Raw genomic sequence first — 72,089 nt, forward strand, 5'->3', positions numbered from 1 at the left:
CGTAGCTTGTCGAGTTCTTAATGTATCTGATATAGACTAGGGCCAGACCCCGGTCTCCAAACCAGCCGAGGAGACCCCCATGACTTTGGTTCAGCCTAAGAGCACACCCGCTTAGGCGGAGCCAATGGTTGAGGAGACTCCCTCGGGCAAGCCGGAGAAAGCTGAAGTGGAAAAGGCCACCACCGCCTCCGCAGGTAAATTCTTGTCATAGGCTTGAGAAGCCATTTTGTCTTTTCGTCATCCTTGATTTTTCTTTGTTATGTAGATTTGCAGTCGACGCATCAGGAAAAGACCACCAAGCGTTGCCTCGGAATCTGAGCAGGTGATTCATGAGAAGCTGCAAGAAGAGCCAAAACTGCCGGCGGAAGGGGCAAAATCATATGAAAAAGAAATTCTCGAATGTCAGAAGTTTTTGTGTGTAAGTATTATGGAATCGAGTACTTATCTCTTCAAATAAGTAGTCGTCCCAATAAGCTCCTTGTTACAGGGACTAGTTGAACAAGCAGCTGCCCAGGCTCAAAGGCTGCAAACAAGCTGGAGAAGGCCTGCGATTATCTGTGGATCAGGAGCGTCAACTCCAAGAAATCGCAGGTCTTCAGGGAGAGCTTGACAAGCTAAGGCAGAGCACAAGAAAGAAGTCGATCTCCTGTAGGATAGAGTGTATAGTCTAGGGAAAGACAAAAGTGCCCTCGAAGAGAGGAGTAAATATCTGCAGGAGAAAAACAAGAAATTAACAAAAGATCACAAAGGTAACTCCCTTGTACTGTCAGTTCCGTAGCCGCAAAGTAGTCGGTTTCTCCCTGGATCCTTTGTGCTAGTACTTACATCGCCTCATATTCACACAGAACTCAAAAAATTGTTAATAATAAAAGAGGAACTGGTGACATATCTGACGAATATTATGTACCGTCACACAGATGCTGTGGAGAAGCTGTCCAAGCTCAAAGCTAATGCTGATAAGCAACTCGTTCAGAGTATGCAACAGATCAAGGACTTGGCAGCTGAGAAGGATGTCCAGGCTAAAGAACTAGCCGATCTCAAGACAGCGGCGCAAGCCGTAGTCGACTTGGTCGATCCGGTCGAAGATGGTGAAGCCGGAGATAGGTCTTTGGTGGAGCGTCTTCGTGAAGCATCCCCTGAAGATTGCTGGCTTCCTGTTCAAGACATCAAAACAATACATGGTGCATGTCTTGGGTTGGTGAAGTCATACTGGCCTGGGGCAAACTTGACTCCGATGGCGATGGGCTAGCTGAAGGGTGCTCAGACGAGAAATTCACTGAGTATGTTGAAGAAGTAAAGCCCGTTGCCAACAAGATTGTTGACATATTAGAGCAGCCCTCAGATGGAGGCATAAACTTGTTTGGTTTGTGTTAAAGCATGCTGTAAGGTGATGGGATGTTACTTGTGAACATGTTTGTTTGTCCGTTCTGTAGATACTTTGTATTGTTTTTAAACAGGTTGTGTTATGTCGTAACTTATATCTGCATGTGGTTTGCGAAGTACTCAACTTATGTTTATGTGACATGCTTCAAAGCTAATCGCAAAAGTATAAGATTGCTAGGTTTTAATGCCCTAAGCCTCGAAAGGTTTAGTGAATACCAGATCCAATCAGAGAAATATGAGACTACTAGGTTTTGATACCCTAAACCCCGAAAGGTTTAGTGAATACCAGATCCAGTTGAAGAAATATAAGACTGCCAGGTTTTGATGCCCTAAACCTCGAAAGGTTTAGCGAATACCGTATCCAGTCGAAAAAATATAAGATTGCTAGGTTTTAATGCCCTAAACTCGAAAGGTTTAGCGAATACCATATCCAGTCGAAAAATATAAGACGCTAGGTTTTGATGCCCTAAACCAAATATAAGACTGCTAGGTTGTGATGCCCTAAACCTTGACAGGTTTAGTGAATACCAGATCCAAGTCGAAGAAATATAAGACTACTATGTTTTCATGCCCTAAACCTCAAAAGGTTTTTAGCGAATACTCAGATCCCAGTCGAAGAAATATAAGACTGCTAGGCTTTGATGCCCTAAACCTTGAAAGGTTTAGCGAATACCAATATCCAGTCGAAAAATATAGGACTGCTAAGTTTTGATGCCCCTAAACCTCGAAAGGTTTAGCGAATACCAGATCCGGTCCATAATTTGGAGCGTATTAGCCCAAAGATTTTTGTAAGAAGAACAATTCCGCTTTTAGTAGAGTGTTAAAAGTACTCAATCAAACTTAGACTTGAATATTTTATTTAATATGCAGTGATACTTGAACTCGATACAGGTATTTCATACCCAACCAAGTATTATGGGGGTTGTAAAACAGCCCTTGTAAACGGTTCAAAATTTGGAGAAGTAACGTAAAACTATTAGTGCTGCGTAGACTATAGTAGCTTTGGTAGGGATTCCATCGTCATTGTCCACTTGTGCCCTCCTTGGCGAGAGGAGGAGGTGCTCCCAGGGCTTTGCACAGAGTGATGCATTGAAAGGTCGAGTGCTTGACTTAGGATGTAGGAGGCACTAAGCATGTAGTTTGTCGTAGAGATGGTCTTGAGCTGATGAGCTTTGCTTTTTCGCTGTTTCTCGGAGATGGCGGTGTAGGGCTGACATCGTGGCGCTTGCACGAATTCCACTCGCGGTCATCGGGTAGTCGATAATTGGAGGTTGGGTTGTACGCTTCGGCTCTTCACGTTCCTTCCTTCTGGAGATGATCACTGTATGGGCGTCTCATCCAATTGTGATGATATTACGGAGATCACTGTTGGAATAGTCGAAGGAGTCACCGACTTGTTGCTGGCGACTTTTCTGCTGCGATGCGGCGCCTTACGTTCCTCTTCTGGTTGCGTATTTTCCTCAATTCACTCTGGTCGTCCTCCCAGTGTAAGGTGACGGTGACGCCTTGGGGAGGTGGATGTATTTCAATGTTGATTGTTTCTGTTGAGGTTGGAGCTGCTTCGGCATCAGAGAGGTATTCATCATAGTCGCTGGAGTTGTAGTCGACGAGATCAACTCTTCCCATTGGGTCATCATCATGTTCTTCGATCTCTGAGATTATCATCATGAAAATTTCGTGGTCAGGATTATGGATCTCCTGGTTGTCTTCTTCTTGTAGCGGAGCACCTTCTTGAAAGGGAAGTTCGTCGTCTTTGAAGCTAAAGCAGTCGGGCCTCTGTTGATATCGTCGTTCATTCTGTTTTTCCAATCTGCCTTGGAGTCTTTTATTTATAGGGCCATGGACAGTAGAGTCCTAATTGGATTCCAGTTTCTGTTCTGTATTGAGTTCTGCCTCATCGGAAGTCCGAACCCATTCAAGAGCTCCCTCCTTCCCAGATAAGGTTTGAACCACCAGATTTTCCTTCGAAATGGAGTAGAAATTGGGGTTTGAACCTGATGAGGTTTGAACCGCTAGATTTTTCTCCGAAACAGAGTAGAAATCGGGGGTTTGAACCTGATAAGGTTTGAACCACCAAATTTTCCTCTGAAATGGAGTAGGGATCGGGGTTTAAACCTTGGTGGGGGGACAATCCGAGAAGTATGGCAGAGAAGATCTTCATCGTATGGTAGAGTATCTGGGGCCAACCATCCTCCTTCCAGTCAGATGGAAAGGTCGTTCATGTAATTGTCATACTTTTCTAGGTTCTCGAGTTCTTCGGGCGAATAAGGAGAATCCAGTTCTTCTGGTGCTGCAGGTTCCTCTGACGCAGGGGTGGGCAAATTTGGAAAGTGAGTATTGGGATCAGGTTGGTGAATGGCATTGCACCACCTAGCCATGTAGTCCTCGATTGGGACAGAGTTGTCCAATCGGCTTGTGCTGGCAAGATGTCTGTCCAATTGACTGGACGTACTTGGGGTGTGATTTGCGATCTTGTCTGGGATTCATCCCATAGCTGCTTGACTTTTGACCGCTCCCACAATTCTTCAATTTTGTCGGGGTTGGATAATCCTTCCAAAAATAGGTCGGTGTCGTCTGACCACTCGACAAGATCGTCATTAGATATTGGTGCGTCAAGCTCGTTCAGGTAGTCGATGAGTGCTTGATCGCGGTCGGGGTCTAAGAATTCCGGGAAGATTTCTTCGAAGGTGTGTTCAGAAAAGTGATCCGCCTCGGACCCGAATGAAGTATGACTCGAACGACCAAGTCGTGGGTTACATTCCTCGGTTTTCCAGTGGTTCTCTAATCTGAACTCTTCCTATTCGTCGAAGCTTTCGGCGTGGAGTGTATCTTCTGCCAACTTGATGCAATAACCAATTTTGTCATCGATGTGGTCGAGTTCTGAGAAGATGTCGCCCGTGCGATCAAGTCGAGGACTAGTTTTCTCAGTTTTTGGTGCGGTGTTTTTTCTTGCGGAGATAGGATTCTGCAAGGTTGATGCAATTTGTGATGTTACATGAGACACCGGTCTATGCCATCGAGTAGATCAGAGTTGCCTACTCGTGAGCGTGGGATTGCTATAGATCTTTTAAGTAGTTTTCGATCGTAATGGGCGGGATCACGTTGCCTGTCGGCTCTGAGTTGTCACGATCAGAGTCCTGATGGATATCTAAGGCGGAAGCCTCTCGATCAACGGTGGCTGCCGGTCTTGTGATTTCTAGAAGATTATCCAAATCTTCTTCCAATTCAGAAGGAGATTTGGATGTGGTTACGTCGAAATCGGGTTGTTCTCGGACTTCTTTGACGTGAACTGGAAGAGGGATTTCGTCGAGATGGTCGACAAAATCATCGACTGCGCAGCGTCGAGCAGCTTCTGATGTCTTTGGTGCGCTGGGGTTGATCAGGTGGTTGTCAAAACTACCTGAGCCATCTGCCACAAAGACCCAAGAGCCGACGAAAAAGGTGGTGCCCTTAGGAGGCACAATGTTGTCGTCGCAAGGTGCCATCAAGTTCTTCCGAGGATCGTTGGCGAAGCCCCCTACCCAGCTGTCGGTGTTTAGCCGCCAAGCTCTCCGAGGTATACCCCGAGGAGATTGGTTGTAGGCAAGGACTCTCCGAGATCAGAATGCGATGGTGCAAGAAACACAGGGATTTAGACAGGTTCGGGCCGCAGAGTGTAATACCCCTACGTCTTGTGTGTTGGTTTGTATTGCCTTAGGTGATTGTATGTTTTGGAGGGGTCCTTGCCCGCCCTTATATAGTCTGGGGGGACAGGGTTACATGAAAAGTCCTAGCAGAGTCCTACTCCGTCATGGTCGGGTAGTTTCTTGTACATCAACTAGTCATACTTTTATATGAGTAGTTACAGTATGGTAAGCTACATCCATGCGTTATCCCTTACTCTAGAATATTCCACGCCTGTGAGCAGTCCCGCTGCCCCGGGTCTGACACACCTAGAGCTATATTACTTTCACAGCAAAAGTAATGATTGAAACATATTTGCATTTAAATGTTAATGTATTAACTTTTACATTACTTTTAGAAAAAGGCATTACTTTCATTTTGATAGAGTTGACAATATCTACTCCATACACGCACAAATGAACAATATTCAACTCAAAAATGACAGAACAAAAGGCATTACAGTTTTATGCATTGACATCTAAGCAACCAAAAGGAAATTAATGTCAATGCATAGTTAACTTTTGAGAATTGCAGGGAATCTAAAAGATTGGCTGCTCAAAAGAAAGATGGTAGTTACAGACATACATGTCTCTTCAAAGTAAATTGAAGACAAACATTTTTATTTGAAGCTTCAAATATCCTAGATAAAATAAGCCTGGTTGATAAGCTTCAAACATTTAATAGATGGAAAGCATCACATAAGTACTCAAACTGATTAATGACTTGACATGTCACAAACAGCAAGTGATCGTAAGAGTATTACTCCCATGATATTGTTGCAGTTTATACTCGTCACTTGATCCTCGACAGTGGAAGCAGACAAGAAAGGTATTTAGATGCATTGGAAACTCGCACAATGAAACATGTATATAATCCAATGACTTAACTACTAATTGCTAGGAACATTTCCAAAGGAGTGAATCAGAGAAAGTGCCTGAATAAATTGGGTTGAAAACACAAAACCAGTGAATAATCAGGGAAAATCCAGCAGCACGCAGAGAGAAATAGTAAACCTAGGTAGATCTAGCTGATGGAGAACGGATGGGAGGGAGGGAGGGAGAGAGAGAGAGAGAGAGACCGGATCTTACACTTGCGGATGTGGGCAGCGGCGTATCACACAAGGAGCAGGTGGTCTTCTGGAGGTAGGGGAAGAAGCCATGGCCGGAGTGGAGGAGATGTGCCGCCGGGGAGGAAGAAACTGCCGCCAAGCCCACGAGAACCACGCCGTCGTCGGTGGGGGAAGCCCGCGCCGCTGGAAGCCGAGCACGAGCTGCCGAGGAAGAACCTCACGGACTCGATCCGCTCCGAGCAGGAGAGGAAGAAGGCAAGAAGCACCGCCTGCTCTTGATCCGTGCATTTCACCTGGGGCCGCGCCTCCACTAGATCCACGTACCACCACCCACGAGAAGGAGTGCCCGAGCTGGGTCCGCGCCGCTTGCCGCCCGTGGAGGTGAGCCTGCATCGGCCGCCTAGAAGATCCGCGTTGCGCTGCTCGGAAACGAGCATGCCACCATGTGTACGCGCGCTGCCTCCGGGGAGGGGAACTGGGAGGCGGAGCAGGGGAGGCGGATCTAGAGGCCGAGGAGGCGGTCGAGCGAGATGTAGGGCCCCTTTGGGAGGAGACAGAGCTGAAACAAGCAGCTTTGCCTGCGGGAGGAGTGAAGCCGCTGAAGCTGCGGGAGGATGGTTTCACCGGCTCCGTGCTACAGTGCTACACTCCAGTAATGTGCGGATCTAAAGGGATAAAGGAGCGCGGAGGTGGAGGCGGATCTGAGGAGGCTGAGGGAGCGACGGGATGGAGGTGTGCTAAGGTTTGTGTACGCTTTTATACCATGGCGCTGCGATTTGAACAACTGAATTGACAATGGACGGTCACCAATAGTTGGGTTAGTTGGGCTATTTTGGCCTTTTTCATTCCTAGTCTGTACTAACGCTATTCTTTTCTTTTTCATTTATTGTACCACTATGAAGTAACACATAAAAATATATTTATGTTATAGGTGTAAATATATTTTTTGCATGTACAAAACAATATGTAAGTTGTTGTGGAGAATTCTCAACTATTTTGGAACACATTTGCTATTTTCTACCACTTAATTTAATTTATGTGTGTTTATAGAAAGAAATTCCAATTTGAACTACATGTGCCACCAGAATGATTCAAAAAAATTTATAAAATTGATATTTAACTGTATTTCATGTATTGTATCCCATTTCCTCTATAGATATAAAAAATTGTAACTTTCTTCTAGAGACAACTCAAACTCATATCCCCAATCTACTATCCAATAATTGTAGTAATATTTAAATTTGCTCAGAAAATTCTAAAATTTGGCATGGAACCATTTTATGGATAGAAGAGCATAACAAAAAAAGTTTCACATGATTTCACAATTTTTTTGAGCACACATTATTCACAAAAAGGACATGTGTTCATATTGTTGCATATACTTCAACTTAAACTTTGAAGTTTGCACATCATAGTTCATTTCTTTCCTCATATACACTTCAATTTTGGATATTGCCTTTCCTTTACCGTACTAATTATATTTGTACATTTAACATTGCCACCTTTTGTGGAATAATCTTTTTTCAATTATTAATAACCATTCCAAAGCATAATGTGGCTTACCCGGACTATGTGGGCTTAAACCCGGAGTCTCCGGGATATAGATCGGATGTCCGAACCACTGTCCGGAGTATCAAGGAATAAATTCGGAGTATCCGGGATTGAGCTCGGATGTCCGAACCCTTGTCCGGACTATTTGGGCTTAGACCCGGTGTATTAGGGATTTAACCTTTTACGAACATGTATAAACTTCAAATTTAGATATAACCTTATGTTTACCATAACATTAGGAAATATGAAGTTACATTTACAAATGTTATGCAAAAATATATTTTCGTGTTCTCTTCTTAGACGGGAGAAATGAAACCATACTAATACGACTCATAAAATAGTGATGAACATACAAACAAATAGTATATTAAATGAAAGTTCGTGTTTTTTTGAAAAATTTAGAAAAAAGAATCAATAAATTTGAAGTTAGTATGACTGAGATATACCATTTTCAAGTTTTTATTACGGATTAAAAAAATAAAATATGATATATCCAGCAGCCTCGGCGCGTCACGTGTTCATCGCACCCCCGAAACTGATCGGTTTCGGTTAGCTGGCGGACCGCCGCTCCCCTTGGCGGACCATCCGCTGTTCAAAATGTTCGGACATCCGAACCATAAGTATGATTTTAGCCATTGGATCGGCGATGGACGCAGAGCGGCCTGCTTGAATGTTAGCTGGCGGACTGTCCCCCTCCCCCCCCACCCCGCGCCCCCGGGCGGACCGTCCACTTGTTCGGACACCCAAAACTAATCGGTTTCAGTTAGATGGCAGACTGTCTGCTCTCCCTTGGCGGACCGTCCGCAGTTCAAAATGTTCCGACATCCGAACCATTAGTATGATTTTAGCCATTGGATGGGCGATGAACAGAGAGCGGCCCGTTTGAATGTTAGCTGGCGGACTGTCCGCCCCCTTGGCGGACTGTCCGCCGTGGTGTTCTATTTTTTGAGAAAAAATTCAGTTGTTCAGCCGATGGTGACATGGCGCTGACATGGCCATGTTATGAAAGGGTATAAAAGCTTTTATTACTCAATATCATCACAAACTAAGGCTTGGCACGGTGGTAGGGAGCGACTGTCTTGTCTCCGTGGCCTAGGTTTGAAGCCCAGTTTTGTCTCTTTTTTAAAAATCCGTGACGAAAATTCATAAATTATCATAGATCCTGTCTGTTTATGATATTTTTCGTAAATATCACTAAAAATTCGTCATAGATTAAAGAATTTCTTGTAGTGGTAGGAATGAGTTATTTTTTGATCCGCCCCTAAAAAAAGACGTTTCTACAAATTATTTTTATAGTAGTGATAGAAAGGTACACTAATAAGTCTTTAGATAGATGAAGTTTGAACAGGGATGAAAAGGCATATACTTGGGGTTCCATAAATTACTACAGAATATCAACAGCGGTATTATGTCAGAAAATGAATAAATTAAAAGAGAAACAGTAAAGATATCTGCAGAAGCAAAATGCTGTGATTTAACGACTAATTAAAGTACTAATTCACCCAGTAACGGAGACTAAAGAAATACAATTATTTTGTTGTAATAGGGTTCTCCAACGGAGAGTTAAAGAAGATGATTCCTTATGTCGATTCATAAAGCAAATAGCCTCTATCGATCTTGAGGGGAATTTCAAAATGGCATCCGTACGAGATCAATACAAACACAAGTACAGCATAAAATTGGCCCAGCCCAGCTGGCACATGCATGACTCTTCAACAAACGCGCACACAGGCAAACAATACTTGATTAGGCCCAGAGATTTGCTACGGCCCAATTATGACAGCAATGGTCAATAATGCCCAAATGTTAGGAGTCACACGTGTGACTAACAGTCAAATCATCACACAAGGCCAAATAACTATTTGTTTGTTCCAGAATAATTTTTTTATTGCTAGAACAATTGTGCAACAAAAAAATTGTTTCGGAACAAAAAAAATATTCCGGAACAATTTTAACTGGATTACATATGTAAGCCTGTTTGTTAGGCTGATTTAGACCCAAAATATAGAATCTGGAGTGGAAAAATATCAGGAGTCATGCGACCCCAATAATGGACGATAGAAAATATCAGGAGTAAGAGTCCTGTCACTTGCTACTAGTTGCAGTTTGCATTCCTGCGCCATGTCCAGATATCATCCAACTGATAGAAAAAAAATGTTAAACCGTAAGAAGTCATGAGCAGGATATGTACGAAGAAGTGTGGCAACATTAATTACAAAGGAAACATTATGGCTTCTGGAGGAATATGCAGAATTGTTGATGTTGTTGACACATTCGGTTGCAGGAGGAACACCATAGGGTAAAATTAATTTCACAGGGCAGAAAATAGAAACCGGGCATCATTCTTGACCTCAACAATACAAACCTGCCCCCCGTGCGCACGGCGGCGCAATTGACATTGTACATCTATGAAAAAAAATCCAGCCATCAATTCCTTCTTGACTGGAATTAGCAGCTCAAAGAAATACAGCCCAGATTAGCATTATATTGGATGCCATCCCCAGTGGAGAAATAATATATGGCTTAAGCGCACGGGCGCTAGCATGAAAACATCAGCAGAAGCTCGATCAAAAAGAAAACTAAGATGCCTGCTAGCTAGTTACAAGTCGTGACCGATGGTGTAAACAAACACTGCTGAATGTTCTTCCCTCAGAGTCAAATTAAAGACAATGTAATCTCCGAAAAATGCACAGAGCGAAGCACAGATGCAGAGCCATAACACTCACAGTAACACAATCTCACTCCAAATAAATGGTACAACAACGTTAATGGAGAGAAATAATAATGGTCCACACGTACAACCCAAATATAGAAAGGCAGATATCACTACCATAGAAAGCCACATTGCACACAATAATAATGGAGAGAAAACAATAATAGTTGTCCACATGTACTGAGATAGTATAAGCAGAGCACTAGAGCCACATGTTGCCACAGAATTCTGATCCTGCTAGTCCTTTCTGGTGTAGAACGGCACGACGGTGTAGATGGTCTGCATGATGGTGGCAATGAGCAGGATGACGGCGGCCACGAGGGAGATGAATACCCAGGGGTTGCTCAGATAGTTGTTCATGAACATGGCGCGCCACTTGTTCCGGCGCTTCTTACAGTGGGCGTTCACCTTCGATAGCACGCGGTATAGCCTGCTGCCTTCGTCTGGCGTCCTTGCTAACTTGGTGAGGGTGTTGAACATCTCCACCACCGCCTTGTCTCTGCCTATCATGTTTACGAAGATCCCTTTGGATCTCAGAAGTGCCACATCTCTTTCTGACTCCGTAATTTTGTCCACGAAGGATATGTAGGACCTCACGTCAGATTTGGGGTCGGGATGTAGCCACTCAAATGCCATCAGGTTGAGGAGCTCCACCTCCGTTTGATCGTGGAACTCGAACACCGGCATGCTGAGCACACCATTATCAAAGTCAACGTCATGGATACTTTCAGTGTTGCTTATTTTGAACTGGATCCCTGCCTCGTTTAGCTCAACAGCACAGGGCGTGCGAGGTTCTGCGGCTGCGGCTGCGGCTGCAGCTCCAGCCGCTCGGCTCCAGCAGCTGCTAGCCCACTGCAGCAGCTGCTGTCTGCAGCTGTTGCCTGTTGGCTCTTCCGGAGTGATGCCGCAATAGCTTTTGTGAAGAATGTGCAGTAAATGAAGGCCAAGGTTGTCCCAGCCTTCCTCAATTCGTGGGGCCCACAGAAGACATCGCGCGGTATTGTTGATCCATCGAGCGCTCTGCTCACAATTAATTAAAATTTCTTATATTTACTGTTTCTCTCATTTTTTCCATATTCTAGAAGAATTCTCGGATAGATACTCTAATGATTCTAAGCTTATTATTATAAAAACTCATAAAGAAGAAAAATAACCTTTGGTCACGGACTACTTAAATGGCGATTAAAAGTTGTATACAATAAAATCACCGACTACTTTAAATGGCAAATTAAAGTTGTATACAATAAAATCAGAAGGTGTGATTGGAAAAAAAGAAATTTAGTTTAGTAAAATTGAAAAATAGAGGAAGCAATTTGGAAAAAGTCTACATAACCCTCCAACTATTCATGGTGGACTAATTTACCCCCAAATTATAAAACCGGATGTTTTCCCCGATGGACTTTTCAAAACCGGTCAAATAACCCCCCAATGTGGTTTTGGACGGTGGTTTTGCTATAGTGGCGTGGTTTTGTCCTTTTCTTTTTTATTTTGTTCTGCTCAATCTTTGAAAAATTATAGTAAATCATAGAAAAATTATAAAATGGGAAATCTAATTTTGTTGGATTTCACGTGAGTAGATCTACACAGTGAAGATATAATATGGTATTCTTTAGTATAAAGTTTTTGCTATAGCTTTAGATCTATACTTTTCTATAATTAATTGAAACAATTCATAGTATTAGATGTATATGCTATATTTGCTTTGTATAAGTCATGTACCTGACTTACTTGTACCTCAAGGCTATACAGCCTATATATATAAAGGTCACCCCCTCCTAGGGTGTATGGTGTTTGCCCAACTCTCTACATGGTATCACGAGACTGGGCCCTATCCTAGCCCTGGCCATGCGCCTCCTCCTCCTCCTTCCGCTGCCCTAGGGCGTGCTGCTCCCTGCCGTGCGCCTAACCTTCCTCCCCCATAGCAGATCCAATCTGCTCCGATGTGCACATCCCTGCACGTCATCCACCACACCACCGGCGCCTCCTCCCTGTAGATCGCACCATCCCATCCCCCTGCTCCTCCTCCGATCGATGTCCTCCTCCATCACCGACAGTGCATCCTCTCCTCGCACCGCCGCCATGGGAGACGCCATCAGCCCCTTCGCCACCATCAACGTCAAGTCCCATGTCCCTGTGATGCTGGAACTTCGCTCAGGGAACTACACCAAGTGGAGCACCTACTTCAAGGCCATGTGCGACAAGTTTGGACTCCTCAAGCACATCAACAGGACAGCAGCTCCTACTACCCCCGATGTCGCCTGGACCCAAACAGACTGCTGCGTCCGTAGCTGGTTGTACGGTTCCGTCTCTGAATCCGTGCTCGACTTCGCCATGGCACCGGATCAGACAGCGCGCCAGCTTTGGGTCGCCATCGAAGCCCACTTCATGGCGAACAGGGCTCCGCGCTCCATCTACCTCAACCATGAATTCCACAACATCAACCAAGGCGACCTCTATGTTGAAGATTACGGCCAGAAGGTCAAGCAGGCTGCTGATCGCCTTTGCGACGTCGGGGAGTAAGTCGCGGAGAGCACCCTCGTCCTCAACCTCCTGCGTGGCGCCAACCCCAAGTTCAGCACCACCTGCGACTTCATCGCTGGCACACCCGGCATGACCTTCGCCACGGCCCTCGACCAGCTCTCCCTGAAGGAACTCTGCCTCACGTACGAGGCCTCCGTCACTGCCAACACTGCCCTCGTCGCATCGCCCTCCTCTACTGGCTGCGGCTTTGCCTGCCACCTCTCCTCGGCGTCCTCCGCCGCGCCACAGCAGCAGCAGCACCGCACCAGGAAGAAGCACAATGGCGGCGGCGGCGGACAGCAAGGCGGCGGCGGCGGACAGTAGCAGGGTGGCCAGCCTGCGACCCCCCTATCCGACTGGCCCGTGGATCTGTTTCAATTCATGGGCCACCCAGGCGGGAGGACAGGCGGGCGGCTGGGACGGCCAGGGAGCTGGCTACCACGGAGGCCCATCCACCACAGGCGGGTGGAGCGAACAGGGTTTGCTGGGCCTTGCGCCACAGCAGGCCCACACCGCCTTTGCCCTGTCCCAGTTCTCCCAGGCCCCCACGCCTTCCTGGGACCTGGCATGCCTCATCACCGCTCTTCAACAGATGTCTGTCCAAGGCTCGTCTCCGTGGGTCATGGACACCGGCGCCACCATCCACATGCACTCCTCTAAAGGTATACTATTCTCATGTACCCCTTCACCGCATTCTTCTATTGTTGTAGGCAATGGCACTAGTATTCCAGTCACGTCTCGTGGTCAGCCCTTCCTTCCTACCATAGCATCTAACTTCGTCTTGAACAACGTCCTTGTCATCCCATCCATAGTTCGCAATCTCCTTTCCATTCGTCAATTCACCCGCAACAATAGTTGTTCCATCAAATTTGATGCCCTTGGTTTTTCTGTGATGGACCTCAGGACGCGGCGCATGATTCTTCGCTGCAATAGTGCTGGCGACTTGTACACCATCACTGCTACAGCACCAGACACTGCCCACGCCCTCCTTGCTGCTTCCACCTCGCTGTGGCATCAACGCCTTGGTCATCCTGCTCCAGCCACCGTATCCTCGCTCCACCAGAATAAACACATCACTTGTATTGAAGCAGATCGCTCCCTATGCCATGCCTGTCAACTAGGCAAACACACGCGCCTTCCCTTTAGTACCTCTACCTCCAGGACCTCTTAGCATCCCGTAGTATTTTATTCCGTCATTCTTGCCCTTATACATCTGCTCAAAATGGCAAAGCTGAGCGTGTTCTTCGAACCCTTAATAATTCTGTGCGCACCATGCTGATGCATGCCTCCATGCCGCCACCATACTGGGACGAGGCTTTATCTGTAGCCACGTATCTCCTGAACAGGCGCCCCTCCACCTCTATCTCTGGTGAGATCCCCTATGTGTGCCGCCACGGCAGCTATCCCACCTATGCTCACTTGCGGGTTTAGGGTGTCTTTGCTACCCCAACCTTCAAGCGACATCACCTCATAAGCTCGCTCCGAGGTCCGCTGCATGTGTTTTTCTAGGTTACCCCTTGGCACATAAAGGCTATCGTTGTCTAGACCTTTCGACTCGTCGCGTCATCATCTCTCGCCATGTTGTTTTTGATGAGCTTAACATTCCCTTCGCCCATGACAACCCCGTCCCATCTTCCTCTTTTGATTTTCTACAAGACGACGATTCGGATATATTTGTGCCTTGCTCTACTAACAATGCAGTGATTTGGGCATCGATCGCTCCATCTTCAGATGTCGAGCAGCCGCCTTCTTCTTCGACTTCTGGCGCCGCTGGTGCCGGTGCTGGTGGGCGCGGTCCTGTACACCCACCAGCCTCCTCCTCGGGTGCCTCCGGCACTGGTTGGAGCGGTTTTGTACCCCCACTAGACCCTTCAACGTTGTAACATCCCGGATTCTTCCGGAATGTTATAAAGTCGAAAAATGTGAATTTCAAAAAAATTTCGTGGCAATGCTGTAATTATCACCCTAAGAAGAATTTCTACCTTCTCAAAAACCCTAGTAATTTAAAACTTTGTTTATATTTAAGGTTATTGTTTGCTAGTGTGAGAATATTTGGAGTTATCGGATTCATTTGGCTCTGCCTTGTTTAATTTGAATTCGATTTGGATTTATTTTATTGTGTGAAATTGTGTGGAAATTAAATTGAGGTGTGCCCCTCAATTTAATTTCAAGAAGCTGACCCTTGTGTGTGCCTTAATTTGAATTGAGTCATTCAAATTAAAGCCAAACCTCTAACAAGTCCTAACCTGTCCTAACCCCTAACTCGATCCAAACCCGTGACCAAACCCGAGCTCTAACCCGAGCCCGTTACCCGGTCCAAACCCTAGTCCAGTCCGGCCAGAACCCAAAACCCACCTGACCTTTTAATGCATGGCAGCCCAAACCAAAAAAACAAACCAAACTGGCCCGAGCACTCATCAAGCCTGGCCTGCTCCACACGCTCAAGCCCAACCCGCCAGCCTGCCAACCCAGCCGGCCCCTTTCCTTTCGGCCTGCTCCGCACCGGCCTGGCCCAGCTCGCCCACGCGGACGCGCGTGCTCGCCAGCCCAGCTCCGCGCCCGCGTCTTTTCCCTTCGCCGCCACTGACAGGTGGTCCCCACCTATCAGGCGCTCTCCTCTGTTCCTCTTCTCCTGCCTCGCCTTTTTCCACCGACGCCTGAACGCCCCCTCTGCGCCGCCGCGTCATCCCGCTCAGCCCCTCCTTTTGACCTTTCGCGCCGCGCTCCCCCGCTCCGCGACAACGCGCGGAGGCCGCCTGCCCGCCGCGCGCGCCCCCTTTTTCCCTTGCGCTTTTGACCGCCCGTCGCACCACCTCGAGCCGAGCCATGCCGTCGGATGCTGCCGCGTGTGCTGGCCCGGACGCCGAGAATCCTCGGCCGTCCGCGAGCCAGGGCCGCTCCGTGCCCTAGCCTGCCGCCTATAAAACCCGCCTCGGCCGCTGCTAGCAACCCTAGCCTTGCTTTTCCCTTGCCGCCGCCAGAAGCAGAGCACGCAGAGAAGGCGAGCCAAGAGAGGAGAAGGGGAGAAGAAGGAGGAGGGGCAGTGGGAGCGCCGCCGGAGGAGTGCCTCCAGCAGCACAGCGCCGCTGCAGCACCGGGGAGAGGAAGCAGCCAAGGACGAGGACGCCGCCGCCTGGGAGCTTCACCACGCCAGCGCCCCGATCGACGACATCGACGTCGCTGCGCTGCCTGCACTGCTCCACCTCTCCACGGCCATGCCTCATCACGGCGCCGCCCTCGTCATCCCCAGCCTGAACCGGTAGGCCGCTGTCCCGTCGCCCTCCACCTTGCCTTGCTGTCCGGCATGAGCGGAACGCCGCCGATGAACCCTCCAGTAGCTGGCCCTAGATTCCCCTATCCCTCGTTCTTGTGCAGGACCCCGACGCACCGCGTTCCGAACCCGCAGCCCGTCGTCGCTTGCCCTGGCGGCGCTGCAGCACCGCCGTGGCCACGCCATGGCCTTGCCACAGCCATGCCCGGCGCGCACGTTCATGAAAACCGCCCAAGGCCGCACTTTCTCTAACACCATGGCACGCACACGCACAGCCGCATCGTCGCAATGCGACGTGGCCAGCCCTTTGGGGCATTTCATCGAACACCTTCCGGGCAGCCACCAGTCCAAGCCCACGCACACCTAGTGCGACGCCTATGGCATGCTTGCTGCACCACCGTCGCGTTCCAACTCGGCCTCGACAACCCAGCCCTGCTCTAGCCCTCACTGTGTCGCGATCGACCGGGAACGCCCGCGTTCCGCTCGCGAACGCGCACAAAGGCCTCACCGAGCACCAAACTCGTTTGTTTTCACTTGGCCCTTGCCTCGCCATGCCACGGTCTCGGCTTCCCGAGCATCCGCACGTGTGCGCACTAGGTACTATCACCAGGTCCAAACCGCCACGCCATGGCCTCGCCATTGCCATGCCCGGCCGTGCCCACCGTGAACGCGCACACCCCATGAGCACGTGCACACGCGCCACAGATACGCCCAAGCCACACCTCCGGCTGCCATCACCGCTCCGTGCCTGGACTCACTGTCGCTTCGCTGTGATCGATCCCAAGCTACCCCATCCTCGCCATGCCCCGCTGTCGTCGCTGTGTCGCGACGTCACGGCACGAAGACCGCACGCGCGCACGCCACAAGCCGCACACACGCGTGTCCCTAGACCCGTTACGCCTCGACCACGCCGCGGGACTGGAAGACCAGAGCCCCCCCCGCGCACACGTACTCGCCTCTCCACCTCGCCGTGACCAAGCTTCGCTCGTAGTCGACGCCGGGAGGTTTCGTCGACATGCCGCCAGGAAGCCGATCGATGCCGTCGTCGCGCCCTCAGCTGGACTGCACCGAGGAACCCTCGCCACGCCGCCAAGAAGCCCGTCGATGCCCTGGGAGGAGGAGCCCCTTCGCGCCGGATCCCATTGGCACACCACCCAAGCTGTGCTCCGCCACCAAGGAAGCTTCACCGTGCCGCCGAGAGGGACCGCAGGACCCGACGTCGCCGCCACCGCAGAAGCCGCCAAGGAAGAGGAGAGGCCAGACCTTGCCCAGGAACCCTAAACGCACCGCTGGGCCGCGCCGCCGCAGCCTCGGTCCGCTCTGCCCTGCTCCGCCGCCGTCAAGCCACATGCGCGTGCACATACGGGGACATCCGCACCGGATCTGGCCGCCACACCAGATCCTCGGGTGAAGGACACTCGGGCCCCGCCTGTCAGACGCAGGGGCGCGCCGACAGCCCGGCCCCACTAACCAGGGAGAGTGAGAGAGAGAGTTGAGATGAGAGGGAGAGCCCAAGAAACGTGCGGGCCTCTTTCGGCCCAACCAGCCAAGCCCAGGCCGGCCCTTTTTCGCCCGAGCCGGCCTTTCCCCCGAGCCGCAGGCCAAGCCGGCCTGCGAGCCGTTGCTTTAGCCGATCCGTTAAGACCGAGCCGAGCCTTGTTGGGCCTTCAGTTCACTTCCGGCCCAATAAACCCCTAACCCTTTTTCTTTTCTTTTTTTCGGGTTAACCCTTACACGCGGGTCCCACCTGTAAGCGTCTGCTGTGAGGCTAACCGATGGGGCCCACTGACTTGCGGACCCCACTGACCCGGTTGACCGATCAATGGTCAACGTTGACTTGGTCAACACTGACGTCAGCAGGGCCCACTACTGACGCCAGCAGTGCTGACCCCCAGGTGATGTTATGATGACATCGTGCTGACGTCATCATGTCACGTGGCACGCTCTAGTGTTGCCACGTGTCACCTCTGTGTTTTTCCTTTTTCGATAATCATTTATTAATTCTAGAAAATGCTTTAACCGTAGAAAATTCACAGTAATTCAACCGGAGCTCCGAAAAATATGAAACCAGTTTCATAATTCTTCTAAAATCATGATCTACATGTTAGAATAGGTTTTGTTGTGAGTTGGATCTCTTTTGAGCCTGTTTTGTGCATTCTTGCACTTTGGCCCCTGTACTTATACGTAATTACGGCTAGGTCCTCACGTGGTGGAGTTGACTGACGTCTCGGACGAGCACAAGATCCAGAAGGACTACCCCGACACCCGGAGGACCCAGAAGGACGTACCGGATGACCAGAAGACGTCAAAGGACCAAGAAAGACCACGAAGACCTATTAGGTTCACGCCCATTCGAGATTGAATACCTATTAGGCATTGCTTGCTAGATACGCTACGCTCCCAAATTGAGTGTGATGAGATGAGCTTGCATGGCCATTTACTTTCCTGTATTCCTTGTTTCCCATACTTAGCTTTGATTGATACATTCTTTTGCTACTATGAGTGAGAATTGGGGTATGGGAATATATGATTTGATAGTCCTTGCTTGCTGGAAGTTGCCTCCACATATATGGGAGTTGGTGATTAGGTTACAGCGGGGGCGAGCGAACCCTTTTCTCTGATCTTCGGATCGAGAGCCGGGGATTGTGTGTTGGGCACGATCCTGTGAGCACCTGTAATGGGTGATGGGCACCTGTGGCGGGTGCTAGACCGTTCCTGTGGGAACATAGTAGAGGTGTAGTTTTGGAGGAGACTTGTAATGGGTATCGATTGCAGACCGTGTTGATGGAATGCCAACTTGGATGAAGACGCTCGTCTCAGCTGGATGAAGGACTTGACTTTGTGGCTCTAGTGACGGAACTATGTCAAACGTGCACACCACTTATCCTTTATGAGGGGGGACCCAGCCCGAGCTAGCTATGCGCGGCACCATTACTGCAGGAGGATAGTGTTTCAGTGTTAGGGGGAGAGGACAGGACCCCATCGTCCCCGATCGCAGGATCCATGAGATTCCATTCTAGATAGCTTCACAGCCCCGGGCGACCTTCTGCGGGAGGACGCGCCCCAGACCGGGAGTAGGATGGTGCCGTAGCCGTTAGTTTCGTTGACTGGTGCCTCGGAGTCAGTCGGTCGACGGGTCGGCTAGTGACGGGGCGAGTGAGTACAGGTGTACAACCCCTGCAGGGTCAAAACTATACGTATAGCCACGTACTCGGTCATGAACAACTCTGGATCTGGCGCCACATTGTAGTTAGATCCACATATACTTTTCTACCTCCCTCTAGTCTACTTTTCCTGCTTGGATAGCAGCTAAGGTGCGGGGAGAGGGAGTTCCCGCACCGAAACAGGGTCGAGACAGTTGTAGTGGAAGATAGGAGACCGGGAGTCCGGGTTGCCGGAGCTGCCCGTGTTGAGAGGTGTTTTGGAATGACTTATACATATACTGCTTGCATAGGAAGACATAGCCTATCCTTGGCATTATCTTTTTACCGTTTGCATCCACAATAAAGCTTGCATACGGATGGTGAAGTGAACCTATCCCATCCTTGGGGATAGCCTGATAGATGCAGGATCCGAGTGAAGGAGTCGACAGGATGACAAAGGAAGATGATGTGAAGGATGGCCCGAGCTACACTCCGAGCTGCCTGTGGAGAGGATTCGTGAAGATGAAGTTTGCCCAGAAGACTAGATATCGTTTCCGCTTTCTGTTTGTTTTCTTTTAGCCAAAGGGGCTTGTACTCTGAGATTCGTATTACAATCCTTTGGATTATGTAATAGATAAACCCATGTGATGTTGTAAACATGAGTTATGTCTGTGATATTCAATTGAAATCAGTTCTGTATGTGATAGCTACTGATCCAGGGACTATCACGACGATACAGAGGGTCGGGTTCACCTTTCGGGAACCCAGTCTGTTTCAAACGTCTTCACGACCGGGCGGGTCGATTGCAGCTCCTCGGCAGGCTGCTGCTCCTGCTGGTCCGCCTGGCCGCTTCGGTCAGGTCTATGTTCGACGACCTCAGCAGCCTGCTGACTCGCTGCAACCTGCTGATCCACCTCGTCACTGTAACACCCTAATTTAAATTTCAGCATTTTATAATAAATTAATATGTTTTCTTTAGTTTCCTAAGATTTTAATTGCTTAGACATGCATATCATGTTTTATTTTCTTTCATAAGTAATTAAAAGTTATCATAGGGTAAAAATGTTTGTGCATTCATGCTGGAGCATCCCTTTTATTTGTTTGAGTGGTTAGGGTTTGAATTCAAATTCATTTAGATTTGGTTTGGTTTAAAAAGAAAAAGGAAAAGAAAATAGGAAACCAGCAGGCCCAGCCTTTTTCCTCGGCCCGCACTCCTCTCCTCTTCCGGCGGCCCACATCCCCGTGCTGGCCCAGCAAACCCAACGCTGAGGCCCAGCTCTCCCACATGCTCCAGCCGCGTCGCGAGCTGCGTCCTTTCTCCGACTGATAGGGCGGGCCCACCTGTCGGCGCCAGTTCACCCCGCAGCCCGTTCGCCTACGCCAGCGTTGCCCACTCGCCAGCGGTCGCTGACAGGGATGGCCCGCATGTCATCTCCTCATTCCTTACCTCCTTCCTCGCCGCACCAGCTCCCTCTGTTCTCTGCCACGCCGGTAACTGACCCGAAACCGCGCCACTCGCACCCCACTACACGCCGGGCACGCACGCCAAGGGTTGCCCTCTCCCTTTAAACTACCCGCGACCCCCTCTGAACCCTCGTTTTCCCCGATCCGAGCCCTGCAGCAGCTCCACGAGCTCCGCGTCACCCTCGCCGCCGGTCAGCGTCATCGTAAACCCACCGCCTCGCTGCCCCCTAGCCCCTGCAAACCACCACAGGAGCTTCGCCTTGATGCCAGGAAGCTCCTCGAGCCGGCCATCCTCGACCCCGACCGGTGCAACGCCGGAATTGCGCTCGGACAACCCGCAGGTGAACTCTGTCCGCCATGGCAATTGCACGCCGCCGGCGTATCTCAGTCCACCCTAACCCCCTGCACACCTTCATTGGACCCGCACGAAGCTTCTCGAGTGATCAGCAGGCCTGGAGGATCCCTGCATCGACTCGTCCACGTGCGCAGCGCCGAGCTCCGCCGCCGGATTCGACATCGACGCCCCTTGCACGGCCTCCCTGCTCGAACCCGAGCCTCGGTAAGCTTTAGCACCTCACGCTGGTCCTTTTGCGCTAGAATTCACAGCCCGTAGGCCACCCCGCGGCAGGAACGCAGTTCGCCGGCGCTCCGCCGCCGCACAGGCGCAGACCCGCCGTGGCGGGCACGGTGCAGCATCTCCTAGCCACGCACGACCCTGGTTTCGGTTTGCTTTAGTTCCGCGCAAGCTCCACGAGCCCTTTGCACCCACAATCCAGCACCAGAATGGCGTGAACGCTGTTGCGCCGGCGAGCACCGCCGTGCAGACCCGCCACCTCCATTGCTAGCGCAACCCAGAGACCCTGCCGAGCCCCGCTAAGGCCCCTGGTGGATTATGCGCGTCGCATAGTCCATCCCAGACCCAAAGCCCTGTCGTTTTGACCCCGGAGCACCGTTTTCGGTGAACTCCGGTGAGTCCCGAGCCGCGCCGCCGCGGGATTTGTCGTCAGCAGTAGAACGCCGCCGCTTCCCGTGCACCTTTTGATCTAGACCACACTATCTGTCCTGGACGCCCAAGATTAGAACGGTGTATCGGTTTGCTCTGGATCGCACAATCATGATCCAACGGATCAGATCTGCGCGTACCCCTTCAGCCTGGTTATTTTGTTAAAGAGCCCCTGGAGTTTTGCAGAATCAACCCGCAGTCCAGCGCAGTTCAAAAGTAATTGCGCATCAGCCCCTGTTTTTACACCGAAGCCCCTGAGCTTTCCAGAAATAGGGTCCGCCGTCCCTAGAGTGCAGTTTTATGCGCTGAGCTCTGAAGCTAAGGTTTAATTACATTTAGGTCCCTAGTTTTTGCCCGAACCCTCCTGGATCTTTCAGTTTTCTCGCAGTTTAGTCCCTAGACCTTGTTTTAGCCCTAGTTTGCACGTTTTAGCTTCGTTTTAAGTGGTTTTTGCGCCCACACGATCGTTGTAACACATAGAATAGTTTTAGTATAGTTTTATGCACTATTTTTATGTAATGATGTACTATTTCTTAGCTTTTGCCTATTGTTTGCATGCATGTGTATATGTTGGACTTTGTTTTGGCGTTGCGATCGTGAGAAGACATTGAGCCATATGAGGAGTACCAGGAGCCACCTTTTGAGCAGTTTGAGCAGCAGGAGAACATTGAGGAAGGCAAGTATAACATAAACATTCCTATCACTTTTAAATACAATTTGATACTGCATTTTAATATTGTATGCCTATAAGGATTTCCTAGCCACCTTTTATTCTTTATATATACCTTGTGTTGCATTTTGGTTAGATTGTGCTAGGTACGACGCTCTCACACACTTGGTCCTTTTTAATTAATTTGACTAATGGTTATATGCAACTTAATTCTAGAGCGTACCCTCTGTACTGAGTGCTTGAGTGGTTTATGTCTCTTTAAAATACGTTTTTGATATAAACATGGTTTAGGGGGCCAGCACCGTGTTTAGTGCTTGGTTGGCCACTCTCCATAAGGACCCGGTTCATAGAGCGACAACCTGGGATAACCGCGCAACCACAAGACTGGAATGGGACGATCTCGACTTACTAATTAGGTCATTTTGGTTGGGGAGTAACTTACCTTCGGGGCAAGAGGGGTGGTAAGATTCAATGGTCCCTGCTCCTCCGGCTTGGTCTGTGCTGTGTGCTTGTACCCCCGTGAGGTGGGCCCCATCGTCGCTGATCCAGAATCCTTAGCGGTTACACCTTACCAACGTGGATCCTTTGTAATGGTCTCGTAGTGCGCTTGCTAGTCATCTCATCAAAGGAATTGGGATGAACAACTAGCGTAGCTCATGACTTGTGGGTAAAAATGTGCAACCTCTCGAGAGTGTAAAACTGGTATACTAGCCGTGATCACGGTCATGAGCAGTACAGATCCTCCTTTTGATTAGTGGGGTTACCTTGGTGGTTTGGCTTGGTTCTAGTTCTATAATTAATCTTGATTAATCTCTTATGTAACTTCTGGGTTATGGTAATTCACTCATCTTTAGTAAATAGCTTTAATAAAATTTGCCAAGATTAAAAGCTAATGCAGTTGAGTCAGCTAACCTTAGAGCCTGATAGTTGTGTTATACTTGTTGAGTACAAGTTGTGTACTCACGCTTGCTTCCTCTACACCTTTTTGTTCTCTCTTGGGTATATCCTACTGTTGCTCAGTTCCTGACGACGTGGAGGACTACATCGGCAACTTCATGAACTTCTAGGCGGTCGTCTCCCAGTCGACGTCCCTGTGGCGCCCTACTTCGGGGAGAGTTCCGTACCTTTGTTTTACGCTTCCGCTGTATGAGACATTTATGTCATATATTAATAATAAACTCGTACTCGTTTATTATCTCTTTTTACGTGACATGTGTTGTGATATCTTGATGATTCTGTTGTATATATGTGTGACTTGATCCTGGCGCATATATGATTGCTCGGTTTATGTCCTTTGTAAACCGGGTGTTACAGTCGCCTTCCGTCTCCACCTCCAGTACGGCGCCCGATACAAGGACCGGTGCGTGCGCGGCCTTCTGCTTTTGTGCCGCCACCACCGGCCGACAACTTTCACTTGGTGCCCCAGGCGCCCATGCGCGGTTCTTCGCCGCCTCCTGCTTTACGGCGTCTTACTCGTCTCCAGACAAGTACTATTCAGCCAAGGGGCTACAAGAATTTATCTGCTACACACCTTGCTGCTTCTCCGATTCCATCCAATTATCGGAGTGCGCTTGCTGATCCTAACTGGCGAGCTGCTATGGCGGATGAATATCAAGCTCTTATGGATAATTGAACCTGGCACCTTGTTCCTCGCCCACCATGGGCCAATGTGGTCACAGGCAAGTGGATTTATAAACACAAGTATCATTCAGATGGCTCTTTTGCTCGCCACAAGGCTCGCTGGGTTGTTAGGAGTTTTTCACAACAGCATGGAGTTGATTACGACGAGACCTTCAGTCCTGTGGTTAAGCCTTCGACTATTAGGGTTGTTCTTAGTGCTGCAGTTTCTCATCATTGGCCGATTCATCAGCTTGATGTGAAAAATGCCTTTCTTCATGGGCATCTTGATGAGACACTATACTGCCAGCAGCCTCCAGGTTTTATTAATCTAGCACATCCTGATCATGTCTGTCTGTTGCAGAAGTCACAATATGGTTTGAAACAGGCTCCTCGAGCGTGGTAGCAGCATTTCGCCACATATATCCAATAGTTGGGCCTTGTTTCTTCAGTTTCCGACACATCCTTGTTTGTGTACAAGGATGGTTCTCAGATAGCCTATTTGCTGCTGTATGTGGATGATATAGTACTCACAGCTTCTTCAGATGCTTTGCTTCATTCTATTATTGGTCGGCTTCACACTGAGTTTGCTATGACTGATCTTGGTGCTCTTCATCACTTTCTGGGGATTTCAGTTACTCGATCTTCTGAGGGCCTGTTCTTGTCACAGCGGCAGTATGCTTTGGATCTTCTACAACGTGCTGGTATGAGTGATTGCCATTCTACCACGACACCAGTTGACTGTAAGTCCAAGCTTTCTGCATCAGATGGAGCTCCTGTTGCTTATCCTTCTGAATACCGGAGTATTGCTGGTGCTCTTCAATATTTGACTCTCACTCGACCTGATCTTGCTTATGCTGTTCAACAAGTCTCCTTATTTATGCATGATCCTCGGGAGCCACATCTTGCTCTTGTCAAGCGCATCCTGCGCTATGTCAAAGGGACTCTGACTTTTGGTCTTCAGATCGGCATGGGCTCTGTTGATTCTCTCACATCATACTCTGATGCAGACTGGGCTGGCTGTCCTGACTCTCGACGCTCCACTTCTGGATACTGTGTCTATCTCGGTGACACCTTAGTCTTCTAGTCCTCCAAGCGACAGACTACAGTCTCCCGTTCTAGTGCTGAGGCCGAGTATCGTGCAGTTGCTCCTGTTGTTGCGGAGTGTTGCTGGATCCGCTAGTTGCTTCAGGAGCTACATCTTCCTTTCTCGAAGGCTACGGTCGTCTATTGTGACAATGTGAGTGCAGTTTATATGACTGCCAATCCAGTTCATCATCGACGGACGAAGCACATAGAGATTGACATCCATTTTGTTCGCGAGAAGGTTGGCTTAGGCCAAGTTCGGGTCCTCCATGTACCTTCTTCGCATCAGTTTGCTGACATAATAACTAAGGGCTCCCTGTACAGTTATTTACTGAGTTTAGGTCCAGTCTTGGTGTTCGCCAAGCTCCCCCTGTGACTGAGGGCGGGTATTAGATGTATATGCTGTATTTGCCTTGTATAAGTCATGTACCTGACTTACTTGTACCTCAAGCCTATACGGCATATATACATAAAGGTCACCTCCCCTCCTAGGGTGTGTGGTGTTTGTCCAACTGTCTACACATAGCTGCAACTTCTATGGTCCAATTGTGCTAAAATTATTATGGTTGGAAAATTATTATATGCTTGATCTGTAGTAAAAATTTCATACTCATTTGATCCTGTATAACTTTGTAGTCATGTGGAGTCCAAAAATATTAGATTTTGCATTTTATGATTTTCTGCAATTTACTATAATTTTTTAAAGATTCAACAGAAATAAATAAAAAAAGAAAAAGACAAAACCGTGCCACTGTAGCAAAACCACTATCCAAAACCACCTTAAGAGGTTATTTGACTGGTTTTAAAAAGTTCATGCATAGAATATCCGGTTTTATAGTTTAGATTTTGTACGAGTACGAAGTGTCACTGCTTATTGCTACTCGAGTAGTACAACAAAAATGTATATTTGAACCAAACAACAGAGCACCTAGGCACTTGCAAGAAGCAGGGTATGAGTCAAGCATCATGAGGGACACAAATAACTTACCGAGGGTTTGTCACTCCAAAGTGCGATCCTCTGCAGAACGACTAGAGGTATTTGGTTTTCCATCGCGATCATATCGTTCCACAGTGTTGGCCACAAATTCTGAAAGCTGCTCCTGCTGAAGACGGGGTCGTTGTCCGCGTAACCAGTATGATCACCTTCCCCTTCCGCGAATAGACTTGGCTGCATCAGCTCAAACAGGAAGCATCCATCCGTGACCATCATCTGCACGAAGCTACCCCTGTTCACTCCACGCCACCTATCATCAAGGCCATCGTAGGCGGCCTCGAGCTCATCGGCCACTTGCTCGATTGCTGCGACGAACTCCGTTAGAGGCTTCCGAGCCAGCTTAACCACGTGCTGCACCGCCCGCCTCTTGTGCTTCTCCATGGGCAAGAGATGGGTCTCGCCATGGTGCAAGGGGCCCAACGATACGAACTGCGGCTGGTAGGCATCTCTGTTGGTCATCTTCTTTAGACACTCCGGCACACGATAGATATAGCACTGATTCCACCGCGCCATCTCCACCGATGGCCTGGTGTCCTCGAGCAGTAGCTTCTCCATGTCCACCATCCAACTGCTACTGTTGCCCTTCTTCTCGGCTCTCAAGGCCAGCTCGGACCCATCCCTGAGCTCCTCGTTTGCTCCCCCAGAGTCCTCCGGCATCTTCTCCTCTTGTATCTCCACCACCCAACTAGAGCTCGAGCTAGCATTGGTAGACATCCCCGCAGTGAGGTGCTATGGTAGTTATTGTCAGGTACGTTGTTTTGTCAGGTACGATGTCCCCATATATGGACAGACAGAGAATGCCGCATGGGACAAGCTTATACCTTTCTTGCCGCGGGAGTACTAGTAATCAAGAAGCTCCATTAATCCATATGCATGCTTTGGTCGGGAATCAGGAACAAAAGGAGCTAGGCCAGGAGCCCAGGATGCATGGTGGTGCAGATCGCTTTGATCAGTTGCGCACATATACACCAGTGCGTAATGAGCACTAAAGTTAATTAGGGACTACGCTTTGGATAAAGTAAGACGGAGGAGCACAGGATGCTCCAGGCATATCTTTCGGTGGAGCCAGAGTAAAGCAGATGTAGGACTAGCGGTGTCGAGGGAAGAAGAAAGGAACCTCTCCAAATTAAAGCCCACACGAGATGTGCGTATATACTTGAGCTTCGAGTGGAGAGAACGCAAGTGAAAATTCTAGCCTAGATAGGATGCATAGCCAGTGCTGCGTCAGCCAAAGGCAAAATAGCCAGTGCTCCATAGTTCAGGTACGATTTTGGTTGTTTTGCCTTAGCTAGATGTGATCATTCCGGAAATTCGGGTCGGCGATGAGCTTGCCTTGGTTGGACAAGCCGCCTGACTATACGTCACGCACTATGAAATTTATTTTTCCCACCTGCATCGTTGCTCCGCGTAACGAACTACTCCTTTCAATAATTCCTGGGAGCACTACTAATTGGCTTAATTTGTGAAAATGGGAAAGATGTATGGAGATTATCTTGTAGTGAAAATGGAGAGAGTACTACCTACTGAGCACTTCAGTCAATGTCCTCAATATTCCGACTGTGTCGTGGTGTGTGCAACTACATATAATCCTTGAGAGTGAAAGCAATGGTCACTTTATTTTCTCGGTATGCCATTTAATTGTGCACGGGTTAGGAAAGAATGTACGAGACACCGGGCATCAGCGACACATCCATGCATGGATCGGGTATGTTTCCATTAAAACGCTTAATAATTAATGCTTGCAGCAGCACCTATACGGAATATACGTTGTATTGCAGTAGGCGCGCCCTTGCACCCCTTGATACCATGCTCTGAGCACACATCTGGGCACTCATCACGTGAACATCGCCTTGGTTGCCGAGGCGTGAAGCATGGCGGTGCTGGTGGCGGTGGTGGCCTGCAAGGTTTGCCCACGCCTGCACATCCAATCCAACCCAACCCAACCCAACACAAATCAATCAATTTTATTTGATATTATATATAATTTAATGTCAGCATACCCAGACAGCAAAACAATGCAGAGTACATAAAAGTAGATGGTAAATGGTATACAGCTTCCAGCTCGGCAGGATGATGAAGTGCAGGACATCATAATCACCAGAACCAGGGACAAAGCAGACGTCAAGTACACAATCCTCGCCGTACTGACTCTAACAAGGGCCATGATGAAGAGGCCCCGGACAACTCTTTTGCTTTTGCTGTTGGGCTGTTGTGATGAGGACCCCGACTCGTGTCTGTAGCGTGTTTGTTTTAGTGTGCACTAGGTGTTTATATATAGAAGCACAACAGACTTCTTGTACATCCTGTGTAGTCACAATGTATGCCTCTCATTTATATCCTACACTAGTGTTGAGATATCTTTAGACTGGGGTTTGATATATCCAAACACACTCTAATAAATGTGTGAGTATATAGATCTCCAAAATCAATAAAGACAAGGTCCCTTCCTATAAATCCTGCGTTGGTGTTTTGATATCTCACTACTTGCTAGCATTAATATATCTCATCGTGCTCGGACCTATATTCGAGTATCCAGACCAATCTCAAGTACTACTATGCATCATTTTAGAAGTTATGCCATTTTTTTGTTCTAGACTAGTTTTGGATATCGTTCAAGTGCCAGGCCTTGGCTTTGGCTTTGCTTTAATTTCTGTCTAATTATTTTGATAGAAAACCCTTCCCAGAACCTTACCCTTCACTTGTGTAGACTCATATGATCTCCGCTCCCTTCTCTCGAGGTGGCGTTCTTAGTCCAACTTTACTTCAACATGTAGCAACAGAGTCTCATTTCTCACGATTCCAGAATTTCGGCTGCACCTTTAACTTCGCCTACACAACCAAGCTGGGACTTTTTCCTGACGGCCTAAAATCGATAGGAACTAGGCCAAAACCGTCAGGTTTGCCGACAGGATTTTGCCGACAGGAGACGGTGGTCAGGAAAGGTGTATTTTCCCTGACAGTTAGCCGTCAGAAAAGAAACCCTGTCGGTTGTTCCTGACAGTCAAATGTTGACCAGTCAACAGCCAGCCCTGACCCCTTTGCCGTCAGGAATTTCCGTCACGGATTCGAAACCGACAGGAATTGAGCAATTTCTCCTCTGCACAACCAGACCGACAGGGAACGTCGACAGGAAAATGTTTTCGCATTCCTGACTTGGTGACCGTCAGCAATACTCAATTGTGACCGTCAGGAACTTACATATGCATTCCAGAATTACATTTAATATAAACCATACATTTCTTGCTAGCAAATTGATTATAAAATATTTTAGACACCACATAGCCATTATAAATAATTCATCAAGCACACATATTTCAATGAGCAGCTGATCACAGCCCAGTACATATATATTGTTCAGAGGTCCAATGTCAGCTCCTACTACATTTTCCAGAGGTGCATATGCATGTGCACTTTACAAAAGGAGAGGCCTGTTCACTCTCACCATACACCATGCTATATGACTAACACTAGGTGTTAAATCTACCTCCAGCAGCAAGTCTAACTTTACAAAAGGAGAGGCTTGCTCACTCTCAACATCATGCTAAATTAATAAAAGTAGGGGTTATGTGGTTAACTGTACCACCAGCAGCAAGTCCAACTTGACAAAAGAAGAGCCTTCATAAAGTTGTAGCACAACCAAAAGGAGAGCCTTCACAGCAAGTCCTGTCCTTGCATAGTCAACACAGAATCCAACTTCACAAAAGGAGATCCTGTACAAAAGTATGATGTACCCATCCTCATTTCATTCAAGAATAGGGTGATCATTGCTGTTGCCGGAAGCAACATTTTCAGCATGGGATGACTCGGTAACCTACAAGGAAATGGAACTCAAAAGAGTGAATGATTAAAAGAATAGCAATATATATTTGCCAATCTATGAGAAAATCTGAACAGGTGTTATCATCACAAGTGGTAAAATGATTACTAAGGAAATTCAGAACAACAAGACTTGTGAAGCTTGTGATATTTGTACACTAAGCTTGTGATATTTGTACACTAAATTCAGATCCACAAGACTTGTGAAGCTTGTAATATTTTGCTTCCTATTTAACTCAACATGGATATCATTTACACTAAACTTGTGATATCATGATCTGTTCTAACTCAACATGCAAAGATCAAATTTGTACAAATGTGTACAGAACAAGATAAAAAAGAATTTTTTTGGTACTGACCTGTTCACTTAATGGTGCACAATTATTTGCTGCTTGTTGAATGGTAGCAAGATCTTCTGGTACTGGCATGTTCAGCCTTTCATGAATACCCTACAACATATAATGTTTATGTAATTAGGTAATTCTTGCAAAGAATCATTGGGTGTCTTAGTGTCTACAAAATATGTTGAATTGAGTCAATTACCATAATATGCTTGCTCAAAACAAGTCCAATCTAGTAGCCCTGCTCCAATTGGGCATTCCGCCTCACAAGATATTGGTAAGACCCTGAGTTTGATTGGCTAGTGGTATTTGACCTTCTAGAACTTGCTCTCATATCACATTTCCTCACAGCACCATTTGTTATTGGCACACGCCCATGAGCCAATCCACACCCACTACTTTTGTACAAGACATCAACATCAAGCTGTCCATCACTCCTAAGTTGCTCAAAGTCATTTGGACGCTCAACTTGAAGAGTAGAAAAATAGTCATCCTAGCCAAATAGAGGACTCAATTTATCCCTCAAATCAAAGTTAATATTAGAAGCTCAAAAGAAGAAAGTGTAGATACAACACGCCTTTGGGCCTTTTCTGTTGGGATTGGACCACTTTTTCCATTGCTGTCACAATTGTTTAAACCTGACTTCATGCAGCAGTAGGTATTGATGTCGATGGCGGCTTTAGGGCCATACTTCTTCCCCTATGGTATAGGAGATGTAATTTCCAGTAATACAGCAATAGAAATTACAGCAGTAATGTAGGAAATGTAATCAGCAGTAACACAATACAGAAATTGATGTTGACTTACCAAGTATTGCTTAGTCTGACCATAGGGTCGAGAACCTCCTCTGTTTTGGGCAAAGTCAGATTGTAGCCGTGATTTTTGAGCACGAGCCCGCTTCTTTAAAAACTCAGGTGAGCACCAATAAGCACATATTTTGCGCCATGCCTCATCAGAAATCCATTCTGGCTGAACCCTCAAATATTGTGACTGATGGGGCAACTTCTTGCAAGCCACTTCATCCTTTATCCTCTGATTAAGCACATCATCATAGTAGTTCTTCACAGCATCCACACGAAGCTGATACATCATGTTCTTGCATTGTTTAGCTGCAAACCTCTCAAGAACCTCCTCAGCATGTGATCTCTTTTCATCATCCACTGAATAGATACTCTGCATAAAAAGAATAGAATAAACCACACATCTCATCATGAAACTGAACTAAATAAGACCAGATTTCTGAACTTTTTTGGCTTACCCAAAACTCTTCTTTGAAACGATTAGCAGCTGCCATCCCATCTTTATCTTTGATAATATTGTAATGAGCCCAATTCTTTGCATAATACTTTTTTGTAGGACTCTCCTCAATTATGGAAGGGTATTCAAGTTTCAGAAGTGCTGTTATTTGACCACCGATCCCCATTTCCGAGTTTGGTGAATAATTCACAAAGTCAAATTGCCTAGCAGGAAAATGGACTAATGTAATGCTGATTGGAGATGCTACTTGTACTGAATTTTCCTAAGTAAAAAGGCTCAGTTTGGGAGATAGGAAGATAACTTATTCTTCACCAAGGGGTTTGATAGGAATTTGTTGGCCATTGGGAGGCCTTTTTAGCTGGGTGCGTCCTCTCTTCTTTCTTTGACTTCCTTCCCCAGATGGGCCACTCTTATTGTTGTTGGCGCCATTGTCATTCTCATCTGCAGAATCAACAGGAGCATTCTCAACACAGACCCCACTTCCCCGTTGGTGCCTGAACCTCCTCCTCATGTTCTGCATAGTAAGATGTCATGCTATTAGTAAATGTAAATAAAAACAAGTATATTACAAAAAGTACATGTTGCAGAATTAAAAATAGCAAGTTGATATTAGATTTCATTCTTGGTACAACAAGTAGATAGTAGATTTCATTCTCAGTACAACAGCAAGTAGATAGTAGATTTCATTATCGGTAAAACAGCAAGTAGATAGTACACAAAAATATATATTACAGAAAAGTACATAGATTAAACAAAAGCTGAAGTAGATAGTAGATTTCATTCTCAGTACAACAGCAAGTAGATATTAGATTTCATTCTTAGTAGTCTTATTCATCATAGTCTATGCCCAGCTCTTCATCAGTCTCACTATTCCCATAGTCTTCTTCAATTATTTCTTCAAAATCATCTATTTGTCTCTCCAGCACCTCTAGTTCTTGTTCATCAACAATTTCATCTGATAACACAGCAGCCGAACTGTCTATGTCAACTCCTAGATCAATCACAAAAGTGTCTTCCAAGCCTTCCTCTTGAAAGAACATTGTGTCTTCTAGTAGCCCTTCATTTTCATCAGACTCCGTGTTGCTATCAATTGGAAGCAATCGATCTCGCGGTGCAACATGGTACACAACCCACCACTCAGATAGATCTTGTATAACATTGCAAGCATATGGTAAATAATATACTTGCTTGACCTGACTGGCTAGCACAAAAGGTTCAAAATTGGTGAGTCTTGAGCTATGCTTGACCTCTACCAAACCAAGATTTTCTGTGCGTCTAACCCCAGTAGGAGTTGGATCAAACCAGTCGCACTCAAATATAACAAGCTCAAGTTGCATGCTTCCCTCCCATGAAACTTTAATGATGTCTTTGATAACACCATAATACTCAAGAATGTTATCATTCTCATCGTAGCTAGAAACACAAACCCCACAATTGGTTGTAGCCAATGCTGCTCTAGTGTGCTCATATGTCTCAGACCGAAATCTGCACCCATTAATGTCATAACACCCATATCTCCTCACTCTTCTGCTAAACCCATAAGTAATTTGATGCAGGGCTTTGTGAATGCTTGCATTAACCTTGGACTGTATAGAAAACTTGCATAAATTAGCATTTTGATTTATTAGCTAAAATTATTTTGGAGCTACAAGTGTGCTAAGGTATTTACATGACTTTTGAACCAATCAAAAAAATTAGGGCCATATTAGACGTGGTTACCACGTCCAGCTTTCCAACCATTCAGCCTTAGGTCAGAAATTTGTTTTTCGGTTGGATTCCTTGCTCCCTTCCACTGCTCCTGGTCAAAAGTTCTATATAGACAGATTGTAAACATGAGGTTTTTAATTTTGCAGACTTTCAGAATTAATTGAATTTAATTGAGCACATACTTCAAAAGATCTTCCATCTCTGGTATATTAGTTAGTATGTATAAGAAGGCAGCCTTGTATTCATGTGATGAAAGATCACGACATCCTCTTTGGCAAAAGCATCGGCCAGGTTGCTGAAAGATTTCAATATCACAAGGAGGCACAAACATTGAGGCACCATCATCATATCTAGGTGCCTTGTTTCTAACTAAATGTGCCTTCGATTTAAAGAATAGAGAAATAGAATTTGTAGCCTTCTCAACAAGTTGAGCTTCAACAATGCAGCCCTCAACTCTTTCCTTATTACGTACTTTTTTCCTAAGCTTTTGTATTGCCCTAAGTACACAAATAAAATTAAGTTAACACTAGTGCTAACAGACCAGCAACAAAAGTCTACAGATTTTAAAATTATACCTCTCAATTGGATACATCCACCGATATTGTACAGGGCCGCCTAGTCGAATTTCCTCAGGAAGATGTGTCATAAGATGTTGCATAGGGTTGAAAAATCCTGGGGGAAACATCTTTTCTAGTTTGCAAATAATAACCACAATGTTCTGTTCCAATGCTGCTACAGTGTTCTTACTAATTTGTCTAGCACACGGCTGTCTATAAAAATAACTTAGCTCAGCTGGTCAAAGCCAAACACTTTCAGGAAGAAATCCACGGAAAAGCTACAGGAAGTAGACGCTCCATGAAGATATGATAGTCATGACTTTTTAGCCAAAATATCTTCTTTTGTTGTAGATTAACCCCTCTTCTAATATTTGAAGCATATCCATCGGGAAACTTTAGTTTTTTGAACCAGTCAAGAATAATAGGTTTGTCATCCTTGTCAATTCAGAATGGCACTCTTGGTCTATGCCACTTCCCATTTGGTTTTAAAACTAGATGCATGTTGGGACGGTTACAAATCAAAGCTAAGTCTTGTCTTGCCTTCACATTATCTTTTTTTTTTGTCCACTATATCAAAGCATGTGTTCCATACAGCTTCACCCATATTCTTCTCATTGTGCATTACATCAATGTTGTGTGGCAGTAGCAGCTTCTTGAAATAAGACAGCTGCCACAAACCACTAATATGTGTCCAGTTGTGTTCTTTATTAAAGGTCAGGGTATCGCCAACTCGGAGGTTCATTTGGGCTTCTATTTCTTCTCCTGTCAACTTCCTTGGGGGTTCATCTAGCACTATTGTATCCTTTCTAAATGCATTACTTTGGGTTCTAAACTCATGATCCATAGGAAGAAAGCGCCTAAGACAATCAAACCAGGATGCCTTACCGCCCTTAGGGAGTCTGAATGCGTTGGTGTCACCTAAACAGCGATGGCAGGCCAACATCCCATGTGTGCTCCATCCAACAAACATCCCAAGGGCAGGAAAATCATGTATTGACCATAGATATGCTGCTCTCATGTTAAACTTCTGCTTCAATGAGGCATCCCATGTTTCAACTCCCTCTTTCAAAATTTGCAATTCATCTACTAAAGGTTGCATTAGAATACTTAAATTCTTTCCAGGATGTTCCGGGCCAGGGATAACAAGGGAAAGAAATATATTTTCAGGCCTCATTGCCACACCTGGTGGAAGATTATATGGAATCACAAACACCGGCCAGCATGAATAAGAAGCAGCAGTGAGACTATAAGGTGTGAAACCATCAGTGGCAAAACCTAATCGCACGTTCCTTGCCTCTTGTGCAAACTCTGGAAAATCAACATCAAATTGTTTCCAAGCTTCAGCATCACGTGGGTGATCCATTGTACCAGATACGGAACAGGGGGATTCTTTGAGCCATCGCATCATTTTTGCTGTCTGCTCATGTGCATACAATCTTTGTAACCTATCTGTTATGGGCAAGTAGCGCAAGACTTTACGCGGGACCTTATTTGAGCCATCCACACTGCGAGGGGTATCACAAAAGTCACATTTCTGTTTCTCACTATTATCCTTATAATAAAGCATGCAATTCTTTTGACAAACATGAATTTTTTCATATGGCATGCCAAGACCCTCTAAATTTTTTTTTGAATGATAGAAGTCCTTTGGCAATTTACTACCAGCAGGTAGGAGTTCCTGGATGAGTGTCACAATGTCATCGTAACAAGCAATGGAGAGGTTGTACTGTGACTTTATGGATATCAAGCGAGCTGTGGCTGACAATGTGGAGTGTGTTGTTTGGTCATGAACTAACTCCTCTGCACTAGCAATCATCCTATAAAAAGCTTTAGCAGCAGCTGTTGGCTCCTCATCCAATATTGATGGGGCCGCTGCAGCTAAGTCAGCTAACATAGCATCCATGTGATCAGTTTCACCAAAACCTTCCAATTCTTGTTGCTGTTGTTCACGCCTCTCACCGTGTGCAGTCCAAATTTTGTAGTTCTCTTTAAACCCATTTTGACAAAGATGTAGCTCTACCTTGCCCCTTTTGTGCCGAAAATAATTCCGACACACAGAGCAAGGGAACTTAATGGTACCAGCTTCTACTACACTATGTTTAGAGAAGGCAAAATCCAAGAACTCCTTTGTATGCTCAACCCAATCACATGTTGGCCTACCACGCTTCCAACCACTATACATCCAATCACGTTCAACCATTGTTTTTGTTCACTGTTACAAAGTGTTATAGTTAGTTATTTAATACTACCGCCAATAAGGAGGCAGCTAGCAAAACAAGTTGGCATTTTGTATGTACTCAGTACCCAGCAGCATCTATACTTCTCAATAAACTACTAGCCATAAATTCTACACACATGAGACTTGTAAGAGTAAATGATTGTTGAGCTTAACAATGTCAACGCATCCATTGTGTAAAGTAGAACATGTCCGAGAAGAATATTATAGCTGCTCACTAGATCTGGATTAAGCTTCACATAATTAATTTGCACAACACCTAAAGCTCAATCAAACCATGAAAGTATATCAAGGAAAATAAGCACTTGAGAAAGAAAACAGAAATTACCATGGAAATTTTCAACACCCGCAGATCTTGTCCTCCACTCTACAAGGCTCCTCCCCTTGCACGGGCTGGTGCGTGTCGGTGACGGGCAGATGGGCAAGAGGGCGGTCCCAGGCCACGAGCAGACGGTGGAGGCAGAGCCGAGCAGCTTGGGGCAGCGGCGCAGGATGGAGACCTCACGGGAGGGAGGCGGCGCTGCACGGACGCGCGGTGCCCGGGATGTACGTGCGCTGCCCGGGCCGGACTCGCGGCGGTGCCGCCCGGACGCGGCGCCGGGCCGGACGCGCGGCGGCACTACCCCAGTGCGGCGGCGGCGGCGGGATCGACGGTGGATTGGGTAGGTGGTCAGGGGCGGCGGGATTCGGAGCGGGAGGGGGTCAGGGGCGGCGTGAGCAAGGGTCTGGCCGCACGCCTGGGATGGGATTAGATGGGTTAGGGTTGTGGGGATTTTTTGGTGGGCCCAGTCGGACCGAGCGCTGAGCGCGGGAATAGGCCTCCCGTTCCCATTTTTTGCGCGCCACTCCAGTTTTCAGGTTCCGAGCGCGGGAATAGGCCTCCGGTTCCCATTTTTGCGCGCCACTCCAGTTTTCAGGTTCAGAGCGCGTCGCGCGCGGGGAAAGAACAAACCCTGTCGGTCGACCGACAGGAGTCTCTTCCCTGTCGGTTTTTGTTAAACCGACAGGAATTCCTACCGGTTTCCTGACGGTTTTCAGCATTCCTGTGGGTTGTGCATCCGCCAACAGAAAAGCATATGGGTTTTCCTGTCGGTTTTCCTGTCAGTTTGCGTATTGCCGACAGGAATATAAAAGGCCAACAGGAAAGACACGTAGTCTGGTAGTGCTAAGATGCCATTTTTGTGTCGTCCCAATCATTTGTGAAGTGAACTCCAGCATGAAAAACACAACAATACTTTATAGCATCATTGTCAATGGTAAATGCATCAAAATCTAAATCTCCACTTCACATAGAACCCTGTAAGCTTAACCTAAGCACTACGTGAAAACAAGGCAAACCTTGACCACAAAGAAACCTTACTGCTAATGATTTGTAAAAGGTGTCGGGCTTTTGTTAATTTGTCACCTATAGGTTAGGCAGAGCCAAGTTACAAGTTGTGGGTGCGATCGTACCCACAAAAAAAAATCAAATTACCTTCAAAGTCCTATGAAGTGCCGCACCCCCTCAATTTCTGTCTACCTCCGCCCACCTGACGGGCAATGCTCAATACCTGTCACCTATTTGTTGTCAGCAGTGACCCACGTAACTGATGTGCCTCATAATCTGTGACCACACCATTCTGTAGATTGTAGGTAACGAGATCTATTATTTGTCCGGCTATCACCTATATGGCAGGTACTTACTTATCTCTTAAGTCTTAATGTTTTCTACTAGAGTGCCAAATCCCAAATAAGTTTAAAAGAACAGAGGCTGATTATTGTGTCTAGATTATCAGTCATGGACAAAGGTGTTTCGGCAGCCCCTCCAGCCGAAATCAGTCAAGATGAAATAATGGATTCACTTGAAGGGATGCCCAAGGATGGGAAGGTTGCTTTCTTCTTGTTACCAAAAATAGAGCATTGGTTATCCAAACAAGAACTTGTTCGGTTTGAAGGGGATTGAAGCAGATCAGATGGGATTGGGGAGGAAAATTCTCTACAAGTCAAAATCCCCCTCAATCCTTTTAGGAAGGGGATTAACCGAACAAGGCTGAAGGAGGTGTCGTCCTTCTCCGTGACGCTAGAAAAGGTACCAACAGATCAATCTGCTTCTACTGCTGTGTTTAGTACCGAAATATCAACTGGGGAGAAATATAAATTTGGATTTAATTTCTATTTTTGAAAAGTTGGCTAATGAAAACATCTAGGCTGATAGAAACATATGGTAAGTTTTGGTGATTAATAACAACCTTAAATGACTAACGTGTATTTTGAATGAAATATCTTTTATTGGTTATGTCACATATGAAATATAAAAGGAGAGCTGTAACATCTCGTGTTTTCACGCATGTTATTTGTCAAAAAGAGTGAATTTAAACAACTTTTTTCATGCATGTGCTCCTAGTTAGGTTCAATCATAAGAGTGCCTTCCTCTCTTTCTTGAATTCCTAGAGAATAAAACTCTAAATTTCAAATAAAGACTCAAGATGCTAGTATGAATTAATTTGGAGTTCATTTGTTTTCTATTCAAATTTATGCTTGGTCCAAAATGGGTGGAATTTGAATTTTATTGGACTAATATGAGTTCCTACAAATGCCACTTGTAGGGGCGGGTCACCCTCTCAGCCGCCCCTACAAACAGGTGCCATTTGTAGGGGCGGCTGAGGGGGTGACCGGCCCCTACAAATATATTTCTAAGGGTGGGACCATTGTTACAGTACACCCACCCCCTTTGTAAGAAAGAGTGGAATTTTGGTCCGCCCCTAAAAAAAAATTGGGCATTCCTACAAATCGTTTTCATTTTAGTATATTGTTGTCTTTAGTGGCCAATGCAAAAGAAAATTATAGACGAGCTGTTGATGTTGTTAGTCAGGAAGCAAATGTCACTATTAGCCATGCTGTGGCAATGATTCTCGATACGGCTATCGACCAGTGTGCAAAACAAAATTAAATGATGACAAGCCGAACTTCTTAAGAACATTTGCCTAGTTCCATGTGTATACAGCTAGGTTCTGGCTCGGCTGGAAAAGTAAAACAGTATAGTAGTATTGCAAATGTAGCTTATCACAAACATGGTTGGGATGGAAGCATATTTACTGGCTTGCATTTATACCGCACAAACAAAAGAAAAACAGAGTTACTTTTGGGGAGAGAAAAACGCAGCTATAGCTGAAAGTAGACCAGAGAAGAGGAATCGGCTCATACTATATCTTCGGTTTAGCTCCACTAATTCCCCAGTGGTTGATGCAACATGATCAGCAAAATATCAGATGACAGATAAAAAAAAGTAAAGCTTTTAGTATGCAGGCGTGGAGCATGTTGAACTGTTAGGCATTTGCACAGTTGCAGGAAGATGCTAGCAACAGAAGGGCAAGTACATTGGTGTCGTCTTAAGGCGGTCTCATGCAGTGACACGTAATCTTGAGACGACCTACTAGACAAACTTTTACAATGACTTGTCTTTTTAGTTGTCGCGTAGTTATATCACATCCCTTGATTTTGGGGATGAAATAAAGAAATATTTTGAGTTGCATGGCAACAACAACTCATACAATGGGGAGAAGTAGTCTCATACTCCTAAATTTTAGCCTATGAGACAGTTGTTTCGCGAGGCAATCACCTCTTTCTCTCACCTTGTTCTCTCTCCTCCACATTACCAAAAATCATATGTGGCATTGCATGAGATGACCTATGAGACGGATAACGTGTAGCAATGTACCTGAATACATACTGGTAAATTGTGTGACATTCGTAGTTAGGTTTGTTAGAACAACATTATTGGTAATCAACTCCGTTGAGACGAATGGTAATGTGGATCAAAGTAGCATCTCGATCACACCATGCAAAAAGAAAACTAACTAGGATATAATTTGCTAAGTATAACTCGTGACCGTTGATCACTACTACAAAAAGCATTTTTTGGGTGGGTAAAAATGCATTTCTTGGGGCGGGTAGCGCGCCCGTTGCTAGTTCTCATTGCTAAAAATACCTATTTTTAGGGGCGGATAACGAAACCGCCCCTAAAAACACATTTGCAGGGGCGAGCCACCCCCACCCGCCCCTACAAATCCATTTTCAGGGGTGGGTCACCGCCCTGCCCGCCCCTGTAAATAACTTTTCAGGGGCGGGCAGGGGGGTGACCCGCCCCTGAAAATGGATTTGCAGGGGTGGGTGGTGGGGTGGCCCGCCCTACAAATAAATTTCCGACCCGTCAAAATAATTAGTAATTCATTTTTAATTTGTTTCACGGTGTTTTAAAATTTGAATTCCCACTTTATATATCTACCAAGCTAGGTCTATATTGACCCATTCTGATCCAACACTCAAATAACAATGCAATCAAATAAAATTTCAGAAGATAAAGGACTAGCAGTACAAGTTGTTCAATGATAATAGTAGCGATACATCCATGCATATTACAAATTTGAAGCTATTGCATTGCTCGCATCCGTAGATATATAAGATAGTTACGGTCTCCAATCGTCCACCCTAGAACTTCATCAAAATATACTAGAGCACGAACAAGTGCACTCTCCTCCGCTTCCCAATGCCTACCACATACAGAACTACAAATATCGAACAATATAGTGTTAGGCTGACTTGCCCTGCAAAAGGAGAGCTTTGCTTGAAACCTGCAACCTCTTGTAAAATATGGCTCTCCACCCATGCAAGTCAAACCTAAGGTGTCCATGACTTGATTCAGAATAGCCCGAAAGCTAACTGATGCAATTGTATATTGATAATCAATGAGATCCTGCAAAAGGTGATAATAACGTTATGAAAGTTAAAGAATAATGCAACATTACTAAAGTTAACAATGACTAAAAAGAAAATCCCATACTCTTTCTTGTCGATTAAGACGACAAAGCCTCTCTGTAGTCAGAATAACATTGGATTCTCTCGCATGTAGCTGCTTAACTCAAAAATATGAAAAGTCGGGCACAAAGTACCCATGATTCTTAAGCTGCTATAGGCATGCCTCCACCGCTAGCCTCTCATAAGTTGTCCAAATGAGTGCCTCTCCACCCACTATGGCAATTGAAACCATGGGTATCGTCGAGAAGGATGGATCCTCTCCTGGTACCATCGAAGACCAATCTATATGTTGAACAGGTATTTGAAAAGAAATATGTACCCTTTTGATATCTAATTGCCGAACAAGCTCTTGTCGAGCCACAAAAGTAGTACCACCCAAACCTTCGACAACATCTTCAAGCCATCTAACAAGGTTGATATGATGCATTGTATGTGAGCAAATTTAGAATTTATTGAAGCTGCATTGTATGTGAGCAAAACTATATATGAAACTAACAAATGAAACTTACAACATTTGTAATTGATCCGCGCTTTCGATCACCCAGTGGCAAGTCAACCTCTTGATGGAATTGTATGCCTGGCTGCTGAGCATCAGCATCGTCCATAAGCACACGACCACTACCACGACCGCCACCACGACCACCACCACGAAACATCTAACAGTATTCACATTGAGTAAATATGAATAATGAAATTCGTAGTATAACAAAAGTTCACTAATTCATGTACTCCCATTCTCATTCAAATGAAAAAAGTTCTAACACTATTCCCTATCCCTAACCCTAACCCTAACCGTACAGGTTCTAACCCTAATCCTAACTAAGTGGCTGGACAGGGGAAGGCAACGACACCTACCGTGTGGCTTGGAGAGGAACGAGGGCGGCGCTGTGACGAGTCGTGGCTGAGGAGAGGTGGTGCGGTGCAGGGAGGGCAGCTACGGTGTGGTCGACGTTCGGGCGCAGACTCCACGGCGACGATCTCCTCCTATTTCGGCAGTGTCGTGGGTCCAGGCGGTGGTGGTGTTCCACGGCTCATCGATGGTGCTAGTTCTCCTCCTCGGCGAGCTCTAGGCGTTGCGGCGGCAGAAGTCGAGGCGGCGGTAGAGGAGGAGTTGGCGGCGGATCCGGGCGTCGGCGGCGGAGGAGGAGGCGGCGGAGGAGGAGGCGGCGAACCCGGGCGTCGGTGGCGAATCCGGGTGTCGGCAGCGGAGGAGGAGGCGGCGGATCCAGGCTTCGGCGAGGAGGAGGGCGCGGAGGAGGAGGAGGTGGTGGCAGCGGCGGCGGCAAGGAGCAGGAGGAGGAGGTGGCAGCGGTGAGGAGGAGGAGGTGGCGGCTGCGCGGATGAGGAGGAGAGGAGGAGGGCGCGGAGGAGGAGATGACGGCGAGGAGGAGGGAGCGGAGGTGGAAGAGGCGGAGGAGATGGTGGCGGCGAGGATGAGGAGGTGGTAGATGCGCGGAGGAGGAGGAGGAGGAGGAGGATGTGACGGCGGCGGCGGTGAGGAGGAGGAGGTGGCGGCTGCGTGGAGGAGGAGGAGAGGAGGAGGGCTCGGAGGGGGAGGAGGAGGTGGCGGCGGCGGCGGTGGCGGCGAGGAGGAGGTGGCGGCTTCACGGAGGAGGAGGAGGAGAGGAGGAGGGCGCGGAGGAAGGCTGGATGAGGGCATATATAGAATATTTGTAGGGGCGGGTGGGGGCCCGGCCCGCCCCCACAAATCGGTTTGTAGGGGTGGTTGGGAGCCCGGCCCGCCCCAACCAATCGGTTTGTAGGGGCGGGTGGGGGCCCGGCCCGCCCCAAAAAATATTTTTGCAAATTATTCAAAAAATTGGATTAATGCAAATAAAATAGTAAAACACATGATAAAATTGTAAAATTTTTACCATAGGAAAATTATAATATGTGTAATATAGGAAAAATATCAAAATCATATATCAGAGAATATAATGAATAAATGTTTTGAAACAACAATGTATACTGTTGACATTTCTTAGCGCAAATCACTAGGAATGGTTAATCCCTGGCAACGGCACCAGAAATGCCTGTTGGCAGTCCTTAGTGCAATCACTAGAAATGAGGAAGCCGAACCCATCCTAGCAACTGCACCCAAGGGGTGCCACTCTCGTGGTATAACCAATACGATTACAGATGGATCCGCAAGCGCACGGATATACCGTTGTAGCATTTCACCCGGAGAGTAAGGGTATCGTTATTTATTTGTGTCCCAAAGGACGGCAGTGTCAAAGGTATTGCACTTAACATTAACCATGATATTGTGCCTCAAGCAATAGGCAATACTCTAACAGGGGTAAGTACAGATAAAGAATAAGCAAGGGTAATGCGACACAGCACACATCCACACTACAAGAGGAAGGAATAAAAGAGAGAAACTATAAAACAAAGAACTACTCTATCCTACGTCAAGTCAGCTGGAGCTTAGGCTAGGTTAGGTGTCCTAGTGCTTCTATCCAAAGCTAGGGTCATGTTAGATCATGGTTAGGACTGCAGGTGCAAAAAAATGGGATAGCGGGGAGAAGGTCCCGCACCGGAGTACATCTAGTCCTGTTACCTCTTTGCATGAACTCCTACACCGGACCCGAACGTCGGGGAGTACGCTAAATGCAACACCGCTGTTACGCTGAACGGACAGGGCTGTCATCACCTGTCATCTACCCCAGTCACACCGTGGAGCACGGTCATATCTGAAGGATCCCGCATACCCGAGCACCACGCTTGTGTATGAAGTCACTACTCTAGTGCCCCCAGGTCTCCCACCCTTCGGATGGACGAGTAAAACACTAGAGCAAGCCCGAAAGCACAACGAACCTCTATCCGTACCCGGATCATCTGGCCTAACCAAGACCGTAGCATAACTTATGAATGAACTAAGCATGGATTGATAAATTATCAAGATAGTAAAGCAACCATGGCAAAACTCTATATTATGAATAGAAGTCTGACAAGTCAGATACAAAGCCATACCAGGAGCCGAGGATTTCTCAATGACCCCGAGGATGACTTGCTCGCTAAAGAGAACTAGCCTAGCTCCACTACCTAGCTAAGAGAGCAAGAGAGAGGAGAGCCTACTTGGAGAGAATGAAATGAAGTGTGTGTGTGTGTGTGTGTTGAGGGGGGGGGGGGTGGAGGAGAGGCCTATTTATAGCTTTAGAGGTCGGTTTCCCGCCAACGCACATATGGAAGGTGATCAGGTGCCTTGGCAGCCACTCCTCGAAGTGCACCTGGACGGGAACCAGGCCAGGTTCGGCCGACCCAGGGGGTCGGCCGACCCCACCTGGTAGCCTCTTGGCCTGATCTTCTGCTGGATGGTATATTCTTTGATCCTTATCCTTATCCTCTGGTGCATCTTGCGTGGAGGCCCCGTTTCCTCTGACATGTGGGCCCTCTTTGTAAGGGTGTGACGCCGGATGCGATATTCTGCATAGTTGTATGGCGTTTGCTGCGTGTTTTCGTCTTATTCCGCTCTTGCTCATCTGAAATGTACAAAACTCGAAAACAACTGTGGAGCGAGGTTAGTGATACAAATATGTGTGTAAGGCATGTAGTTTTCCTCTATTATTGAGTATAGTTGATGGGTGAAAATGGCACTTAAGCACCGTCAACATATACCTATGTCACACTGCTATGTCATACAAGTTAAGGCTAACTTTGTGTTTTCTACACTCTTTAACACTAAACGTGTTGAATTGTATTTTTCATATTTTTTTATAATTCTACACGATAGTACATGCTTATGGTAAAAATTGCACGTTTGTTTTGAAGTACTTTGCATCCCTATTTGAAACAAATGAATTTTTCAAATAATTTGTAGGGGCGGCTCACCCCCTCAGCCGCCCAATCGCACGCATTTTCAGGGGCGGCTGATGGGGTGAGCCGCCCCTACAAATGCCATGTTTAGGAGCGGTTCATTTCTACAGTACCCGCGTCCCATTTATAGGAACGGGTGACTTTTTGGTCTGCCCCTAAAAAAATCGAGGCGTTGCTACAAATTGCTTTCGTAGTAGTGAATGCCAAGAAATACTGTTGGATGATTTTCTCACAATTCATAATGTCCAATTAAAAAACAATGTAATTTCTGACAAAATGTATTTAATTACTGTGAATATGGATAGCATCCATATAGCTAGGCAAAGATATAGAGAGAGGCACACATTTGTAGATCTTAAACTCACATTGACATAATGTGTCGTGAAATGGTTACAAAGGATAATATTGGAGAGAACACAGTAGTTGTCCAAACATGCTGTGAGTTTAAGACACACACACACACACACACACACACACACACACACACACACACACACACACACACACACACACACACACACACACACACACACACACACATATATATATATATATATATATATATATATAGAGAGAGAGAGAGAGAGAGAGAGAGAGAGAGAGAGAGAGAGAGAAATCACTAGCTAGACAATTGAGTGAAACAAATAGTGGTCCACATGTACCATATGTAGTGGCCGAGATTTAGAGCTGTACCCCTTAAAGTCCTTGCTAACCCTTGTTGTATATCGGCATGATGGTATAGACGGTTTGCAGTAGGGTGGCAATGAGCAAGATGATGGCAGCCACGAGGGAGATGAACACCCAGGGGTTGCTCAGGTAGGTCTTGACAAAGCTGGCCCACCACTTGTTCCAGCGCTTCTTGCAGTGCGCATTCACCTTCCATTGCACGTAGCCCAGACTGCTGCCTCTGATCGGCACCCGTGATAACTTGGTGAGGGTGCTGAAAATCTCCACCACCTTCTTGTCGCTGCCAGATAGATTCTCAAAGATCCCTTTGGATCTTAGAAGTGCGACATCTTCTTCAGACTCGATGATATCGTCCAGAAAGGATATGTAGGACCTCACGTCACGTTTGGCATCAGGGTGCAGCCACTCAAATACCATCAGGTTGAGGAGAATAGTCTCAGTGCTGCCTTGTAGCTTGAACAGGGGCATACTCAGGATGGCGTTGTCAAAGTCAACGCCATGGATGCTGTCATTGTGGCTCTTCTTGAAGTGGATCCCTGCCTCGCTCAATTCAACTGCACATGGCGTGCGAGGCCCATATTTATCAGATTCTTCCCAATGCGGCGGAGAGATGCCACAGTAGCTTTTGTGAAAAATGTCCATGAAGTGGAGGCCTAGTTCGTCCATGCCTTCCTCTATGTGTGGCACGTCCAGAAGACATGCAACCTTATGGTTGATCTGCGTAGAGCTCTGCTCACCATTGAAACAAAAAGCAATAGTTAGAGCCAAGATACTAGCCAACGTGTAAAAGCAGATGGGATATGAATGTCTCATTTCTTTAAAAATATTCTTAAGACTATCTTCTAATATAACAACATTTGCAACCTCCTTATTTATGACCTCAAAACTTCAATACCAAACAACACTTGTAAATAATATGAACTGTTGTTGTTAGATATGGTATGGTAGTCGCAGACTGTTGAATTGAGACAACTAACCAAAGAACAGAATAAGACACAGGAGTCTAGAACTCTAAATCTTCTCTAATGCTCGTTTATCATTGGCATACCTAATTCCGCCACATACATATTATGACTTTAAGATGAAGTCGTCTTCTGGTTTGTGGCTGGAGATAGCTAAAGAAAGAAAAAACTCAATTTGGATATTGAACACCAAAACAAAGTTGTGCCTGTCCTATAAACCATACAAGTTTATATGGAGCTCTTTCGGTGGCTCCGTGGCTGGTGGCCTGCGTTCCAGGGGTGCCACACCGCGGTTATCAAAAACTTTACATATCCAGCACCCGTAGACACTATTTCGGATGACTTCATCAAACAAATATATATGTAATTAATTAGATATTCGCTTTGTTGCTATATTCGAAGTTTTCGTTTATCTTTTTAAGGTAGGTGTTCGCAAATGTGGAGGCCTTTCAGGAGCAGTTGAGCACCCATTGCATTGTCAATGATTTATTATAATTTTCATATATAAGAAAATATTTTTTAAAACACCGCTCTCACTACAGCACAGCCTGCCTTACAAGGCGTTTTGCTGCCGGCGTAATTAGTGAATGCCTTAATAACTTTTGTTTAAAGGCGTTTTAGTTGAAACGCCTTAGTCTACCAAGCAGTCCACGACGTTTTAGAGAAAACGCCTCAAAATCTAGCTGTTTAGGAGGCGAAATTGCATAATGCCGTAATAATTAAGTCTTTTGAAGGCGTTTCTATAAAAGTACCTATTAAAACAGAGCAGCCTCCTCCCTCCCGTCATCCCTCCCGTGAAGGCAATCGGTCCAGAAAAAAAACAGAACAAGGGCGCTAGGGTTGGGGAGCTCGATTCCCAACCGAGCCGCCCCCGATCCTCCGCCCAGCCGCCGCCGGATCCTCCGCCGAGCCCCCGTCGGGATTCTCCGCCCAGCCACCGTCGGGATCGTCGCTGCTGCTTGGCCCTCATCCTCACGGTGCTCCATCTCGTCCTACCCACCGCCACGAGCTCACCGTACCCTATGGGATTGATCTGCTCGTCCCCGCCGCCACGAGCTCACCGTACCTGACGCGATTGATCTGCTCGTCCCCGCCGCCACGATCTCGCCGTCGGCATCGCCATATCCGTCATCCTCGTCATCACCGGTACGGTGAGAATCCCTTCCTCTCCTCCTCATCTCCACGGTTGCCTCTACATCGTCCTCGCTTCCTCACCCATATCATCACTGAATTGCTCCCCTCCCTAGTCGATTCCATCATTGAATTGCTCCCCTCCCTAGTCGATTCCATCATTGAATTGCTCCCCTCCCTAGTCGATTCCATTGGCTCCAATTTGATCACGAAGATTTGATTAAACTAGCTGAAGTGGAACTTGCTAGAGAAGAATCAAAAATGAAGTGGACGAGCTTCAATGGAACTTGCTGAAGTGAAGGCTGAACTGCAAGAAAGCAAAAATGAAAATTTGAGGCTCTGGAGTGTAATCAAGACATTAGAGAAGAATCAGTCTTCATTGGAGGACAAGCACAATGAACTGAAAGCTATGCTATTAGCATCTCAAGGTCATGAAAAAGCAGGGAGCAATCACAAAATTGTACAAGAACCCAAGGAGGATCTGGAGGTAACTTGTCATTGGAATTTTAATTTTTCGGGGTCTAGAATCATGTCCATTGTAGTCCTTGCTGAATTTTTTTTGGACACTAGGATATGGTGGCTATTAACAATGAAGAAAAAGAAGCTCCAACTTCATCTAGAGCTAGCAAGAGATCCAAAGTCAAAACTGAGGTATTGCAGCTAGATGAATGTGTATATTTTTCTTTTCCATATGACTCTATGTATATATATGATTCTATTTATTGATGAATAGCTTGTGGAAAAGGTGATTGTGTCAACTCAACAAATACCAAAGAAAGGCCAGCCAACCCAGCAAGAGGAGAAAGCTGCTCTTAGTCTTCAGCAGAACAGGGAGGACACTGCTGCAGATAAAAATCTGCATAAGAAGCAAAGGAAATTTCAAACCCCTCTTCCAAAGGTGCTATATGTTCTTTTTCTAAATGATCAGAATTCTCATGCAAGTAGATAGTCTTAAGCTTAAGAGTTATTTGTTTTTTTAGGGTGGATTGACTGTTTTCAAGCGTGGTTTGGAGGTTGGTTTGATTTCCCCTAAGAGCACTAGTATGGTGGCATTTGCAACTATTCAAGCAACTGATAGCAAATCTAAGGCAACAGATGGTCAACCCCTTGGTGATTGTGTTGAGGTCCTTATCAACACTGTGTTTTCTAAAACCACCTTGCTACCCCGCTCACAAGGAAATATTAGCAAGCTTTCAAACGCAGTTGGAAGATGCATTTAATGGCCACGAAAGAATGTAAGATTTGTAGAAATTACTATTTCTTTGCAAAGTTTACGCATAATAGCAGCTTATGTTAAGCTTTTTTTCTAACCATATTGTAGGTTGAGCCACTCCATGATGGTAGTGGTGATGGGCCTACTCCAAAGGTACGGTATACCATATCTATACTAATACAAGTATGATCAATTTGATTATTACTGAATTTGAGGTGCCTAGACCTTGTTAATGATTCAACCAATGAAACCTGATTTATACTTAAACTTCAGGTATCTGTCAATGGAGCAATCAAGGAAAATTCTAGCAAGAGAAGGAAGGTGAAAAATAGCAGCTCAATCACCTCGCCTGCAATTTGCACATAACAACTCTGGTGTTGACAGCAAGATAAGTAAGAGTCTGAGCCTCTATGTAATCCTGCATAAACAACTTTGCACTCACAAATTGTTTAGATTAATTCTGTTTTGTAATCTGGAGCAGGAACATCTTTGGTTGTACTACTCATCAATGTTAAGGCTCCGTTGATTCATCGCCTCTACCGTTGCTGTTAATCTATTATGCAAAAACTTGTGAATCTGCCACTTAGCTTAGAACATGAGCATGACAAATGTGAAGATTCTTTTATGTCTAAATAAATTTGGTTGTACTCTGAGCTGTTGGACATCCAAGAGTCTTGTTCAGCTGTGGAGTTCATTATGCAATTAAAGACTGAATTGATATTTCTGTTATGAGTAACAGTATGTGTGTGATACTGTGATGTATATGGGTTGTCAAGTTGAATGGTGTGGCATTTTTTGAAAACGCCTCCTAAAGGCCTTTTAGGCATTTTAAAAAGAGGCCAGATAATATATTCCAAGGTGCTTTCAAAGTTGCCTAATAATGTACAACAAGGCATTTAATAAATGCCTCCAAAATCCTTGAGGCGTTCATGAAAATGCATTCATATTTTCTGAGATCATGTTTATGATATACGTACTGTCTAGTATGTTAGAGTCATGCATGCTAGGTTTAATTCTCGTCATGATAATTCTAGTTCGGAATTTAAACTTACAGTTGTCTATTTTTCCAATAATCCAAAAACCTTATTATAGGCAATCTGTTGATTTAACAATGGCTGGTTTCGCTGAGTCACTGAGGCCAGAAAAGTTACTGGCGTGAACTTTAAGATCTGGAAGTCCAAGGTTCGCCTCTGGTTTACTGCTATGCACATATGGGACATGAGACTTGGCAAGCCTGAGGGCGTACTTACTGCTGAAAAGCAGAAGAAGTACGATGAGGCCAATAATCTCTTTGTTAGATGTATCATTAGCAATCTGTCAGATGGATTAGTCCGTGTGTACATTGATGAGACAGAGGCGAAGACGCTATGGGATGCTCTGGTTGCAAAGTATGATGCAACAGATGCGGGCAATGAACTGTACCTCATGGAGAGTTTCCATGACTACAGGATGGTGAATAACTATTCTGTGGTGGAACAGGCGCATGAGGTGCAGTGCATTGTCAAGGATCTTGATCTCCTTAAGTGTCCTATTCCCGACAAGTTTGTGGCTGGATGCATTATTGCAAAGTTGCCTTCCCAGTGGAGGAACTTCGCCACAACTCTGAAACACAAGAGACAAGAGATATCAGTTGAAAATCTGATAGCGACTCTTGATGTTGAGGAGAAGGCTCGGAAGAAGGACGTGCCTGAGAAAGGAGATCAAGGCCAGTCCAGCGCCAACCTGGTCCAAAAGTTCCCACATGGCAAGAACAAAGGGAACAACAAGCCTAACAAGACCACTACCTTCAAGAAGAAGAAGAACAAGGCTTTGGAAAAGTGCTATGCATGTGGTAAGCTTGGACACTTCTCCAAGGAGTGCCCAGATCGGGCAGACCGCAGGGCCAAGAAAGCAAATGAGTCCAAGGATGTCAACATGGTGACCATAAGCAACACTGGAGATGGGTACGGTTCAATCCACGAGTTGGTGGCTTGATACTTACCAGACCGTCCAGGACTTCTCCGTGCTGATGGGGAATGGTTCACATGCTTCTGTTCATGGTGTTGGCACGGTAGATCTGAAGTTTACTTCGGGGAAGATCGTGCAGCTGAGGAATGTGCAGCATGTGCCCACTATCAACAAGAATCTGGTCGGCGGCTCAGTCCTATGCATGGACAGGTTTAAGGTAGTGTTAGAGTCCAATAAATTTGTCGTGTCGAAATATGGACAATTCGTTGGTAAAGTCTATGATTGCGGAGGCTTGTTCCGCTTTTCTCTTGCTGAATTTTGTAATAAGTCGGTAAACCATATTTGTGGTAACGTTAGCGATGATGCGAGTGTTTGGCATTCACGTTTATGTCATGTTAATTTTGGTTTGATGTCTCGGCTTTTCAGCATGTGTTTAATTCCGAAATTCACCATTGCTAAAGGTTCTAAGTGCCATAGTTGTGTGCAATCAAAGCAACCTCGAAAGCCTCACAAGGCTGCTGAGGAGAGACACTTGGCACCTCTAGAACTCATACATTCTGATCTATGTGAGATGAATGGTGTGTTGACAAAAGGTGGGAAAAGTTACTTCATGATGTTAATTGACGATGCGACTAGATTTTGCTATGTTTATTTGTTGCGAACTAAGGACGAAGCGTTAGACTACTTTAAAATCTATAAAGCTGAAGTTGAGAATCAACTAGTGAGAAAGATCAAGCGTCTAAGGTCAGATCGTGGTGGCGAGTATTTTCCCAAAATATTTGATGAATTCTGTGAGGAGCGTGAAATTATTCATGAGAGGACGCCTCCCTATTCTCCCGAATCAAACGGGATTGCCGAGAGGAAAAACCGCACGGCGACTGACTTGGTTAACTCCATGTTAGACACAGCTGGTCTTTCTAAGGCATGGTGGGGGGAGGCTGTATTGACTTTGTGTCATGTCTTGAATAAAGTTCCAAACAAGAATCAAGATCAAACTCCATATGAGATGTGGAATGGGAGAAAACCATCACTTTCTCATTTGCGCACGTGTGGGTGGTTAGCGAAAGTTAATGTGCCTATTCCAAAGAAGCGCAAGTTGGGACCTAAGACAGTGATTGTGTCTTTCTAGGATATGCTCAGAGGAGCATTGATTATAGATTCTTAGTGGTTAAATCTGAGATACCAGATGTGCATGTTGATACTATTATGGAATCTCGTGATGCAACATTTTTTGAGAATATTTTTCCTATGAAAGATATGCATAGCAATTCTAGATTTTCGACAGAGATAACTCATCAACCTGCAGTACCTATCGAGTCTTCTGAACAATCCGATGAACATGAGCATGTCCTAGAGAAGGATGACAGTGAAGTTCCTAGAAGGAGCAAGAGACAAAGGATTGTAAAATCCTTTGGTGATGATTTCACTGTGTACCTTGTGGACAATACTCCCACATCCATTGCAGAGGCATATGCATCTTCAGATGCAGATGATTGGAAAGAAGCAGTCCAAAGTGAGATGGACTCAATTTTTTCTAATGGAACATGGGAGCTCACTGAACGACCCTATGGTTGCAAGCTAGTAGTATGTAAGTTGATATTCAAGAAGAAGCTTAAGACTGACGGTACTATTGACAAGTACAAGGCTCGGCTTGTTGCTAAAGGGTACACACAAAAGGAAGGCGAAGACTTCTTTGATACTTATTCACCTGTCACTAGATTGACCAATATTCGAGCATTAACTTCCTTGGCTGCCTCATATGGTCTTATCATTCATCAGATGGATGTTAAGACAGCTTTCCTAAATGGAGAGTTGGATGAGGAGATCTACATGGATCAGCCTGATGGATTTGTAATGAAAGGTCAAGAAAACAAAGTGTGTAAGCTTTTAAAGTCTTTGTATGGGTTGAAACAAGCACCTAAGCAATGGCATGAGAAGTTCGACAGAACTTTAACTTCTGCGGGCTTTGTCATTAATGAGGCTGATAGATATGTGTACTATCGCTATGGTGGGGGTGGAGGAGTGATATTATGCTTGTATGTGGACGACATACTGATCTTTGGCACAAACATTGATGTGATCAATGAGGTCAAGTCCTTTCTTTCAAAGAGCTTTGATATGAAGGATCTAGGAGAAGCTGATGTTATCCTTAACATCAAGCTTATTAAGGTTGAGAATGGGAGTACTCTTTCACAATCCCATTATGTGGAAAAGGTCTTGAGCCGTTTTGACTATATCGACAGCAAGTCTTCTCCAACACCTTATGACCCTAGTGTGATGTTGAGAAAGAACAGGAAAATTGTCAAAGATCAACTGAGATATTCAAAGATTATTGGTTCACTCATGTACTTAGCTAGCGCAACGAGACCCGACATATCTTTTGCTGTGAGCAAATTGAGCAGGTTCATGTCAAACCCGGGTACTGATCATTGGCATGCACTTGAAAGGGTTATGCGCTATCTAGCAGGTACTATGAGTTATGAGATTCACTATTCTGGGCACCCTGCTGTGCTTGAGGGATATAGTGATTCAAACTGGATATCTGACGCTGATGAGCTATATGCCATGAGTGGGTATGTGTTTACCCTTGGAGGTAGTGCGATATCATGGAGGTCTTGCAAACAGACCATTTTGACGCGGTCAACCATGGAAGCAGAACTTACTGCTTTGGACACAGTTACTGTTGAGGCAGAGTGGCTGCGTGAGCTCTTGATGGACTTGCCTGTGGTTGAGAAACCAGTGCCGGCCATCCTTATGAACTGTGACAATCAAATGGTGATAGTCAAAGTGAACAGTGCTAAGGATAATGCAAAGTCATCAAGACATGTTAAAAGACGACTGAAGTCTGTCAGGAAGTTGAGAAACTCCGGAGTGATAAGTGTGACTTATATTCAAACAGACAAAAACCTGGCAGATCCCTTTACAAAAGGATTATCACAGAATGTGATAGATAGTGCATCAAGGGAGATGGTTATGAGACCCGTATAAGTTGCAACAGTGGTAACCCAACCTATGTGATCGGAGATCCCGTGAATTAGGACTTGGGGAGAACAAGCTGATAGTGAACTGAGGAGAGTAATGGTTAAACCCTCTCTAAGAAAAGATACAATACTCTCAGTTGCTGTAAGGCAGGTTGGCTATTTACCTTAATGTGTTTCTGTTGGCTCTAATAAGCAAAGGTGCTGTCCTACAGAGCATTCTTGAAAGAACACACCTATATGAGTTTGACTGTCTAACGTCGCAGTCTGTGAGATTTGGGTGATCTCTAGTAAACTCATGAAGAGACCAGGGAGTACGACATATATGCTCCACCCGCGGAGAAGGCTACTGGCAGCCATGTACTGGTTATGACTTTGAGTGAAACTTGTTCGCACCAAACTTGCAATTCAAGACGTAGTCTATTGTTCAAGTTGTGGATAAGTGTAGCTTGGAGCTCTAGGTGAGAGTTCAACTTAACAGTCCTCACTAAAACACTGGTATATCAAACAGTAGTGAGAAACAGGTAAAATCTATAAATGGGTATTTGAGATCTGGTGGGGGATTGTTAGATTTATGGGCTTGGCCCATTAGCGCTAAGAGGAGGTACACCATCTATTAGTCCCGTATTGCTAATGGACGAGGGTGTAAGGGGTTTTTCTCCCTTTAAATACGGACCACCTCCCTCATGGAAAAGGTGAACCATAGATTGCTATACGTGGAGTCCCCAAGGTTTGGGAATTCATAAAAAGATCTAATCTGAGTTAGAGTTTTGCCTCCTCTCGTTGCTGCGCCGCCACCATAGTCTTCTCCATCCCGAGCGCCGGCGTGCACCGGCGAACGGGAGAGCAGGTCTCCGGAACCGCTCGCTCTTGTGATCCAGCACCGGGAGAGGGCGAATAAGATTTTTGGAAAGCGCTAAGCGCGACTGCTCATCTTCTTCCCCACGGCTCGTCCTCCGTCCAAGTCAGGAGTTGCGGCATACCATCGTCTACAACGCCGGTTGCTGCGCTCCGTTCGAAGGATCGTCTTCGTCTCGTCTGCGCCTTTCGTCTTCCCGGCGGCTCCCGCACAGTACGTATTTTGTGATCAGATCTGTTTCATAATCATATTTTCTGAGATCATGTTTATGATATACGTACTGTCTAGAATGTTAGAGTCATGCATGCTAGGTTTAATTCTCGTCATGATAAATCTAGTTCGGAATTTAAACTTACAGTTGTCTATTTTTCCAACAGCCTCCACCGCGGCGCGCCCGTCCCGGAGCCCGCTATGGCCTGCGTCGTGGTGCAGTTCACCGAGGCGCTCGTGGGATGCCACCGTGCCGGGGTGGTCAACCACGACGTCAAGCCCGGCAACATCCTCCTCGACCTGGATGGCCCCGCCGGCGAGGAGGCGGCAGAGGAGGACAGGGGAGAGAATCGCCGGATCTCGAGGGGGGATTGGGTCTCGCGCTAACCTGCACGCCTGCATGTCGAGCTCCTCCGCGCCAGTTGCCTCAATCCGCCGACGCCGGCCTTGCCAGGACCGCTCGCGCATCCCACGGTCTTTGCTCTAGGGTTGCGCCGCCGCCGCCTTCTCCCAGCATCCCCCATCCCCCAGCTGCTGTGGGAGGAGCACGGGGGCTCCGTACGCGCGCGAGGCTGGGCCTCTCTGAGGCGGCGATGCGAGGAGCTCGAGCTGCCAGGGCCCGGGGGTCTCCAGCGGGGGCGGCGAAATGAATCGGTAGGTTGGGCTTGGGCATCCTGTGATTTCGGCGAAGGATCTGATCAAAATGGTCGGTAGATGAAGGCGGCCGTTCCGACGCGCAAACGCGCGGCCGGCCAAACACTAGTCTTTACCTTATTTCAATCCGGATGACGACAACATCTAAATTATTCACTTATGCCATTATAAAAATAATAGAAAATAACTTTATAATTAATCCATATCTAAATTACCAGCATTTGTCAATACATCTACATCTAGATCTACATCAACCATTATGAAAAGAATAAGACATGCCCACCTATAGTTGCTTCTTGTTGTTTTTTTGATAAGATGGTTGCTTTTAAACAACCCAATTTTGTCATTATCATTATATAATAATAAAATCATAATATCCAACCATCATTAGTTGTAACATGCATGTCACGAATACATGTATCCGAGGAGCAATGATAATAATGTTGATTTGCATGGTTTAGCAATAATGGGAAAATGATTCTGGAGTTACACAAGGAGGACAATCGAAATATTTAATAAATTATATTAATACTTCATGATAAGGACTACATAAGATGCTACATTATTTTGTTATATTTTGGCTCAAAATTACAAAACATATCTATGTTGATAGTTAAATTATAACAGTCACTATGTTTCAACAAAAATATACACTACTATAAAAATGGTTTGTAGGAATGGATAAAAACACATTTCTAGGGATGGATGTGCTACTCGTCCCTATTTCTCGCAACTACGAATGCTGTTTGAGGGGCTGGTAACGTAACTGCCTAACAAAATTGGGCCCAGCGAGCTGCCCTGAGCCGCCGCTGCTTGGAGCTGCTGCTCCGGCGCACCGTCGTGGGTTGGCCGCCACACGCTGCTCCTCCCGCGCGTCGCTCCGGCTACACCACCGCTGCTCCAGCTGTGGGCCGAGCCTCACAGCACCCCGGTCGAAGCTGGCCTCCACCGCCGCCGAGCAGGCAGAGCCAGCGCTTCCAGCAACAGGACCAGCAGCAGGGATACCCGCCGGGCCTCACGCCACCGTGACGTCGGCCGCCGCCAAGCTTCACGCTGCTGTGACGCCGGCCGCCGCCTTCTAGGCGCCGCCGCGACCCACGCCGCTGCCTCCCAGGCGCCGCCGAGCCTTCCGCCGCCGCGCCCCACGCCACCCCCGCTGTTTGTCAGAGGTGGCTGTTGGGAGAGATAAGGTAGAAGGAAAAAGATACCAAAGGATAAGGAAGAATGACAGAAACAGATAGAGAACGTGTGGCCGTGTGCGCCTGCTGCCACAGACATCGTTTTTTTAACTCCATCCCGGCGTTCAAACTTTGTAGGGGCGGGTGATGGAATGATCAGTTCCTAAAAATAGATCCATTTGTAGGAGCAGGTGATGGCTTCATCCACTCCTACAAATATATTTTTAGGAACGGGTCAATTGCTATAGCAGCCTTACTCTCTTTATACATTACAAGAAATTGTTTAATCTATGACGAAACAAATTCATCACAATTTGCTAAAAAACATCGCAAACCGGTATCTATGACGGTTTCGTGACGATTTTGGATAACATCGATGAATGAGCGTCACAGATTAAATCGGTCGACGTTTTTTGCGTAAACGTCATGGATTAGCACGATCTATGACGTTTTTAAACCGTCACAAAATGACCCGAAGCCCACTTAGCCCAACCCAAACCCAATATCTATGACAAAAATAAACGTCACAGATATTATCACAGATAATACCACGTGTTCAACCATCAATGACATGGACACTGATGTGGGATCTGACATGGCGGCTGATGTGGCGGCTGACGTGGCAGGTGATGTGGCGGATGATATGGCAGGTGACGTGGCAGGTGACATGGCAGGTGATGTCAACCTCACAGCCTAGTTTTGAAAGGGCCCAATTCAGAGTGAGTCTAATTTCAGCCCAACATTAATTATTAGCTAACCAGATTCAGCTTTATACACAGTCCATTAAAAAAAACCGCCCATCAGTTTTTCCAGCCCACTTATTAAAACAAATGTTCCATCCTAGAAATCACAATAAGCAATTACAACCCATTTTCAAAATTACAACACCAATTTTCACAAGATACAAGAATGCAGCAGACATTTCATCATAAATTAAAAGAAAACAAAAAAATAATGGATCAACCCCTTAGTTGCCATCTTCAAATTTTCAATCTCTTGCAATGGCTTGTTTCGGAGCATCTCATCCTCTACCATTCTTTTCTAACAGTTTGTTCCTTGCTGCATCTCATCCACAACCTAAAGAGAGCACATCGCCAAACAATTATCAGAACGCAATATTTGCAATGGGAACTATTGGCCAAATTTCTACAGAACGTACAAGCATAAAATTCTGAGAAACACTTTGTCGATGTTTAGCCGCCAAGATTTCCGAGAGATACCCCGAGAAGATTGATTGAAGGCAGGGACTCGCCAAGATCAGAACGCGATGGTGCAATGAACACAAGAATTTAGACAGGCTCGGGCCACCGGAGCGTAATACCCTACGTCCTGTGTGTTGGATTGTATTGTCATAGGTGATTGTATGTTTTAGAGGGGTCCCTGCCCACCCTTATATAGTCTGGGGGGACAGGGTTACATAGAAAGTCCTAGCCGAGTACTAGCAGAGTCCTACTCCATCATGGTCGGGTAGTTTCCTTGTACATCAACTAGTCCTACTTTTGTACGAGTAGTTATAGTACGGTAAGGTACATCCATGCACTATCATTTACTCTAGAATATTCCACACCTGTGAGCAGTCCTGCTGCCCCGGGTCTGACAAGCCCTCGAGCTCTTTGTAGTCGAGTCCTGTAGGCGTCGAGTACTTCTGAAGACGTAGCCGAGTGCTTCGAGTGCTTCTGGAACCCTCCAATGTTTCGTCGAGTGCTTCCAATAGTCTTCCGAGTACTTCTTGGCTGCATCGAGGCTATGTGGTGCTCAAACCCTGAATCTTCTTTTATATGGTGCACGATGAACTCGCGCTCTATATGGAGTAGACCCCAAGCCTTAGGTTGAATCGTAGAAATCAAGCTGAGGGTCAAATCAGTCTTCAAAGAATCTTCCAAATTTTCATTTGATATTTTAAATCACTTTAAAAAACATATTATTTATGCCACACATCCCGCAACCCGAGCCTTGAATCTAAATTCCAGTGTTTAGAATTAAGGATCCAAAACTGGGGCTTAAAAGAACTTATTTTAATGAGAAATTCGGAATGATTGATTTTGATATTTACAACCTACTTTTTCGGAATATAATCCCAGAAAAGATGGTTGATCAAATTTCTTTCTCAGATAATTCCAGAATTGCTACTTAAAAGAAATCTTAACTGGCGCGTGGCTCTTCGACTTTTAGATATTTACGAAAGTGCCACTGACTAGGTTATTTAACCATTCGGTAAAACCTAGAGTTAGCACGCTTTTACCCTTGCGCAGTTGAATCCACCGCCATTGCTCTCTTCCATTATCGCTTCCTTTGCAGCGAGAAACTAGTCACCACTAGCCCCCGAGCGTGAAGCAAGAAGGAATTCTCTCGCATCCAGATGGCGCCCAAGAAGAGCCTTGGAAAGGGAAGGGACAAGCTGAGTGGAGTAGCAAATCCAACGGAAAAAGAAGGATGGAGAGCAAGTATGTGCTCTGACTTCCATCTCCTTGGCCTTATCGAGGAGAAACTCCTCCAGCCCCACGAAGTAGTTCACTAGCGTAAAGCCTTAGAAGATGCACCCCCTCGTGAAGGATCGAATGAAATTGTAATGTTTTAATCTTATATCTTGCGTGATCTCGGAGTCCCCACTTCTGACTTTTTCCGAGGCCTTTTGCATCATTTGGGGATTCAAGTACATCACTTGACCCCAAACTCTATCCTCCATATGTCAATTTTTGTCCATCTTTGCGAAGCCTATCTGGGGATTGAACCGCATTTCGATCTCTTCCAACACCTTTTTCATCTGAAACCCCAGCCAAATGCCACCTTCATAGATGTAGTTGGAGGAGCGGGTTTGCAGTTGCGTCAAGGTGTAGGGGCGAAGTATATCCCCTATAAATTGACTTCCAAAGTTATCGACTGGAAGGATTTTTGGTTCTATATAGAAAACCTAGCACCAGCTCTCCCCCCAGATCTCCTGGAGCGCCGATTCCAAAGCCCAATTGGAATTTGAGGGGAAAAAATCTGGATCAGATCAATGATCTTCTTGGCAAGATAGACCCTAGTCTGCATCGATGTTCTCTGTTGTTGTGTTGAAACTGACCAAAAACTCATTGATGCTTAACAAGCCTTTCCGAAGGAGGTCGAGATGATGGGAGTCGCACACCGACTGCCCAACGTAGCATAGCAACCAGCGATCCTCCTGTCCCATCACCAGAGTCATGCAAACGGAGGGCGTCATCAGTTGGTGATGACAACAAGTATGTTTGCATATTTGCCATTGAAAATAAGGAAACTAATCCTCAGATTCTGATCATATTTTTTTTGTTAATTCCAGCCCTCCGCAAGAGAAACGTATGCGGCATTCCGCTGTGACTTCAACTGTTAGTCCAGCCGCATCCACCCAGTCTGGGCCTGATAGTGGCACCGCGACTGATTCTGAACGGACGACCAAAGGACAGAGTACCCCGGGGCCAATCGTTGTCCCAAAATTGTTGAGGCCAAAAAGCTATCAGTCAAGATATCGAGCCAGTAAGTTATTCCTGGCCCTTATGCTCTGTTCCGTAGCTTGTCGAGTTCTTAATGTATCTGATATAGACTAGGGCCAGACCCCGGTCTCCAAACCAGCCGAGGAGACCCCCATGACTTTGGTTCAGCCTAAGAGCACACCCGCTTAGGCGGAGCCAATGGTTGAGGAGACTCCCTCGGGCAAGCCGGAGAAAGCTGAAGTGGAAAAGGCCACCACCGCCTCCGCAGGTAAGGATGTCTTGTCATAGGCTTGGAGAAGCCATTTTGTCTTTTCGTCATCCTTGATTTTTCTTTGTTATGTAGATTTGCAGTCGACGCATCAGGAAAAGACCACCAGCGTTGCCTCGGAATCTGAGCAGGTGATTCATGAGAAGCTGCAAGAAGAGCCAAAACTGCCGGCGGAAGGGGCAAAATCATATGAAAAAGAAATTCTCGAATGTCAGAAGTTTTTGTGTGTAAGTATTATGGAATCGAGTACTTATCTCTTCAAATAAGTAGTCGTCCCAATAAGCTCCTTGTTACAGGGACTAGTTGAACAAGCAGCTGCCCAGGCTCAAAGGCTGCAACAAGCTGGAGAAGGCCTGCGATTATCTGTGGATCAGGAGCGTCAACTCCAAGAAATCGCAGGTCTTCAGGGAGAGCTTGACAAGCTAAGGGCAGAGCACAAGAAAGAAGTCGATCTCCTGTAGGATAGAGTGTATAGTCTAGGGAAAGACAAAAGTGCCCTCGAAGAGAGGAGTAAATATCTGCAGGAGAAAAACAAGAAATTAACAAAAGATCACAAAGGTAACTCCCTTGTACTGTCAGTTCCCGTAGCCGCAAAGTAGTCGGTTTCTCCCTGGATCCTTTGTGCTAGTACTTACATCGCCTCATATTCACACAGAACTCAAAAATTGTTAATAATAAAAGAGGAACTGGTGACATATCTGACGAATATTATGTACCGTCACACAGATGCTGTGGAGAAGCTGTCCAAGCTCAAAGCTAATGCTGATAAGCAACTCGTTCAGAGTATGCAACAGATCAAGGACTTGGCAGCTGAGAAGGATGTCCAGGCTAAAGAACTAGCCGATCTCAAGACAGCGGCGCAAGCCGTAGTCGACTTGGTCGATCCGGTCGAAGATGGTGAAGCCGGAGATAGGTCTTTGGTGGAGCGTCTTCGTGAAGCTCCCCTGAAGATTGCTGGCTTCCTGTTCAAGACATCAAAACAATACATGGTGCATGTCTTGGGGTTGGTGAAGTCATACTGGCCTGGGGCAAACTTGACTCCGATTGGCGATGGGCTAGCTGAAGGGTGCTCAGACGAGAAATTCACTGAGTATGTTGAAGAAGTAAGCCCGTTGCCAACAAGATTGTTGACATATTAGAGCAGCCCTCAGATGGAGGCATAAACTTGTTTGGTTTGTGTTAAAGCATGCTGTAAGGTGATGGGATGTTACTTGTGAACATGTTTGTTTGTCCGTTCTGTAGATACTTTGTATTGTTTTAAACAGGTTGTGTTATGTCGTAACTTATATCTGCATGTGGTTTGCGAAGTACTCAACTTATGTTTATGTGACATGCTTCAAAGCTAATCGCAAAAGTATAAGATTGCTAGGTTTTAATGCCCTAAGCCTCGAAAGGTTTAGTGAATACCAGATCCAATCAGAGAAATATGAGACTACTAGGTTTTGATACCCTAAACCCCGAAAGGTTTAGTGAATACCAGATCCAGTTGAAGAAATATAAGACTGCCAGGTTTTGATGCCCTAAACCTCGAAAGGTTTAGCGAATACCGTATCCAGTCGAAAAATATAAGATTGCTAGGTTTTAATGCCCTAAACCTCGAAAGGTTTAGCGAATACCATATCCAGTCGAAAAATATAAGACTGCTAGGTTTTGATGCCCTAAACCAAATATAAGACTGCTAGGTTTTGATGCCCTAAACCTTGACAGGTTTAGTGAATACCAGATCCAGTCGAAGAAATATAAGACTACTATGTTTTCATGCCCTAAACCTCAAAAGGTTTAGCGAATACTAGATCCAGTCGAAGAAATATAAGACTGCTAGGCTTTGATGCCCTAAACCTTGAAAGGTTTAGCGAATACCATATCCAGTCGAAAAATATAGGACTGCTAAGTTTTGATGCCCTAAACCTCGAAAGGTTTAGCGAATACCAGATCCGGTCCATAATTTGGAGGTATAGCCCAAAGATTTTTGTAAGAAGAACAATTCCGCTTTTTAGTAGAGTGTAAAAGTACTCAATCAAACTTAAGACTTGAATATTTTATTTAATATGCAGTGATACTTGACTCGATACAGGTATTTCATGACCCAACCAAGTATTATGGGGGTTGTAAAACAGCCCTTGTAAACGGTTCAAAATTTGGAGTAACGTAAAACTATTAGTGCTGCGTAGACTATAGTAGCTTTGGTAGGGATTCCATCGTCATTGTCCACTTGTGCCCTCCTTGGCGAGAGGAGGAGGTGCTCCCAGGGCTTTGCACAGAGTGATGCATTGAAAGGTCGAGTGCTTGGACTTAGGATGTAGGAGGCACTAAGCATGTAGTTTGTCGTAGAGATGGTCTTGAGCTGATGAAGCTTTGCTTTTTCGCTGTTTCTTCGGAGATGGCGGTGTAGGGCTGACATCGTGGCGCTTGCACGAATTCCACTCGCGGTCATCGGGTAGTCGATAATTGGAGGTTGGGTTGTACGCTTCGGCTTCTTCACGTTCCTTCCTTCTGGAGATGATCACTGTATGGGCGTCTCATCCAATGTTGATGATATTACGGAGATCACTGTTGGAATAGTCGAAGGAGTCACCGACTTGTTGCTGGCGATGTTCTGCTGCGAGGCGGCGCCTTACGTTCCTCTTCTGGTTGCGTATTTTCCTCAATTCACTCTGGTCGTCCTCCCAGTGTAAGGTGACGGTGACGCCTTGGGGAGGTGGAGGTATTTCAATGTTGATTGTTTCTGTTGAGGTTGGAGCTGCTTCGGCATCAGAGAGGTATTCATCATAGTCGCTGGAGTTGTAGTCGACGAGATCAACTCTTCCCATTGGGTCATCATCATGTTCTTCGATCTCTGAGATTATCATCATGAAAATTTCGTGGTCAGGATTATGGATCTCCTGGTTGTCTTCTTCTTGTAGCGGAGCACCTTCTTGAAAGGGAAGTTCGTCGTCTTTGAAGCTAAAGCAGTCGGGCCTCTGTTGATATCGTCGTTCATTCTGTTTTTCCAATCTGCCTTGGAGTCTTTTATTTATAGGGCCATGGACAGTAGAGTCCTAATTGGATTCCAGTTTCTGTTCTGTATTGAGTTCTGCCTCATCGGAAGTCCGAACCCATTCAAGAGCTCCCTCCTTCCCAGATAAGGTTTGAACCACCAGATTTTCCTTCGAAATGGAGTAGAAATTGGGGTTTGAACCTGATGAGGTTTGAACCGCTAGATTTTTCTCCGAAACAGAGTAGAAATCGGGGGTTTGAACCTGATAAGGTTTGAACCACCAAATTTTCCTCTGAAATGGAGTAGGGATCGGGGTTTAAACCTTGGTGGGGGGACAATCCGAGAAGTATGGCAGAGAAGATCTTCATCGTATGGTAGAGTATCTGGGGCCAACCATCCTCCTTCCAGTCAGATGGAAAGGTCGTTCATGTAATTGTCATACTTTTCTAGGTTCTCGAGTTCTTCGGGCGAATAAGGAGAATCCAGTTCTTCTGGTGCTGCAGGTTCCTCTGACGCAGGGGTGGGCAAATTTGGAAAGTGAGTATTGGGATCAGGTTGGTGAATGGCATTGCACCACCTAGCCATGTAGTCCTCGATTGGGACAGAGTTGTCCAATCGGCTTGTGCTGGCAAGATGTCTGTCCAATTGACTGGACGTACTTGGGGTGTGATTTGCGATCTTTGTCTGGGATTCATCCCATAGCTGCTTGACTTTTGACCGCTCCCACAATTCTTCAATTTTGTCGGGGTTGGATAATCCTTCCAAAAATAGGTCGGTGTCGTCTGACCACTCGACAAGATCGTCATTAGATATTGGTGCGTCAAGCTCGTTCAGGTAGTCGATGAGTGCTTGATCGCGGTCGGGGTCTAAGAATTCCGGGAAGATTTCTTCGAAGGTGTGTTCAGAAAAGTGATCCGCCTCGGACCCGAATGAAGTATGACTCGAACGACCAAGTCGTGGGTTACATTCCTCGGTTTTCCAGTGGTTCTCTAATCTGAACTCTTCCTATTCGTCGAAGCTTTCGGCGTGGAGTGTATCTTCTGCCAACTTGATGCAATAACCAATTTTGTCATCGATGTGGTCGAGTTCTGAGAAGATGTCGCCCGTGCGATCAAGTCGAGGACTAGTTTTCTCAGTTTTGGTGCGGTGTTTTTTCTTGCGGAGATAGGATTCTGCAAGGTTGATGCAATTTGTGATGTTACATGAGACACGGTCTATGCCATCGAGTAGATCAGAGTTGCCTACTCGTGAGCGTGGGATTGCTATTAGATCTTTTAAGTAGTTTTCGATCGTAATGGGCGGGATCACGTTGCCTGTCGGCTCTGAGTTGTCACGATCAGAGTCCTGATGGATATCTAAGGCGGAAGCCTCTCGATCAACGGTGGCTGCCGGTCTTGTGATTTCTAGAAGATTATCCAAATCTTCTTCCAATTCAGAAGGAGATTTGGATGTGGTTACGTCGAAATCGGGTTGTTCTCGGACTTCTTTGACGTGAACTGGAAGAGGGATTTCGTCGAGATGGTCGACAAAATCATCGACTGCGCAGCGTCGAGCAGCTTCTGATGTCTTTGGTGCGCTGGGGTTGATCAGGTGGTTGTCAAAACTACCTGAGCCATCTGCCACAAAGACCCAAGAGCCGACGAAAAAGGTGGTGCCCTTAGGAGGCACAATGTTGTCGTCGCAAGGTGCCATCAAGTTCTTCCGAGGATCGTTGGCGAAGCCCCCTACCCAGCTGTCGGTGTTTAGCCGCCAAGCTCTCCGAGGTATACCCCGAGGAGATTGGTTGTAGGCAAGGACTCTCCGAGATCAGAATGCGATGGTTGCAAGAAACACAGGGATTTAGACAGGTTCGGGCCGCCAGAGTGTAATACCCTACGTCTTGTGTGTTGGTTTGTATTGCCTTAGGTGATTGTATGTTTTGGAGGGGTCCTTGCCCGCCCTTATATAGTCTGGGGGGACAGGGTTACATGAAAAGTCCTAGCAGAGTCCTACTCCGTCATGGTCGGGTAGTTTCTTTGTACATCAACTAGTCATACTTTTATATGAGTAGTTACAGTATGGTAAGCTACATCCATGCGTTATCCCTTACTCTAGAATATTCCACGCCTGTGAGCAGTCCCGCTGCCCCGGGTCTGACACACCTAGAGCTATATTACTTTCACAGCAAAAGTAATGATTGAAACATATTTGCATTTAAATGTTAATGTATTAACTTTTACATTACTTTTAGAAAAAAGGCATTACTTTCATTTTGATAGAGTTGACAATATCTACTCCATACACGCACAAATGAACAATATTCAACTCAAAAATGACAGAACAAAAGGCATTACAGTTTTATGCATTGACATCTAAGCAACCAAAAAGGAAATTAATGTCAATGCATAGTTAACTTTTGAGAATTGCAGGGAATCTAAAAGATTGGCTGCTCAAAAGAAAGATGGTAGTTACAGACATACATGTCTCTTCAAAGTAAATTGAAGACAAACATTTTTATTTGAAGCTTCAAATATCCTAGATAAAATAAGCCTGGTTGATAAGCTTCAAACATTTAATAGATGGAAAGCATCACATAAGTACTCAAACTGATTAATGACTTGACATGTCACAAACAGCAAGTGATCGTAAGAGTATTACTCCCATGATATTGTTGCAGTTTATACTCGTCACTTGATCCTCGACAGTGGAAGCAGACAAGAAAGGTATTTAGATGCATTGGAAACTCGCACAATGAAACATGTATATAATCCAATGACTTAACTACTAATTGCTAGGAACATTTCCAAAGGAGTGAATCAGAGAAAGTGCCTGAATAAATTGGGTTGAAAACACAAAACCAGTGAATAATCAGGGAAAATCCAGCAGCACGCAGAGAGAAATAGTAAACCTAGGTAGATCTAGCTGATGGAGAACGGATGGGAGGGAGGGAGGGAGAGAGAGAGAGAGAGAGACCGGATCTTACACTTGCGGATGTGGGCAGCGGCGTATCACACAAGGAGCAGGTGGTCTTCTGGAGGTAGGGGAAGAAGCCATGGCCGGAGTGGAGGAGATGTGCCGCCGGGGAGGAAGAAACTGCCGCCAAGCCCACGAGAACCACGCCGTCGTCGGTGGGGGAAGCCCGCGCCGCTGGAAGCCGAGCACGAGCTGCCGAGGAAGAACCTCACGGACTCGATCCGCTCCGAGCAGGAGAGGAAGAAGGCAAGAAGCACCGCCTGCTCTTGATCCGTGCATTTCACCTGGGGCCGCGCCTCCACTAGATCCACGTACCACCACCCACGAGAAGGAGTGCCCGAGCTGGGTCCGCGCCGCTTGCCGCCCGTGGAGGTGAGCCTGCATCGGCCGCCTAGAAGATCCGCGTTGCGCTGCTCGGAAACGAGCATGCCACCATGTGTACGCGCGCTGCCTCCGGGGAGGGGAACTGGGAGGCGGAGCAGGGGAGGCGGATCTAGAGGCCGAGGAGGCGGTCGAGCGAGATGTAGGGCCCCTTTGGGAGGAGACAGAGCTGAAACAAGCAGCTTTGCCTGCGGGAGGAGTGAAGCCGCTGAAGCTGCGGGAGGATGGTTTCACCGGCTCCGTGCTACAGTGCTACACTCCAGTAATGTGCGGATCTAAAGGGATAAAGGAGCGCGGAGGTGGAGGCGGATCTGAGGAGGCTGAGGGAGCGACGGGATGGAGGTGTGCTAAGGTTTGTGTACGCTTTTATACCATGGCGCTGCGATTTGAACAACTGAATTGACAATGGACGGTCACCAATAGTTGGGTTAGTTGGGCTATTTTGGCCTTTTTCATTCCTAGTCTGTACTAACGCTATTCTTTTCTTTTTCATTTATTGTACCACTATGAAGTAACACATAAAAATATATTTATGTTATAGGTGTAAATATATTTTTTGCATGTACAAAACAATATGTAAGTTGTTGTGGAGAATTCTCAACTATTTTGGAACACATTTGCTATTTTCTACCACTTAATTTAATTTATGTTGTGTTTATAGAAAGAAAATTCCAATTTGAACTACATGTGCCACCAGAATGATTCAAAAAAATTTATAAAATTGATATTTAACTGTATTTCATGTATTGTATCCCATTTCCTCTATAGATATAAAAATTGTAACTTTCTTCTAGAGACAACTCAAACTCATATCCCCAATCTACTATCCAATAATTGTAGTAATATTTAAATTTGCTCAGAAAATTCTAAAATTTGGCATGGAACCATTTTATGGATAGAAGAGCATAACAAAAAAAGTTTCACATGATTTCACAATTTTTTTTGAGCACACATTATTCACAAAAAGGACATGTGTTCATATTGTTGCATATACTTCAACTTAAACTTTGAAGTTTGCACATCATAGTTCATTTCTTTCCTCATATACACTTCAATTTTGGATATTGCCTTTCCTTTACCGTACTAATTATATTTGTACATTTAACATTGCCACCTTTTGTGGAATAATCTTTTTTCAATTATTAATAACCATTCCAAAGCATAATGTGGCTTACCCGGACTATGTGGGCTTAAACCCGGAGTCTCCGGGATATAGATCGGATGTCCGAACCACTGTCCGGAGTATCAAGGAATAAATTCGGAGTATCCGGGATTGAGCTCGGATGTCCGAACCCTTGTCCGGACTATTTGGGCTTAGACCCGGTGTATTAGGGATTTAACCTTTTACGAACATGTATAAACTTCAAATTTAGATATAACCTTATGTTTACCATAACATTAGGAAATATGAAGTTACATTTACAAATGTTATGCAAAAATATATTTTCGTGTTCTCTTCTTAGACGGGAGAAATGAAACCATACTAATACGACTCATAAAATAGTGATGAAACATACAAACAAATAGTATATTAAATGAAAGTTCGTGTTTTTTTGAAAAATTTAGAAAAAAGAATCAATAAATTTGAAGTTAGTATGACTGAGATATACCATTTTCAAGTTTTTATTACGGATTAAAAAAATAAAATATGATATATCCAGCAGCCCTCGGCGCGTCACGTGTTCATCGCACCCCCGAAACTGATCGGTTTCGGTTAGCTGGCGGACCGCCGCTCCCCTTGGCGGACCATCCGCTGTTCAAAATGTTCGGACATCCGAACCATAAGTATGATTTTAGCCATTGGATCGGCGATGGACGCAGAGCGGCCTGCTTGAATGTTAGCTGGCGGACTGTCCCCCTCCCCCCCACCCCGCGCCCCCGGGCGGACCGTCCACTTGTTCGGACACCCAAAACTAATCGGTTTCAGTTAGATGGCAGACTGTCTGCTCTCCCTTGGCGGACCGTCCGCAGTTCAAAATGTTCCGACATCCGAACCATTAGTATGATTTTAGCCATTGGATGGGCGATGAACAGAGAGCGGCCCGTTTGAATGTTAGCTGGCGGACATGTCCGCCCCCTTGGCGGACTGTCCGCCGTGGTGTTCTATTTTTTGAGAAAAATTCAGTTGTTCAGCCGATGGTGACATGGCGCTGACATGGCCATGTTATGAAAGGGTATAAAAGCTTTTATTACTCAATATCATCACAAACTAAGGCTTGGCACGGTGGTAGGGAAGCGACTGTCTTGTCTCCGTGGCCTAGGTTTGAAGCCCAGTTTTGTCTCTTTTTTAAAAATCCGTGACGAAAATTCATAAATTATCATAGATCCTGTCTGTTTATGATATTTTCGTAAATATCACTAAAAATTCGTCATAGATTAAAGAATTTCTTGTAGTGGTAGGAATGAGTTATTTTTTGATCCGCCCCTAAAAAAGACGTTTCTACAAATTATTTTTATAGTAGTGATAGAAAGGTACACTAATAAGTCTTTAGATAGATGAAGTTTGAACAGGGATGAAAAGGCATATACTTGGGGTTCCATAAATTACTACAGAATATCAACAGCGGTATTATGTCAGAAAATGAATATAAATTAAAAAGAGAAACAGTAAAGATATCTGCAGAAGCAAAATGCTGTGATTTAACGACTAATTTAAAGTACTAATTCACCCAGTAACGGAGACTAAAGAAATACAATTATTTTGTTGTAATAGGGTTCTCCAACGGAGAGTTAAAGAAGATGATTCCTTATGTCGATTCATAAAGCAAATAGCCTCTATCGATCTTGAGGGGATTTCAAAATGGCATCCGTACGAGATCAATACAAACACAAGTACAGCATAAAATTGGCCCAGCCCAGCTGGCACATGCATGACTCTTCAACAAACGCGCACACAGGCAACAATACTTGATTAGGCCCAGAGATTTGCTACGGCCCAATTATGACAGCAATGGTCAATAATGCCCAAATGTTAGGAGTCACACGTGTGACTAACAGTCAAATCATCACACAAGGCCAAATAACTATTTGTTTGTTCCAGAATAATTTTTTTATTGCTAGAACAATTGTGCAACAAAAAAATTGTTTCGGAACAAAAAAAATATTCCGGAACAATTTTAACTGGATTACATATGTAAGCCTGTTTGTTAGGCTGATTTAGACCCAAAATATAGAATCTGGAGTGGAAAAATATCAGGAGTCATGCGACCCCAATAATGGACGATAGAAAATATCAGGAGTAAGAGTCCTGTCACTTGCTACTAGTTTGCAGTTTGCATTCCTGCGCCATGTCCAGATATCATCCAACTGATAGAAAAAAAATGTTAAACCGTAAGAAGTCATGAGCAGGATATGTACGAAGAAGTGTGGGCAACATTAATTACAAAGGAAACATTATGGCTTCTGGAGGAATATGCAGAATTGTTGATGTTGTTGACACATTCGGTTGCAGGAGGAACACCATAGGGTAAAATAATTTCACAGGGCAGAAAATAGAAACCGGGCATCATTCTTGACCTCAACAATACAAACCTGCCCCCGTGCGCACGGCGGCGCAATTGACATTGTACATCTATGAAAAAAATCCAGCCATCAATTCCTTCTTGACTGGAATTAGCAGCTCAAAGAAATACAGCCCAGATTAGCATTATATTGGATGCCATCCCCAGTGGAGAAATAATATATGTCTTAAGCGCACGGGCGCTAGCATGAAAACATCAGCAGAAGCTCGATCAAAAAGAAAACTAAGATGCCTGCTAGCTAGTTTACAAGTCGTGACCGATGGTGTAAACAAACACTGCTGAATGTTCTTCCCTCAGAGTCCAAATTAAAGACAATGTAATCTCCGAAAAATGCACAGAGCGAAGCACAGATGCAGAGCCATAACACTCACAGTAACACAATCTCACTCCAAATAAATGGTACAACAACGTTAATGGAGAGAAATAATAATGGTCCACACGTACAACCCAAATATAGAAAGGCAGATATCACTACCATAGAAAGCCACATGCACACAATAATAATGGAGAGAAACAATAATAGTTGTCCACATGTACTGAGATAGTATAAGCAGAGCACTAGAGCCACATGTTGCCACAGAATTCTGATCTGCTAGTCCTTTCTGGTGTAGAACGGCACGACGGTGTAGATGGTCTGCATGATGGTGGCAATGAGCAGGATGACGGCGGCCACGAGGGAGATGAATACCCAGGGGTTGCTCAGATAGTTGTTCATGAACATGGCGCGCCACTTGTTCCGGCGCTTCTTACAGTGGGCGTTCACCTTCGATAGCACGCGGTATAGCCTGCTGCCTTCGTCTGGCGTCCTTGCTAACTTGGTGAGGGTGTTGAACATCTCCACCACCGCCTTGTCTCTGCCTATCATGTTTACGAAGATCCCTTTGGATCTCAGAAGTGCCACATCTCTTTCTGACTCCGTAATTTTGTCCACGAAGGATATGTAGGACCTCACGTCAGATTTGGGGTCGGGATGTAGCCACTCAAATGCCATCAGGTTGAGGAGCTCCACCTCCGTTTGATCGTGGAACTCGAACACCGGCATGCTGAGCACACCATTATCAAAGTCAACGTCATGGATACTTTCAGTGTTGCTTATTTTGAACTGGATCCCTGCCTCGTTTAGCTCAACAGCACAGGGCGTGCGAGGTTCTGCGGCTGCGGCTGCGGCTGCAGCTCCAGCCGCTCGGCTCCAGCAGCTGCTAGCCCACTGCAGCAGCTGCTGTCTGCAGCTGTTGCCTGTTGGCTCTTCCGGAGTGATGCCGCAATAGCTTTTGTGAAGAATGTGCAGTAAATGAAGGCCAGGTTGTCCCAGCCTTCCTCAATTCGTGGGGCCCACAGAAGACATCGCGCCGGTATTGTTGATCCATCGAGCGCTCTGCTCACAATTAATTAAAATTCTTATATTTACTGTTTCTCCTCATTTTTTCCATATTCTAGAAGAATTCTCGGATAGATACTCTAATGATTCTAAGCTTATTATTATAAAAACTCATAAAGAAGAAAAATAACCTTTGGTCACGGACTACTTAAATGGCGATTAAAAGTTGTATACCAATAAAATCACGACTACTTTAATGGCAAATTAAAGTTGTATACAATAAAATCAGAAGGTGTGATTGGAAAAAAAGAAATTTAGTTTAGTAAAATTGAAAAATAGAGGAAGCAATTTGGAAAAAGTCTACATAACCCTCCAACTATTCATGGTGGACTAATTTACCCCCAAATTATAAAACCGGATGTTTTCCCCGATGGACTTTTCAAAACCGGTCAAATAACCCCCCAATGTGGTTTGGACGGTGGTTTTGCTATAGTGGCGTGGTTTTCTTTTCTTTTTATTTTGTTCTGCTCAATCTTTGAAAAATTATAGTAAATCATAGAAAAATTATAAAATGGGAAATCTAATTTGTTGGATTTCACGTGAGTAGATCTACACAGTGAAGATATAATATGGTATTCTTTAGTATAAAGTTTTTGCTATAGCTTTAGATCTATACTTTTCTATAATTAATTGAAACAATTCATAGTATTAGATGTATATGCTATATTTGCTT

The 72,089-nt window shown here is 45.7% G+C and overlaps 2 protein-coding genes and 1 long non-coding RNA gene across 5 annotated transcripts; 1 reads left to right on the forward strand and 2 right to left on the reverse strand.

Annotated features, from left to right (window-relative positions):
- Window positions 1-10,390: 10,390 nt before the first annotated feature.
- Window positions 10,391-26,956, reverse strand: LOC120694173 (UPF0481 protein At3g47200-like). Its single transcript, XM_039977345.1, has 2 exons — window positions 26,142-26,956; window positions 10,391-11,399 (listed from the first exon to the last, which is right to left on the reverse strand). The coding sequence occupies exons 1-2, from the start codon at window positions 26,859-26,861 to the stop codon at window positions 10,617-10,619; spliced, it is 1,503 nt and encodes a 500-aa protein (XP_039833279.1). The 5' UTR covers window positions 26,862-26,956; the 3' UTR covers window positions 10,391-10,616.
- An 18,423-nt stretch (window positions 26,957-45,379) lies between these two features.
- Window positions 45,380-46,024, reverse strand: LOC120694174. Its single transcript, XM_039977346.1, has one exon. It carries the CDS (start codon window positions 46,022-46,024, stop codon window positions 45,380-45,382), a length of 645 nt encoding a protein of 214 aa, XP_039833280.1.
- Window positions 46,025-47,723: 1,699 nt separating this feature from the next.
- On the forward strand, window positions 47,724-49,400 carry LOC120694176. Of its 3 annotated transcripts, none has more exons than XR_005683364.1 (7): window positions 47,724-47,938; window positions 48,022-48,102; window positions 48,185-48,349; window positions 48,432-48,686; window positions 48,773-48,817; window positions 48,938-49,056; window positions 49,146-49,400. It is a non-coding gene; the product is annotated as an uncharacterized LOC120694176 (long non-coding RNA). The 3 variants fall into 3 exon arrangements; XR_005683366.1 differs by having other exon boundaries at window positions 48,486-48,686; XR_005683365.1 differs by having other exon boundaries at window positions 48,197-48,349.
- Window positions 49,401-72,089: the final 22,689 nt, after the last annotated feature.

Source organism: Panicum virgatum, unplaced genomic scaffold, assembly GCF_016808335.1.
Source record: "Panicum virgatum strain AP13 unplaced genomic scaffold, P.virgatum_v5 scaffold_3952, whole genome shotgun sequence".
NCBI lineage: Eukaryota > Viridiplantae > Streptophyta > Magnoliopsida > Poales > Poaceae > Panicum > Panicum virgatum.

Bases quoted from the DNA above. Each gene is read 5' to 3' on its own strand.
- LOC120694173 (XM_039977345.1), bottom strand. From the start codon at position 26,861: ATGTCTACCAATGCTAGCTCGAGCTCTAGTTGGGTGGTGGAGATACAA. The intron at 11,400-26,141 runs GTAAGTTATTTG...AATTGTGAGCAG, and splicing joins TTTGGAGTGACAAACCCTCG to AGCGCTCGATGGATCAACAA.
- LOC120694174 (XM_039977346.1), bottom strand. From the start codon at position 46,024: ATGGACGAACTAGGCCTCCACTTCATGGACATTTTTCACAAAAGCTAC.